At 36.1% G+C, this 72,089-nt stretch overlaps 3 protein-coding genes, 1 non-coding gene and 1 pseudogene across 8 annotated transcripts; 2 read left to right on the forward strand and 3 right to left on the reverse strand.

The window, feature by feature from the left end:
* The first annotated feature begins 7,978 nt into the window (after positions 1 to 7,978).
* LOC141660744 (wall-associated receptor kinase-like 10) lies at positions 7,979 to 11,623 on the forward strand (annotated as a pseudogene).
* A 2,084-nt stretch (positions 11,624 to 13,707) lies between these two features.
* Positions 13,708 to 16,383, forward strand: LOC141660750 (wall-associated receptor kinase-like 8). The gene is made up of 3 exons (XM_074467740.1): positions 13,708 to 14,622; positions 14,824 to 14,880; positions 14,963 to 16,383. Exons 1-3 carry the CDS (start codon positions 13,800 to 13,802, stop codon positions 16,177 to 16,179), a joined length of 2,097 nt encoding a protein of 698 aa, XP_074323841.1. The 5' UTR covers positions 13,708 to 13,799; the 3' UTR covers positions 16,180 to 16,383.
* A 1,072-nt stretch (positions 16,384 to 17,455) lies between these two features.
* Positions 17,456 to 20,221, reverse strand: LOC141660755 (uncharacterized). The gene is made up of 2 exons (XM_074467745.1): positions 19,858 to 20,221; positions 17,456 to 19,315 (listed from the first exon to the last, which is right to left on the reverse strand). Exon 2 carries the CDS (start codon positions 19,309 to 19,311, stop codon positions 17,887 to 17,889), a length of 1,425 nt encoding a protein of 474 aa, XP_074323846.1. The 5' UTR covers positions 19,312 to 19,315; positions 19,858 to 20,221; the 3' UTR covers positions 17,456 to 17,886.
* Positions 20,222 to 20,298: 77 nt separating this feature from the next.
* LOC141660723 (peptide-N(4)-(N-acetyl-beta-glucosaminyl)asparagine amidase) lies at positions 20,299 to 43,508 on the reverse strand. Of its 5 annotated transcripts, none has more exons than XM_074467722.1 (17): positions 43,369 to 43,508; positions 43,046 to 43,099; positions 42,800 to 42,892; positions 42,275 to 42,373; positions 41,064 to 41,150; positions 38,752 to 38,834; positions 32,673 to 32,786; positions 26,717 to 26,771; positions 26,556 to 26,642; positions 24,464 to 24,519; positions 24,324 to 24,383; positions 24,157 to 24,244; positions 23,274 to 24,035; positions 23,111 to 23,171; positions 21,748 to 21,850; positions 20,753 to 20,887; positions 20,299 to 20,658 (listed from the first exon to the last, which is right to left on the reverse strand). In XM_074467722.1, exons 1-17 carry the CDS (start codon positions 43,444 to 43,446, stop codon positions 20,541 to 20,543), a joined length of 2,133 nt encoding a protein of 710 aa, XP_074323823.1. In that variant the 5' UTR covers positions 43,447 to 43,508; the 3' UTR covers positions 20,299 to 20,540. The 5 variants fall into 5 exon arrangements, 4 of the variants coding, with proteins under 4 accessions (XP_074323823.1, XP_074323818.1, XP_074323815.1 ...); XM_074467717.1 differs by having other exon boundaries at positions 20,299 to 20,643; positions 42,800 to 42,958; XM_074467714.1 differs by having other exon boundaries at positions 42,800 to 42,958.
* Positions 43,509 to 67,061: 23,553 nt separating this feature from the next.
* On the reverse strand, positions 67,062 to 67,168 carry LOC141682806 (small nucleolar RNA R71). Its single transcript, XR_012559959.1, has one exon. It is a non-coding gene; the product is annotated as a small nucleolar RNA R71 (small nucleolar RNA).
* Positions 67,169 to 72,089: the final 4,921 nt, after the last annotated feature.

The following is a 72,089-nucleotide window of genomic DNA, read 5'->3' on the forward strand; positions in this document are numbered from 1 at the left end:
ATCGAGCCTGTTATAAAGAAGGCCAGGGTAAAAGAGCCTCTAAAACCAGCATCTCCTAAACCAGCGTCTCCTGCTGCATCCAAAGCGTCCAAGGATAGTTCCGAGGAAACCTCTGCGGAGACTTCCGAGGGTCCGACTGAAGAGACGTCCGAGGAGACTTCGGATAGTGGTTCCGAAGAATCTGAGCCTTCCAAGGCCTAAGCTTTATGTATTTCATTTTTCTTAGACAATATTGAACTTTGTAATTGACTTTTATTATTTTCAGTTGTATTGCCCAAGTATCATCGTATTTTTTCTGAGTTTTCAAACTCAAGTTTATAACTTGGTTTTATCCTTCACAATGCATCAATCTAATAGGCTAAGATTAAGCCAAACATTTTTTATTATAACTTGGTATTCTTGATACCTTACATGAAATGAGTTCAACCCTGATAAAATCTAAACATATCTTCTATATAAAAAATTCTAAGTAAGCAAAGCTTCAAGGTGCTTTTAAACCTACTTGTCACTCTAACAAGTGAAAATCGTACTTTAACTGTTCTACACATAGTAAACCTTCAGGTTTTGGGCATGCCAAGTTCTCGGGACTTCAAAACCATCCATAGTCTCCAGCTTGTAGGTTCCTCTACCCTGAACGCTCTTGACTTTGTATGACCCTTCCCAATTTAGGGCAAGTTTCCCTTTCTGCCCTACACCGGAAGCTTCCACCTTCCTCAAGACTAAGTCACCTTGTTTGAAGAACCTTTCTTTAACCCTTAGGTTGTAGTAGAACGAAGCTTTTTTCTGATATTCCACTATCTTCGCATGTGCCTCATCTCGTACTTCATGAATTAGATCCAGGGCTAACCTTTGCCCTTCCTCGTTTTCCTCAGCATTGAAAGCTTGGATCCTGGGGGAGGAATGTGATATCTCTACCGGAACAACTGCTTCTGCCCAAGATGCTAACATGAAGGGAGTTGCTCCAGTCGTGACTCTACAGGTAGTCCTATAGGCCCATAGTATTGGGAGTATTTCATCCACCCAGTTATTCCTCGACTTCTCGATCCTCTTCTTCAGTCCATCCAGGATTATTCGATTCGCCACTTCCGCTTGCCCATTGGCTTGCGGGTGAGCCACAAAGGTGAATCGTAACTCAATTTATTCTCCTCACAATACTTCTTGAATTCCTCATTGTTGAATTGTGTTCCATTGTCAGTGACTAGGATGCGGGGAATCCCATACCGGCACATGATATTTTCCCACAGGAATTGTGCAACCTGCTTAGTTATGATTTTGGCCAAGGGTTTGTCTTCAATCCACTTAGTAAAATAATCAATGGCTACAATCAGGAACTTCCTTTGTGTCGTGGCCATGGGGAAAGGCCCCAGTATATCCATTCCTCACAAAGCAAAGGGGATGGGTGAATTGATGGAGGTCAGCATCTCGGGGGGTTGTCTAATGATCGGTGCATGCTTCTGACAGCGGTCACACTTCTTCACATATTCTTTGGCATCAGCCATCATTTCTGGCCAATAAAAGCCTAAACGGGGTATCTTATGAGCTAAGGCCCTGCCCCCAAGTGTTGCCCACAAATACCTTCATGTACTTCTTCAAGAGCCAAGCGTGCCTCACCGGGCCTGAGACACCTGAAGTAAGGAACCACGAAAGATCTTTTATATAGAATCTCATCTATCAAAGAGTACCTTAGTGCTCGAACAGCTAACTTCCGTGCTTCAGTAGGATCGTTTGGTAACCAACCAGTTCGAATGTGGGCCTTAATGGGATCTATCCACGACGTCCCCAGGCCTATAGGAGCTACAAGTTTAACATCAATGCTCCGTGTCTTCAAAACGCGGAAGTATACACTTCCTGAACTTTCTTCTATCTCAGATGAAGCAAACTTTGACAATGCATCTGCCTTAGCTTTTTCCTCCCTTGGAATGTGCTCAACATGACATTCATCGAATTGAGTCATCATAGCCCTTACTAGGCGGACATACTTAGCCATCATATCATCCCTTGCCTCAAACTCTCCCTTTACCTGGGATATGACCAGCTTCGAGTCTCCACAGACTTTTAAGTTCTTGACTGTAAATGTCCCTGCTAGGCCGAGGCCAGCTATCAGAGCTTCATATTCTGCCTCATTGTTCGTGGTCGGGAAGTCTAACTTCATGGCATACTCAATTAAGAACCCATCAGGGCTTTGTAAAACCAAACCTTCTCCACTTGAATTTATTTTTGATGCTCCATCAAAATAGAGAACCCAATATTCCTTCTCCTTATCATCCTTTTCCTTGTCCCCCTTATCAACTTCCTTGTCTTGAGGTATGGTATCTTCCTGCCCCCTGACTTCTTGGTTGGGTATGGTACATTCCACCACGAAGTCAGCTAATGTCTGGACCTTTATTGTCGTTCGTGGCTTATACTTGATGTCGAATTCTCCCAGCTCTATTGCCCACTTGATCAACCTCTCACTAGCCTTGGGACTATGAATGATATTTCTTAGGGGCTGATTTGGTAGCACCTCAATTTGATGAGCCTGAAAGTAAGGACGTAACTTTCTTGAAGCCATCACCAAGGCTAAAGCAAACTTCTCAATAGTTGAATAATTTAACTCAGCTCCATGCAGAATTTTGCTGACATAATATACAGGTTTCTGGATTTTCAGTTCCTCCTTAACCAATACAGCGCTCAAGGCACTCTCTGAAACGGCCAAATACAAGTATAAAACTTCATTCAAAGCTGGCTTGGCCAACAACGGGGCATGGGCCATATATTTCTTTAACTCCTCGAATGCCTTCTGGCTTTCTTCACTCCATACAAAATCCTTAATGTTCTTTAAGGACTTGAAGAACGACAAACACTTGTCTCCTGACTTGGAGATGAATCGTCACAGGGCAACAACCCTTCCTGTGAGCTTCTGAACATCCTTGACAGTTTTTGATGGCTCCATGTCCAGGATTGCCTTTATTTTATCGGGGTTGGCCTCGATCCCTCTCTTGGAGACCATTAATCCCAAAAAAATTTCAGATCCTACTCCGAAAGCACACTTCGTAGGATTTAAATCATCTTGTGGTACCTCAGGACCTCAAAAGCTTCCCTCAAATGGGTTATATGATCAGTCTTTACTAGACTCTTGACTAACATGTCATCAACATAGACTTCCATAGTCTTGCCAATAAGATCCTTAAAAAATTTATTTACCAACCTTTGATAGGTGGCTCCTGTATTCTTAAGACCAAATGCCATAACAAGATAACAATAAACACCAAATTCAGTGATGAATGATACCTTTGGAATGTCATCCTTGTGCATCTTAATCTGATTATATCCACTAAATCTATCCATGAAGCTCATCATCTCATGCCCAGCAGTGGCATCTATCAAAGTATCAATCCCTGACAACGGAAAACAGTCCTTAGGGCATGCATCATTCAGATCAGTGAAGTCTATACACATCCTCCATTTTCCATTGGCCTTCTTCACCATTACAAGGTTTGCTAACCATTCAGGAAACTGTATCTCCTCAACTAAACTAGCCTCTAAGAGCTTCTCAACCTCCAGTTTTATAGCTTCTTGCCTCTCTGGAGCAAAACTTCTTTTCTTTTGCTTCACTGTCTTCCGATTTGGATCCACATTCAGCTTGTGAGTAATCAGTTCCGGGTCTATTCCTGGCATATCAGCTGCTGACCATGCAAACACATCACTATTTTCTTGTAGAAATTTCACCAACTTCCCTCTAAGGGGCTCCTCGAGCGTTGCTCCAATAAAAGTCACCTTCTCAGGATCTTCGGGGGTTAAAGGAATTGAAACTAAGTCTTCTGCTGGCTTTTCTCTTTTCTCATCATTCTCCCGGATATCCAGATCTTCAATAGGAAGAACCTGCCCCCCAACTCCATCTGCCCTCAAAGAGGCCACATAACAGCTTCTAGCCATTTTTTGGTCTCCTCTCTCTTCTCCGATCCCATCCCGGGTAGGAAACTTCATAACTGAATGGTAGGAAGAAGGGACTGCCTTGAAGGCGTGTATCCCTGTTCTTCCCATGATAGCGTTGTAAGTCGAACTAGCCTTCACCATCACGAAATCCAACATCTGAGTTGCTTGCCTTGGTTCCTGTCCTATGGTTGTTGGAAACTTGATTATCCCTTCTACGGGGCACTCCACTCCCGCAAATCTATATATTGGCATGTTGGTTGGGGTCAATTGGGAGTCATTATATCACATCCTCAAAAAGGTGTCATGGAGCAAGATATCCACTGAAGCACCATTATCCACAAGGACCCTTCTCACTGGGTTGTTCCCTATTATCGGGGTTATAACCAACGGGTCGTCATGGGGAAATTTCACACCTTCTAGATCAGAATCATCAAAAGACATTGTTACTCCTGTCCTAGCCCTCTTCGGGGATTCCCCAACAATATGCATAACTTCTCGGGCATACGTTTTCCTGGAGTTATTAAATAACCCAGCAGCTGTTAGTCCTCCAAAGATTGTGTTTATCACAGGCCCTCGGGGTCGTGATCCTCTGAAGATTGTATTTATTACCGGTCCCCTAGGCTGGGGATTCCGCCCCTGATCGTCTTGGTCCCTCCTACGATCTTCAAAGATCTTTCTTCCATTGTTATTCCTATCCCCTCCATCTCCAGTGTATTTGTTCAATCTTCCTTTTCGAATGAGGAACTCAATTTCATCTTTCAGTTGTCTACAGTCATCGGTGTCATGACCGACATCTTTGTGAAATCTGCAATACTTGCTCTTATCTAGCTTGGCAGGATCAGCCTTCAAGGGCTTAGGCCAACGAATATCTCGATCTTTCTCGATTTCCATCCAGATCTGACTTCTAGGAGCATTCACCTTGGCGTATTCAGTGAACTTTTGCCCAGGTCCTCCCTTCTTGGAAGTTGAATCAGGGTTTTGCTCGGTTCTAGGATACTTGTCCTTAACGATATATTCTAGGTCAGTTTTCCGCTTCTTGCCTCAAGTGGGCTCATTACTCACTACGGTTTTCCTCATGCTTTCTTCCGTCTTGATGTACTTCACGGCCCTATCTTGGAGCTGCAACATGCTTTCAGGGGGCGCTTGGTCAAGGACATCTTGAAGAACTCATCCCTAGTTCCTTGTTGCAGTGCTATCATGGCTACCTTGTCATCAAGGTCCGGGACTTTTAAAGCCTCCTTTGTGAAACGATTCAGGTAGTCTCTCAAGGATTCCTTTGTTCCCTGCACAATGCTCATGAGGGATGCTGAACTTTTCTCATGCACTCTCCCGCTGATGAACTGCTTAATAAAAGTCTGACTTAATTCTCTGAATGACCCAATAGAGTTTGAGGGCAAACGACTATACCATCTTTGAGCCAATTCCCCAACAGGGTTTGAGGAAAGACCCGACACTTAATAGCATCATTCACGGGCTGCAACAGCAGTGCATTAGAGAATATCCTAACATGATTTGCGGGATCTCTCGTGCCATCATAAGCCTTGATAGTTGGCATCTTGAACTTCCTTGAGATATGGGCATTCATTATTTCTTCAGTGAAGGGCGGAGTAGGATCATCGGGATCTCCAAGGGGAAGAAGATTGCTTGGATCAGCCCTTGGGACAACAACCCTTCTCTGTACTGGACCATCCAGGTCTATGATAGGAGGAGGATTTCTCCCCCTAGGAGGTACTAGGGGTCTGGTGGTCTGGTGCGCCTCCAAGTCGCGTCTTAGCCTTTGAATCTCAGCCTCGTGAGCCCTGATCATTTCCTGCACTTCTTGGGGATTCGTCCCTTGAGTGCTTTGAGGACGTTGGCTACCATCAGCCATCGGCTCTTTGCCAACACGTCTCCTTCTTGGGGCTACTTCATCATCCGAAGATTCGGAGTCTCTCTCAGTGTAAGGACCAGAAAATTCCTGATCCTCAGGGATAGGAGCCAAACCTCGTATGTATGGGGGCGATCCCCCTCGCGCTTCATTTCGTCCAGCATGTCCACTTCCTCCAACCTCGGGATAAAGGGGCATCCCATAAGGGGGGTTAGTAGTCACAACAGTTGAATATTCGTACCCAATGGGTCGAGAATTCACAGGTGCATGTAGTTGTTGAACTTGGGGATTCGTACCTTGAGTAGCCGAGGGAATCGTCCCTTGTGGCTGAGGTTCAGTTGCCCCTATCTGGGCTTCTCCTTGAGTGGTTACATAGGTTGAATGAGGAGGTAACTCCACAGTTGAAGAAATCACTTGGGTTGTCCCTGTTGGTGTTCATCCTTCAAGGGCTCTAACTGTTCTCCGTGTTTTCGCCATGGTTGTTGTTGTGTCTTCCCACAGACGGCGCCAAATGTTATGTATAAAAAACTAAGGTTATTATTTGCTGTATTTATTACTAAGGAACGTGAGCTTCAAGGCTCGATTTGACTGCTCTTGTGTTTCGAGACTCAATCTGCCTTAACAAGATTCTTACGTACCTTGTTGATTGCCAAGGATCAAGTCAAAAAACGTAGTTCTTATTTGTGGGGTGAGGCCCCTTATATAGATGTTGGTGGTCCTTGAATTGGACTTGGTATATGAGACTTGGTAGCCAAGTCTCGGAATTAGAATGGACTTTGGAGTCCTAAATAGTAGGAAACTGATTCCTTATCCTTCTAGGTCCCTTAGAGGCTAATCTGCAAGGATTTATGTCCTTATTGGGACTCTTTCAATAGCTGATTTTTTCCTTATTAATTAATTAAGAAATTAATTAATATTCATGATTTTTGGGCCTTCTTTGTTCCATCAGGCCGGATCAATTTGTTAATATTTTTGGTCTGAATGTCATACATCTTCTTATTGGGCTTAGCAGCCCAAATCATATATAATTAATATAATATTTAATTACACAATCATGATTTATTTATCCCTATCACTTATCCAAACAATTAAATAACTTATAAGTATTAATCTACTAATCACTTTTAAGTCAATTATTTATTTTAAGTTGTAAATTACTTATTTTTAAGTTTTCTCAAACGGGCACGGGCACGCTATGTATGGTTCCCGTTAATATTTTAATTTCTTTTTAAAATTTATTAATTGAATCATATAATAATTCTAATTTATTTGATTAATATATAAATAATTATAAATTAATATTAAATATAATAAAATAATTATGAAGAAGCGTGCTTGTAATTTACAGGGATAAGCTATGGTCCTAGTTAGGGCGATAAGTAAAGTATATCTTATAATTTAGCGTGTATAAAATTATTTATTTTTATTTTTATTATCAATAAGAGAATAATTGTTGAACCAAATACGTTTAATATATACTATTTTAAAACTAGTGCTATGCAGGTACTTATTTTAATATTATATAATTTTTAATGTTATTTGAGTTGAATCTTTTTAATATTATTTATATATTTGAATTGGATTTTTCTTACTTATAAGTTATAATTACCAAACACATCAAAATTATCCAAAAACTTAACTAATTTATAGATTATAAGTTAACATGTTCATATTAGTTATGTTGATATTACTTGTACAGTTGTACTTACATTTATATTTTTAAGAAATTTGAAACGGACCTGGTTTGGTGATGATGACTGCCTACCAACCGAACGGGTCCATGTATGCAGAAAATATCGAGATATTTTTCTTTGGTTGACCTGTGAAGTCGAGCTCAAAATGACAAAACAAAACCGATCAGTACGGTATAAGCCAAAACAATGTCGTAATTACGTAGATAACCAAGCAAGTACCCACACTTTTCTTGTAGTGTATATATCAAGAATCAAGACCCAAAGAAATAAGATAAGAGGGTTGCAGAAAATATAATTAAAATGAAAAAAAAATCAATTTTTTTAAAGTAACCTGAACATTATACTGTTATGAAAAGCTATAATAATAAACTACTAATTTTTTTTTGTTATGTCTATAATAATAAACTTGTTATAGCACGAAGAGTTATTTAAACAATCATGTCCCACAAACAGTACTTGTACTTTATGCTTGTGGAATAATGTTGAGATGAATGTACAATGAAATTTCCACAAGTGAAAGCTGTACTACTAATTGTACCCTTTACATAAATTTCAACACATACAAACACACACATATATATATATATGCCAATTAGAGATGTCATGCAAAGTTATGTGACAGAGAAGCTGAAATGGCTATGGAAGTGGTGCTACAGATAATACTCCTAGTAGTATTTGTACAAGGACGGGAAGCTTTTATGGCAAAACGGGGATGTCAAGAAAGATGTGGCAACGTTACTATTCCATATCCATTTGGAATATTTGGAACCAATTGTTCAGCTGGAAAGAGTTTCGAAATATATTGCAATACCACTCCCAATAATCCACCAACACCTTTTCTCAGTTCTAGCAATCTGGAGGTGCTGAACTTCTCAGTATATAAAAGATATGAAATTTATCAGGTTATATCTTTTCTTATTTATAATAATTTAAAATATATAGATTACAAGACTTATTCAACAAGTATAATATCTCCTAATACAAAAAAAAATCAATTTTTTTTATAACAATGTGATTTCACCAATATCCTAATTTATATCTAACATAATCACTACAGGGCAACAGGATCCTCGTCAACAGAGGCGGATCTGGGGGGGGTCCAGGGGGGTCCCTGGCCCCCCCTAAATTTCCAAATATATTCAGTGTAGTAGGCTCAATGAATGTCTAGTTGCTGTAGGTTGGATGGTTTTAAGTAGTGTTATTTTCACCGGACACCAGGGTTCGAAACCCCTTCTTGTCTATATGCTTTTCTAGACTTCTGCATTCATTTGTTTTCCTTATTTTTTTCCTCGGTCTTAATTTTTTCCTCCCCTTAGTCTTCTAATTTATATATGTTCGATATTCTAAGGATGATAGAGGTGATGCATAGAGACTATTTTTAGAATATTATCATTTTTTATTATGTTTTTTTTAATTTTCCTGAAATTTAATTTTTCCTTAAAAATTTGGCACGAAAAATTTTCCGGACCCCCCTAAAAAACTTTTCTGCGTCCGCCACTGCTCGTCAACAGTCCAGTATTGAAAGATTGCACGAATGGAAGCAATATTGAGCAAGTAATACCTTCAGTTTACCCATTTACATATGCAACATATGGTAATCTATTTACTGCACTGGGATGCGACAGTCTTGCTCTTATGACTCAAAATGGTTCGACCATTGGAGGATGCACGCCAATTTGCAGCAATACTGGGAACCAAAAAAGTTGTTATTTTGGGATAGACTGCTGCCAAATAGATATTCCACCAGATATAAATAATTTCAGTACATCTTTAAAGAGCACTAAAACCGGAGATAGTGGGCCAAAATGCAGGTATGTATTTATTGCAGATTATAATTGGCTCGCGAACTTGGAAGACATATACAGTGTCCAACAGATGACACAAGTTCCTGCTGTGTTGTTTTGGGAACTAAACGGGTCCTGTGGAAAGGATTATGAGTGTGGGAAGCATGCTACTTGTAAAAATGATGACCAATATGATGGATTCCTAAAGGACCATTGCACATGTGATGACGGCTACGACGGAAATCCTTATCTGAGTTATGGATGCCAAGGTACCATTTTGCAATATATTTATTTTTTAATTTTTATTTTTAGAAGTGGCAACAAATTTGGTAATTCAAGAATTCTGACAAATTTGTTCTCTGCGTCTCGCCATTTCATTTTGTTTGAGATAAAGAAATATTTATTTCAAAAATAAAAAAAGGTAGATATCCCTTATTTTCTCCATTTCATATTGTTTAAGATAATTATATCTCATGTAGTTTTATTTTTTGGATGTCAGAGATAAATTACTGTGCAGATCCATACCGTCAAGACTATTATTATAGGTGCAGGCACAAGACCAACAAAGCCCTGCATGTCTTAGCAATTGGTACGCTCTTAGCATCTTCCTTCTGGTTAAAATGTTAATTAGATTTTTATACTTTACATTTGATTTTTGAAATAGTATTCGTAATTCGAAAAATGTAAATTAGTTATAAGAAATTTAAGTCCATGGCCATAACTTAAAAAGTAGTTCATTACTTTGTCCACAGAAGGTCTTTCTTCTTTTTCTCTCGATTTCTTTTAACCATTTGTAAACTACTCTTCAACATGTTATTGCTGATTCCACATCAACCTTTAAAAAGTTTAGTTTATTGATTTTTGTATTCGTTTGGATAATCCTAATTAAATAGTCCCTTCGGTTGTGTCGCGTATTGCAGCCGCTGGTGCTGGCCTAGGAGTGCTACTCATGGTGGGGGTTACGTGGTGGTTGTGCAGAGCATTAAAACGAAGAAGAAAGCGTAAACTCAAGGAGAGGAATTTTAAGAGAAATGGTGGTCTCCTGTTACGTCAACAAGTGTCCTCTAGTGAAGGTAATGTCGACACAACACAATTGTATACTTCAAAGGAGCTCGCAGTGGCAACTGACCACTACCATAAAGATCGAATCCTTGGACACGGAGGACAAGGTACTGTCTATAAATGAATGTTGACCGATGGAAGAATAGTAGCAGTGAAAAAGTCGACGATAGAAGATGAGAGCAAACAAGAACAATTTATTAATGAGGTTGTGATTTTATCAAAAATAAACCACCGAAATATTGTGAAGTTACATGGATGCTGCTTGGAGACGGATGTCCCTTTACTGGTATACGAGTTCATCCCGAATGGAACTCTTTTCGAATATATTCATGATCATAATGAAGACTTTCCACTTACATGGAATATCCGTTTACGTGTCGCTAAAGAAATTGCGGGAGCTCTATTCTATTTACACTCTGTTGCATCAAAGCCAATATATCATCGAGATATCAAATCTACAAATATACTTTTGGACAAAAAGTATACAGCAAAATTGGCAGACTTTGGAACTTCAAAATGTATATTGATTGAGCAAACTCACCTGACTACAAGAGTACAGGGTACGTTTGGTTACTTGGATCCTGAATTCTTCCAATCAAGTCAATTTACAGACAAAAGCGATGTTTATAGCTTTGGTGTAGTTCTTGTTGAGCTCTTGACAGGACAAAAACCAATCCTTGCACCTAGACCTGATGACGAAGGACGAAGTTTAGCAACACATTTCATAATGACAATGAAAGAGAATCGTATATTTGACATTCTTGATCCCCTAATTGCAAAAGAGGGTCGGAAAGAAGAGATCGTAACAGTTGCAAACATTGCATATAGATGCTTGAACTTGAACGGGAGGAAAAGGCCTACAATGAAACAAGTTGCAGCAGAGCTAGAAAGTATTAACAGGTCACAAATTTCACCTACTGCTGACCAGCACGATGAAGAATTTGAATATCCAGTAACTGATCAATTGAATGAGCTTTGGGAAGATACTTCAACTTCTATGAGCTCCTCTACAAGCGTCTTGTTAGAAAATAAAAGACATGGTGCTGCCAAGCCTATTTCCGCTACGTGGTCTTAAACAGAGAGCAAAAGATTAGGCTATAAGAATAACAGAGAGGTGGTGTTGGATTCTCTTATCTTCCTGTTGTACCTGTATGTGTGTAGGTAACTATCAGCTGTATTTGTCTTTTAAGTGTGCATGTAATCCAATCGTGTGATTAAATATTAAGAATTAGTTCTAGTACTTTCATTCGTATATAGAACTAGTTCTATTATTATTATTATTACTATTATTATTATTATTATTATTATTATTATTATTATTACTATTATTATTATTATTATTATCTAAAATTCACGTATATTACAGGAATGAAAAGATCTTCTCGAAATAAAAAATTTCAAAATTGAAATATTTTTTAATAATTCCTTTTAATAAATTCATTAAATATAGATTTAATTTAATTTTGGTTTCGTAAAATTTTTGATAATTTTTTACTGTTATTATTTTGAAAAGATTTTTTCGTTCTCGGCAACTTCCGTTCTTTAAATTTTTTCGAAAAGTATCATTTAGAGGTTCAAAAATTTAAATAATAATATAATTAAATTAAATATTTTAATTTCCTAAAATACCCCTGGGAATTTTAACAAATATAAAAAAAAAAGTGTAATTTGTCGCGCCGAAAATAGTAACCGGATGGATGCAGCAGAGTGCAATTATATAAAATATAGGTAAAAAATGCATTTTGGCCAAATAAGGGAGATGCAATTTACAAATAACTCATTTTAAATTTGCATTTTCCTTGTAACTTCAACTACAATTCGAACTAAAATCAATATATTTTTAGCATGAATGGAAGCAAACGGTTAAAACAAATTTTGAATAATTGGTTGCATAATCTTGTAACCTACTAGCATAACTGGCTCTCTTCAGAACTCACAACTGTCTTTGACAAAATAATTTGTCAATTCAGAAGTTTCATCAGTCACCCTCTTCTTCTGATTCATCCGAAATTGGTTGATTACCAATTCTTCATCATTGCTCAAATAATTACTGTCCTAAGCATCTTGAGAGCCCTGAGTATCTTATAGAAGTAATATTTTTTTCAATGCCAGATATAAATGAGTGTGCATCCGGAAATGATCATGAATGTCAGCAGATCTGTATCAATACACCGGGAAGCTACTATTGTCTTATCCATGTTCTGTTTATACTTTTCAAATTCTGGAGTTCAAGTTCAATGTGTTCATACACTCATTCGGTATGCTAGTAACTGACCTATTTTATTATAATCGATACTGCAGCCACCTGTGGTGGTCTAGGAGTGCTACTCGTATTAGTTGTTACGTGGTGGTTGTGCAAGGTAATTAAAAGAAAAAATATACGTAAACTGAAGGAGAAAAATTTCGAGAGAAATGGTGGTCTGCTATTACATCAACAACTGTCTTCTAGTGAGGGAAATGTTGACCCCACAAAATTAATTACCTTGAAGGAGCTAAAGATGGCAACTGACCATTCTAATAAAAATCGGATCCTTAGACAAGAAAGACAAGACATTGTGTATAAAGGAATGTTGACTGATGGAAGAACAGTAACAGCGAAGAAGTTCAAGATAGAAGAAGTTCAAGATAGAACATAAAAGCAAACTAATATTTTTATTATTGAGGTGTAATCACAAATTAAAGTACATATATGATGCATGGTGCTTGAAGGTAGAGGTCCCTTTACAAGTATATGAGTTCATCCCAAATAGAACAGTTTTTGAGTAAATTCATAACCACAATGAATACTTCTAATCAATCCGATTTATTAATAAATGTGATGCTCATAGCTTTGGGATAGTTCTTGTTGAACTCATGACTGGACAAAAACCAATCCTAGCTCCTAGCTCCTAGCTCTCACGAAGAAGCACAGAGTTTAGGTGCACATTTTATATTGGCAATGGAAGAAAATCGCATGTGAGATATTCTTGATTCCCGGATTGCAAAAGAGGTTCGGAAAGCAGAAATCACAAAATTTTGTAGCATTGCATATAGATGCCTGAACCTGAATGGGAGGAAAAGACATGCAATGAAACAAGTTGCAGCTTTGCTGGAAAATGTCACATAGATTACCTACAGCTGAAAATGAATATGGGTTGCTGTGCTAGCGGATTAATGGAGGCGGGCGCAAACGGGTCCTGACACCTAGTTAGCAAAAAGAAGGGGATTGCGCAGGGGACCACAGTCGACACCAAGTTAACTCCGCAACTACAGATTGAGAAAAAATAAAGGAGAATAGATGTGTACATAAAGAGACACCACATACTTTGTTGAAGCATTATAACAATTATATGTTCACATCTTGACCCTACTTATAATACATAGAAAGCGCTACTTATTATACGAAGAATTTTCAACTATGAAAATTCAACAAAAAGAAATTTCAACACATACAAACACATAAATGGAAAGATTTATAACAGAAAAGCTAAAATTGCTATGGAACTGGTTCTACGGTTAATACTAGTAGTAGTGTTTATTCAAGGGGTTTCTGCACAGCCTATTGCAAAGCCTGGATGCCAAGAAAGATGCGGTAACGTTACTATTTTTTATCCATTTGGAATTGGAACCGATTGTTCAGCTGACATGAGTTTCGCGATATATTGCAACACCGCTTTCAATCCAGCAAAACCTTTTCTACCTTCTCTAAATTATAGCAATCTGGAGGTGCTGAACATATCACCACAGGACAGCACGGTTCAGGTCACCAGCCCAGTATTAAGAGATTGCACTGATCGGAGCAATATTGAACAAGTAATATCCTTATTTTTCCCATTTACATACTCAGTAACTAGAAATAGACTTACTGCACTGGGATGCGACAATCTTGCTTTTCTGACTCAAAATGGTTCGAATATCGGAGGATGCATGACATTTTGCGGCAATACTGGCTACCAAAATAACTGTTTTGGAATAAACTGCTGTCAAATAACAATTCCACCAGTTAACAATAATTTCAATATGTATTTAAAGAGCACTAAGTCGGGAGATAGTGGACCAAAATGCAGATATGTATTTATTGTTGAACAAAAGTGGTTCCGGAACTTGAAAGACATATACAGTGTCCAACAGATGAAAAAAGTTCCTGCTGTGCTAGATTGGAAACTAAACGGGTCCTGTTCCGGGGATAATAGATTGTGTGCAGAGCATGCTTTTTGTGAAACGAGCTCTGATATAATCGAAACTGGCACCGTAACCGGAAGCTGGTGTTATTGTCAATATGGCTATGAAGGAAATCCTTATATGAGGGATGGATGTCAAGGTATGATTTAGCAATAAACTTAATTTGAATTATTTTTTTAGATGTGGCTATAAATTTGGTAATTGGATGATTCTGACAAATGCTTTGCGTTAATTCTGTAGCATCTGCGCATTTCATGTTGTTGGCATGAGTTAAGATGATGAAATTCACTCATGTAAATCGAGGATCATGTCTGATGTATTGTTAATTTTTTGATAACAGAGAACAAGAAGGACAAGAAGGCTAAGGCCAAGAAAGCTCTGACAGTCTTAGGAATTGGTATGCTCTTACTCGTAGCATCTCCCTACTTTTCTTCTTCTCTTTCTAGACTAATTAACCTTCACTGTAATGGGTACTGCAGCCGCTGGTGCTGGCCTAGGAGTGCTACTCATGGTGGCAGTTACGTGGTGGCTGTGCAAAGCATTAAAACGAAGAAGAACACGTAAACTAAAGGAGAAGAATTTTGAGAGAAATGGCGGTCTGCTACTACGTCAACAAGTGTCTTCTAGTGAAGGTAACATCGACACAACACAATTGTATACTTCAAAGGAGCTCGCTATGGCTACTGATAACTATCATAAAGATCGAATCCTTGGACAAGGAGGACAAGGTACTGTTTATAAAGGAATGTTGACTGATGGAAGAATAGTAGCAGTGAAAAAGTCCAAGATAGAAGATGAAACCAAGCAGGAACATTTTATCAATGAGGTTGTAATTTTATCAAAAATAAACCACCGAAATATTGTGAAGCTACATGGATGTTGCTTGGAGACAGATGTCCCTTTACTGGTTTATGAGTTCATCCCCAATGGAACTCTTTTCGAATATATACATGACCACAGTGAAGACTTTCCACTGACATGGGATATTCGTGTACGTATCGCTAAAGAAATTGCAGGAGCTCTCTTCTATTTACACTCTGCTGCATCAATTCCAATATATCATCGAGATATAAAATCTACAAATATACTTTTGGACAAAAAGTATACAGCAAAATTGGCAGATTTTGGAACTTCAAAATCTATATCGATTGATCAAACTCACCTGACTACAAGAGTACAAGGTACATTTGGATACTTGGATCCTGAATTCTTCCAATCAAGCCAATTTACAGACAAAAGCGATGTTTATAGCTTTGGTGTAGTTCTTGTTGAGCTCTTGACAGGACAAAAACCAATCCTTGCACCTAGAGCTCATGACGAAGGACGAAGTTTAGCAACACATTTCATAATGACAATGAAAGAGAATCGTATATTTGACATTCTTGACACCCTAATTGCAAAAGAGGGTCGGAAAGAAGAAATCATAATATTTGCCAACATTGCTTATAGATGCTTGAACTTGAACGGGAGGAAAAGGCCTACAATGAAACAAGTTGCAGCAGAGCTAGAAAGCATCGGCATGCCACGTAATTCACCTACAGCTGAACAGCACTATGAAGAATTTGAATATCCAGTAACTGATCAACTAAATGGGCTTTGGGAGCTTACTTCAACTTCTACGAGCTCCTCTGCAAGCGTCTTGTTAGAAAATAAAATACGTAGTTTGGCAAAGCCTAGTTCGGCTACATGGTCTTAACAGAGAGCAAATTATCAGGCTATAAGAATGACGGAGAAGTGCTGAATACTCTCATCTTCCTGTTGCCCTGTATGTGTGTAGGTAACTAACTATGAACTGTGTTTGCATTTTAAGTGTGTGTTTAACTATCAACTGGATTTATTCAATCGTATGATTAAATATTAAGAATTATTTTTAGTACTTTATACTAAATAACTTGGTGGACGAGCTTGGTGATGTTGGACAGAGAGGAAGGTTTAAATTAATGTCTGGAATGTGAAGAGAGGCAGAGCTTTATACTGTGATAATTATCCACACACTTAACTCTGGTAAGTATGTTGAAACATAATAGTCTGACAGAATATTCTGACACCTAATTGTCTTGGCCTATTTTAATGATCTAGAATTATTAAGCTGAGAAGTAAAATTTAATGTTAAGAAATTTAATTTCGGTTGTGTAATATAAGGCAGTAAAGATCAAATTTTTAGTTAAATATGTGAATGATACCATTATATGTGTTAATAAAAATAAATGAAACAGTGCGGTATAAAAAGTATGAACTGTAGTTCCTCAAAAGTCAAATTTTGAGAATTATAAAATTATATGGTATTTCGATAACACACAACCAGATTTTATCAATACAATGTTGTATTTCGAAGGGGGTTAAATCTCAATATGGTCACTGAACTGAAGGGCACATATTAGAAAACACACTCAAGCTACCGGCGTCTCACTTGCACCACTGTAGTTGCAAGTAATGATAGGCCCGTTAGTCTTCGTTGTTGACTTGACGGGAGAATTGACGTGGCATGCATCTGTTTGACCGCGTGTATGTAACAGTTCTTTTTTTTTTCACGTGGCTGACTGCAACGGCTACTTCTTTTACAGCTGAGTCAGTATATATATAACAATTAGGGTTCTTGATTGTTGAATGAACCCAAATACAAATTCTCTTCATTTCACTTCAATTCGGATTATATAGCTATTGCTGATATGTCAACCAATAGAAGCCCCATGGGTAGAAGCACCGGAAGTTCCTCCTCTCTGCAGTCGGTGAAGAAGGAAGAACATAAATTGTGTTTTTGTGGGAGACAAGCTAGAATTTGTGTTTCTTGGACTTTAAAAAATCCTGGGTAAATCACAGGAGGATTTATTTGGAGGAGAAATTGAAGCTTGTTGAAGATGATTTATCCGTGAGTGTTGAAAAAAAGAAGCTTTTGAAGGAAGAAAGAAAGGTGTTGATTGATGATAGAATTATGTTAGAGGCTGAGAAGCAAAAAATGAAAAGACAATTGAAGATTTGTATATTGGTAGCTGTGTTGGTGGTTGCATTTGTGATGAACATGTAGTAGTTGGTTTATGGCAGTAAATGTGTATGTGTAATGGTGGTTAGGAGTAATTGTTTTGATCAGAATGTGTTGTATGTTTGGCATATATGCAATGAATGAAAAGGTCATAAAGACCAAATTTTGCTACTTGTACTACTTTGCAATTTGTCATGACAATTATAATAAATTTTGACATATAACAGTTGAGAGTAACATGACAAAAATCTAAATAAATAGCATAAATTAGCCAATAAGTCTTGAATACCAAATCCAAAGAAGTCTTACAATTACATGAAAAGCACATCCAAGGTCTTAAACCAACACAGATAATAAAATTACATCAAAAGCAAATCCAATGTCTTAAAGTCATAATGTTTAGGCCTAAAATGCAAACTTGATTCACTCAGCTAGGTTAATTGGATCTTCTAGAGAGTTCTTGAACCCACTCAGTCTCTTTAACTCAGTGTTTAGTCTAAATGCATAAGTCCTTTTCTCTGGTGAACTACTGCTCTGTTTAGCTCTTGTAGGTGGTATGTTTGCAGGTGGTGTACATCTTGGTGGTCTGAAAGGGACCAATCCTGGTGTAGGCATGAACACAGCCTTTGTCCCTACAGGACCTCTAAGCTTCTCACTGAACTGAGCATAGTCCTTGCCACTAACCTCCCATTCATCTGCACCTTTACCTTTCACCAAAGGCATCTTCTTTCTTGGAACTTTCTTAAAGAAAGCAAGGGGCTCATCATCAGCCAGCTGAACTCCTTCTGTTCCACCTTTAGCCACTGCCTTGGCCTTCTTCTGTTTCATCCTAAATGTTGAAATTGTTTCCTCAATTAAATCATCAATGCCTTGACACTTCTCTGCATCCTCCCTTTCCTGGTGATCAGCTTCATCATTTGTATAATCCTGCTCAAACAATCTCCATACATCTTCTTCACCTATCTCACTTTCATCACTGTCATCTTTTTCTTCCTCCTGCATAGGCAACTTCCCTTTACCTTTATATGGTGGCTCATTTACCTTTTTAGCACCAGTCTGTGAGCTTTGAGTTTGTGGCTCATTAATTTTAATTCCTTTTTGAGGCCTTCTCACAGCTAGCTTTTGCCTTTTCTTCTCCTTGGTTGACTTGTTCACAGGTTCTGTGGTGTTGTCTTTTCTTTTCTTACTTGCCTCTTCATCAGGTGCAGCTTCATTCTCACCAGACTTCTTAGTTGGGCATTTAGAGACTCTATGGCCTGGAAGTCTGCAATTACTACAATGCATTACTCTCTTATTGGTGAACCTCTGTAGTAAAACTCCAGGGGATGGTGTTGCTTGACTTCTGCTACCTCCCTCCCACTCCTCTCTCCTCCTCATTTTCTTGGGCCTTCCTCTTAGTTTTTTAGGAATATCTGGTGGCAACATTGTTTCAGTTGAGTGGAAATCCCAATATTCTTCCCCCTTCATTGCTTCCAGTGAAAATTTGTAGGTAGCAAGGTATTTATCCCTTTTATAGTACTCAGACACATAGTCAAGTGGTTCTTGCCTCCTTGAGTGGATAGCAGCAATGGCATGATGGCATGGTATGCCTGTGAGATCATACATTCTGCAGTCACAACTTCCATTCTCTAAATCAACTGTTACAGATCTTGTTCCACTCTTCACCTGAAACTTCTTGGCCCCATCCCAAGTAGCAGACCATTTTCTTGATTCTGTGACTAGAAAATCCAATTTCTTCTTAATTCTGGGACATATCTGGAGATTAGTGTTCAGCATCTCATCCCTTCTTGTAGTCATTCTTGTCATCAGCTTATAGTGAATCTCTTGTAGCATTGTAAGCAGGGGCATAAACCTAGTCCACAAAATAGACTTTTCATTATTATCACCAATTGTTTCTACTTCTACAATTTTCTCCACAACACTAGCAATCTTATTACTCTGTTTTGGGGTGTGTGGAACATCGACTAACTCATCAAGGTCAAAATGATCAACATAAAGGTCTATCCTACCATAGGGCTTAGATAATGCTACCAAATCTCTGACAGATACATCATCATAAATTAATCTAGTCCCATCTTTAAAGCTGTGACCATCACACTTAAAATATACCAAAGCATTCACATCATATTCATATTTTACAGCAAAATCTTCAAGATCCCGAAACGATAACAAATCACTATCAAAATCTTTAATAACTTCAGTTCTACCCCCAACATAAGTGACAGTAGGAGGAGGTGTGAAATCACCGTGATGGTGAAGATATATAGTGGTAGACATGCTGTGAAAACACAAAATAACACATAAATATACACCTACATACATATAAAATCAAATGCACACATACATACATCTCAACACATACATGAGTTCATATATTGAACAACACGGACATACCTTTTACTGCAGAGATTGAAGATGTAGGTTGGTAATCCAACTCCTAAACGCCCTCAATCGACCAATTTTATGAATGATCTAACCCTCAATTAACTGATTTTATAATTAGGGTTTTTTTCCCCAATTCTCCACTCGCACCTAATTGCTCTCTGTTTGTTTTATGACAGTTTATATTTCTTTTTCCCTATTATAATTCCTCCTGCTTAGTTGGCGTACACGTAAACCGCCACCTGTTGCCATGTCACTCCACGTGTAACTTCCGTTACGACTGTAACGTCTCCCGTCAAGTCAACAACGAAGACTAACGGGCCTATCATTACTTGCAACTACAGTGCAAGTGAGACGCCGGTAGCTTGAGTGTGTTTTCTGATATGTGCCCTTCAGTTCAGTGACCATATTGAGATTTAACCCATTTCGAAGGGGCTAGGAACCTGTGGCAACTTAAATTATAAAACGATGTTATATTTATATCAAGGTGTTCTTATCAGAATCTATGCTACGAAACGGGGAGCAATACAAAGCCAATGTTTCAGGCTAAACAACAATTGATGTTCATTAATACATATGTTTTCTCCAATGATTCAATAAGAAAGCACAATATAAGTTTAAATAAGCCCCCAGTTGGATGTCTTCAATAAGTATAGACCTTAGAACACCGTTAGAGCAGTCTGGAGTTATAAATATTATGTTGAACTATAACTTACATTGCCCTTCACATAAAGGTCTATGCTACCTAACTGCAACCGTGAAGTTGCTAGCACATCTCGAACCGATAGAAACCTTATTCTGCCATTCATATTGCTGATTAGGATATTTAGATTGTTCAACAATTCGCCTTTCAAAAAGAAAAGATTGTTCTACAATTCTTTTGTGTTTAAAATTTTTGTTCACGTACCTGAATGTATTTGACAAGATAGGTTGTACTGCAATCTTGTATGTTTTCCGCTGGAATCGATTTACGAAAATTTGATTAGTCTGTTCATCCAAAGTATGCCAGGTCAAACCACCATCCTTACTTCCTTCTAAAATCCTGCAATAATATTAGAAAAAGCATTTCACAACTTCAATTTTGTTATAGTGAAGCACCAAAAGGACCTGACCTGTGTAGTTGCACAAGATACAGAACTAAACCACTTATTGATTTACCAAAAATGCTATCATGGCCTGTTTGGAAAACTGGATTTCATTTGAAATTCTGAATTTGATCAAATAAGCTGTTTAGGAATTTGGATTTGGATTTCAGACATTCAAATATTAGTATAAACATAAGAATTTGAAATGACAACTCAAATCCTGTTATTTAAAATTCCGCATTTGAGATGAAATACAAGTTTACAAACGCCCTTTTAAGGAAATCATGTACGCTACAATAGAAATATCCAGCCATTCAATAGCTTAAAATGAAGTTGAGTGAAATTTATTGCATGTTTATCAAGTAAAAAAGAGGATTTTTAAAAAGAGGTTTCGCTTATTAATAAAGGTTATTAAAGAAATGAATTAGGAGGCTGTTGGACTTGCTCTTACATTACTGAAAAATTCGATGACCAGGGCACTTATAACAACAAAGAGGATTTTTAGGTCTTCCATATGGAAAACAGAAAGTCACATTTACGTCTAAATTTCTGAAGGTTGTCCCGAAAATATCCTAAATGATCTCAAGCAGGGACGATCTTGAACCTTCTCCAAGACTCCAACCTATTTCATGTTTAACAAAGAATCTGCATACAAGTAGTTTTTCCCCAAGATGCATAGTACAAGTTTGATACAGAAAACAACAAAGGCCTTAAAGGAGAACAAGGGAACCCTTCATAAAGGCATCTTATAGCTGACATATTACTCAACCATGGAAGATATCAAAGATTAGCCAGCCTGAAGAAAACTACACTGTACCAGTTCATTGGATCCCTTTCAGGGGCGTCATTGGCTGACATCAACTCATATGCCACAAGTTCATGGAACTGATTTTCCGGTGTTTTGTAAATTATCCAACAACCTGGTAAATGTCATTGTTAATTGACAGATATTGGCAATCACATAAGCAATACCTTCTTACAAGAAAAGACAGAATTGACAATCAAGAGGTAATTATAATTTATTCAAATGTAGATGATATCTAATTAGTAAGCTGGTCTACTGCTCTATAGATTCTTAGATTATGCCTGTGTTCAAATTCGACTCTTTGGACCATTTTCTGTACATTTTCCAAAAAGAAAATCAAAACATTTAATGCAACTTAATAAATTTTGTAACATATTGGTAATTTCAAACTCCATATGTTCTGCACAAATTAATATATTAATTACTGTTTTGTAAATGTGTCTATTTAATTGATTGCTGAAATAAATGAACAAAAATTTTTGATTTAATTTTTACAGAATCTGGTCTAAATATAAATTTTTACAAAAAATATTAATTTTAAAAACTTGTTATTGAATCAAAAATAATGTGTACACTCATTTAACTCGAGAAATGTTTTATAAACAATATTGTACTGAGAAAGGTATCGTTTTCAGATAATGAATGTTCAATCTCTGCAGGTTCGATTTTGGAATAATTATTATCTAAACATGCGTAGAAAAATAGACATCTTAATGGAAATATGTGTATTAAACCCTATTCTACCTAAGTAATTTTGATGCATAATATCAAATATTAAAAAGAGGAAAACAGACAATTTCAAAATAAGAGAATGTTTGTATCTCTGAACCACCACATTAATACCACATGGAAGCAGCAAACATTTGAACATTAAGATACGGTCTTTTCTTTTGGTCCTTTAATATTTTTATATTTTTCCAAAACTATCCACACCTTACTCCAATGTTAATGAGGTCTTTACCTACACATATTTTGGGTGACCGTAAATAGTTGCCATAAAAGCTACAGAAGAATGTTCATTTATAAATATGCCGAGTTATTTAGTTGGTTTGATGGTCCAGTACCATAAACTTTGATAAGTTAAGGATTTGACTACTGTCTCATTTGGTAAATTAAATATGAAATTTCAAATTTCCTGATTTTTAAGTGTTCGTAGAATTTGGTCTTTAATCTAACTATTGTTACAGAAATCTAAAAGATTTGGTCATTTAAAATGTACATAACTGATCTCTCATGCACTCTAATACATTGTATTTAGTCAATTTTTAAATTCTTCCAATTCAAATCTATATACCTAATTCAAAACCCTGATACAGGTACTTATATTGTATTCTCCTATTTAAGTACTCGGACATATAACATACATAAACCTTACCTTTAGCACCATTTGGTTCCTCCCATTTGGTCATGCGAGTTCCATCGAATGCAGAAGTGACCTGAAATTGTTCGATAACAGAAAAAAGAATGGTTATAAATATAAATCATATTAGAATTAAAAGTTAAAACAGTGCTTTAAACACAAATCGGAGGAAACTTACAATTCCAAAAGGAAGCTCTTCACTACTAGCAAGAACCGTACCAGAGCATAATCTGTTCAACTTCAAGAGTGGCCAAGCCAGAGACTCTCTAGTAAATTTATCACTGTGGTTGACATTTTGAATTACATCATCAAGGGCGTGAAACACAACAGGTAAAGCCAGAGCAGTTTTGACAGGGTCAGCAGCCAAACATACATCAACTTTCCGGATTGCATCAGTTTCAGTCTTCAAATAAAGAGCATCAAACAATTCACCCAGACACGGCAAAGTCTTACTTACGAACTGTTTTGCATCACTGGAGGCCAAATCTATGGAAGTTCTTCTCTTTCTAAAAGGGGACTTTTTAATATTCGCCAATATTCTCTTTATTACATTGAGGATTTCAACAGTCTTAGATTTGCTATAAGACTGATCAACCATGTGAAGAAGGAGAGGATAAAATGCATTGTAAATCTTTGTGACATGCTCATCAATACATTCTCGGACTGGGCAAGAAGAGGTGCTTAAAGAGCTAATCCCATTGGGACCAATTTCTGATCTTAGCAACCGCCATTCTTTATCTCCACTTAGTCTCCCAGGTAAGGAGATAAAAGAATCATCTTTTGAATACAAATCCTTCTCCAGTGCATCTGCTTCTTTATTGTAACGCTCTTCAAGTTCAGAACGATATTGAGATGTAAAATTTTTGCGACAATCACTTCTCATATCAGAGAGAAAGGAGGAAAGAGCAGGCTCGCTAGTTAGGTTTCGGTGATGTAGAACCTTCCATGTGGAAAAAACACCAATTCCAAATTCAAAACACAGTATCTAATTTCTATGCAAGACTGAAAATATACTTTGACGAATTTGGCTTTTGATGGAAATGAGGAAATTCCAGAATTACCTCATGCCACTTTCTTGTGTAACGTTTAGTGACATCATAGGCTCCATCTCTTGCAATGGCGATTATATAGTTGAGATTTTTCTTCCAGCTTCAAGCAAATAAAAAAAGATTTTGAGAAAAAGTAGTTGTCGAGTATCAAAACTAAAATCAGATTGGCAGTGATATACCCCTTCTCATATAGTAATGGATTGTCATATATTCCCTCACACGGATCAAGATGCATCCATCTGTATTTAAAACAAAGCAAACGGCTAAGGGTGTCTGCACAGCATCTATATGTAGTAGCAATCTGGAGATAAGGTTTTACCTTCCCAGGGAAGGCAAGAAGCATTCTGTCCAAACATGATCTGTAAAATCCATGATCTGGAAAAGATGAAAGGAATATCATGTACAAGTACCAAAGTCCCATAACATTATAGCACTTGGAAGGTAAATTACTCTTTAAAGGGATTTGTTTAGCATTTATCAGTCACCCAAGCAGTAATACTATACTGTAAACAAATACGTGGCAGAAGCAGTTCTCTACTTCTCACCAAGACTCCAACTAGTTAGATTATATGTAGCGGCCCAAATGTTATCAGTAATTATTTTATTTCCAGGTGCCAATATCATCTTTGACCTATCTCTTTGGCCGTAATATACATGCATACAGAGCTCAAACAAGTGACCACGAGGTTAAAAACATTGAGATCTACAGAGTGATGCAGGACTGAGAAAGATGAATTTACGAACTAACAATATAATCGATAAACTTGGGTCGATGAACAGCAGAACACCCACTACCCCAAGGAGATTTTCTGATAAATCGCAACCCAAGAGACTCAAGTCAATATGTGTAACACAATCACTGTATACTAATTCAGTCAAACTTAATGTGTGAAATATATAACTTATATGATATATCAGAAGATAAATCCCTGCTAATATAACCTAATGGACTAAGGCTAGTAGCAACCAGGCTTTATTATGTTAACGATGTGATACCAATTTGTGTAGGGGAAATTTAAGGAGACAAATAGTAGTCACAAATAAATCCTCAGGTTTATCAAATATTTCACCATATCATGATCCAATTAATGTACGATTTACATCTCCTAATGTAGAAGTAAAGCCTCGTGGTAGATAGTAAGACACTAAATACATTGATTTGTAATTGAATAACTACTATCAAATATATGAATTGATAATTCTTATTTATTACCATCCAACCATATTCTACAATATTTCTAATTATATAACAAAACACTTGCATGCAATTACAATTTCGCCCGCTCGACATGACTGATATTAATATTGGCCTCACACAAAGTGTTGGTCAATATATGGCCTTTTCCGGAATTTCTCTGTACAAACAAATTGAAATTACTAAGGTTTTTCTAATTTATTTGAAATCAAGGGAGTTGTAATGCTCTAAAAGATACTTTCACTGGATCTCGTAGTCAATTGTTCATCCGACTCTAGACTTATCTCCCACATCTTTCCACAAGCCTGACATCACAGAAGACAATATTTGCCACATGATCATGCATCCCCCAAAAGAGTTTGCATTATGTATGAGTTGGGCAATGCGGAACATAGATGTTTTTGTTTAATCTTAGTTCATTCTTGCTATATTGTTGAGAGGAAGTTAAGAAATAATATACAATTGCTCAATGCTTAGTACACAGAACTATGCCAAGGTGTCTAAAAACGGAAGGGGTAGTGGCGCATACTTGAATTGTTTTTCCAATGAGAGAAACTTGTAGAAATGATCTTTTGCAGAAGTTTAAATACATATGCACCAATGGAAGTCACCCACTGAGATAGAACCTCTGGCCTCTCATCACTGGGAAACTAAATGGGAGAGCTAGGTGTTTCGATATTATAAACAATTGTTTATATTAATTTGAGCTCGAGCTTTATTTCTGAGTTCAAAAGTATAAGAGAGACGAACTCAAAAAAATAATAAAAGAAAAGAAAAAAACTCGGGGTTATTTTCAAGCTCAAAAATATAAATGATCTGTACTCGATTAAATGAAAAGTCCTGCCAACTAATGCTGCTAATGCTTGTTCACGATTTGTATAAGTGACTCATGAACAAATTCACGCATCTAGCAAGCTATTAAATATTAAATCAAATAAATAAGCTTTCGTTAAATCAAACTCGCGTTTATGCTCACGAACATCAACAATCAACCCGTGTCGACCTGAACAATTTACATTAGACTCTGTTGAACCAAACATCACAGCTATTTCACATTTGAATCGATCCTAACACCGAACTCAAAGACTATAATGTCTCAATGAAAGGAGCTCAAATTTACTGGCATTTAGAATTGACGCAGTTCATTTACAAACCTATTAATTAACAAAAGAACAGGGGTATCAACTAGTCGGCCAAAGAATAATGAGCAACTTACCAGACGAGAATCGTAACCAAAAGCTCGACAATAGAGTGTAAAACAATTGGCCCACTCTCCACATCGGCCCTTTCTTGTTTCCAGCAGCTGCATAGGGAAGAGTAAAACGATATTTAAAACATGAGCATTCACGTCACAACCACAAAGATATAGGCTAGTACCTTCAAGGGATCACTATAACGCGGGAAACGAGTAATTCTCGAGCAAGTCCTGCATCTGGAACAATTAAAACAGTGGCATGTAAAGATTATAGAAAAAGAGGGTTTCAATCTGTAGAAAGTGTGCCAACTGCCAAGCATGCAACCCTACTACATTGAACATTTGACTATTTATAAATTTACAAAGAAAAAAAAATTGAGGGCTGCAAGTGAATAAAAATATAGAAAATCCAGCTGTTTGCTAAATTCCCATTTCATGCTAAGAAAATGATAAACATTTGCTTCTTTTATTCTGATAGTTGACAGATTAAAAAATGACAAACTCTTCAAAAATGAAATGCTTTAACTTAATGATTTGAGTATATGCTATATTTACAGAAAATTAAAACTGAAGTTACACTAATTCATGGGCCAGTTCACTAAATTCAAGACAAGAGAGTAAGTTCTTAATCTGAAATTCAGCAGTTGCTTCTCTGAAAAAAAAACTTAGGGCTTAGCAGTCCGATTCACATTGCTACACAGGATACAAGTCCTGATGCCATTTGCATAATCAGGAATGTTCCCTTCTTCGTGAAGAGTATGAGAATAATAAACCCCCCCCCCCAAAAAAAAAATCCAAATGAAAATTGGTTAAATAGAAGTGCATATATGTTGCAATTGTTAACAGATGTCATTAGTAGTCCTTAGCTGTCCATATCATTCAATAGCTGTCCATATCACTGTTGTATATATGGTATATCTAAGTATATCCTAAGGCTGATCTTGTGGCTGTAATTAGGGAGTTTATTTTGGCTGTAATCATGGGATACACGTAGCTGTTAGAATCTGTATATGACTGTGTTGTACCTATAAATACAGCAGCTCGGCTGGATCAAATTGACAAGAGATTTCTGCATTCTTCATCTCTTTAGTCTGATATTTTTATGGTATCAGAGCCTGGTCCATATACTGTATAAGCTTTTAGGCAGTTCTGTCTGCATCGTCCATTCCTTAGGCCTTGCGAGGTATTTTCAGTCTTAAAATTTTTTTCGTAGCACCTCTAAAATGGAGCCACAACACCATAGATTGGCTATAAAGTTGGATGGGAAAAACTACTTCCTGTGGGCCTCCTATTTCAAAAACTTTTTGGAGGGTCAAGATCTGTGGTCATATGTTGATGGCACCACTACCAAACCCACTGAAAAGGAACCTAGTGCCAAATGGGTGATTAAAAATGCCAAGATTAAAACTTGGTTCATGGAATCTGTGGACAATTCCATCGCTGTTAATCTCAGCACTTTCAGTACTGCAAATGCGATGTGGGAGTATCTTAAGCGCATCTACAAACAAAGCAACGAGGCAAGGATGTATCAGCTTGAACAAGAGATAAGTAATTTAACCCAAGATTCTTCCGGTATTCAAGAATTTTATTCTGCCATGATGTTACTTTGGAATGAAATGGATATGATTGATGATACCATTCCAGAGGCTGCTCTAGACACTGTTTTAAAGCTCAAACAAAAATATCGTGCTCGACAATTTCTGATGAAACTACGACCAGAATTTGAACCTGTTCGTGCTGCAATTCTCAATCGTGGAGGAAAGTCAGATCATCTTGATACAATTCTTCCAGATCTCCTGGCCGAGGAAACACGATTGATGTCTCTTTCATCACGCAAATTGGTCCAAGATACAGCTTTGGTTGCTGCTGCCCAGAAGTCAAAATATCGCAATATGAGCACAACAGAATGTTTTATTTGCCATGAAAAAGGCCATATTGCTAGTCATTGTTCGAAAAGAAAAGGATCAACGACAAATGCTGCATCATCTCTATTTTGTCGATATTGCAAGACAGAAGGGCATCTGATCGAGAATTGTAAGATAAGACCTCCCAAGAATAGAAATCACAAGGCGTATATGGCTTCTTCAACCTTGTTGAACCTGCTGAAACGAATTCACAAATTTCTGGTCAAGCCCCTCATTCTACCTCTCCTGAACTCATTCAACAAGTCATTCAAGCTCTTCAAGCTTCTGATTTTGGTAAGACAAATACACATAACTCTAGGATTATAGACTCCGGTGCTTCCCATCACATGACGGGAAATTCAGATGTTTTTCATTCTAGTGTACCTTATGATAAACAGAAAAATATCATTTTTGCTAATGGGGACAGTCTTCCTGTTAACCGAGTCGGATCTTTAAAACTTGATCTTCCAAACTCTGGTTCTCTAACACTATCGAATGTTTTATATGTACCAAAATTATCTGCCAATCTTATTTCAGTAAGTCAGTTGGTACAACAAAATTGCATCGTCTCATTTTCTGCTTCTGGTTGTTTAATACAGGACTTGCGAACCGGGAATGTGATTGGGAACGGCCATAGGAACGGGGATCTCTTTGTTTTGGACTTTGGTGACACATCTTCCACTCAATCTACTTGCTTTCTTGCACCCTCCTCTTCTGAAATAAGTACCTCAAATAAATTGTGGTGACTTTGGCATAACCGTCTTGGCCATCCTCATGCTTTAAATTTGAATTCTTTGTTTTCTTCTGGTGCCTTAGTAGACAAACTTGATATGTCATCAGAAATTGATAAAACTTGTGAGGAATGTACTCTTTCCAAAGCACATACTTTACCGTTTGTTAAGAGTAATAATCATGTTGTTAGTTCGTTTGATATTATCCATTATGATGTTTGGGGACCTTCCCGTGTTGGTTCGTTAAGTGGAAAATATTATTATGTTGTGTTCATTGATGACTGGTCACGTTATTCTTGGGTGTATTTTCTACGTCAGAAATCTGAAGTATTACAAGTGTTTAAGTATTTTCAAGCAATGGTGCAAACTCAATTTAATAAGAAAATTAAGATTCTACGCACAGATTCAGGGGGAGAATATATATCCAAAGAATTTAACCATTTTCTAGCTGAAGAGGGAATCATTCATCAAACAAGTTGTCCTCATCAACCCCAACAAAATGGTGTTGCTGAGCGAAAACACAGACATTTAATGGAGACAGCACGTGCTATTCGTATTCATGCAGGTTTATCAAAGGTATTTTGGGCAGAAAGTGTGGCAACATCAGGATATTTGATTAATAGGTTACCTACTCCAGTGATAGGTAACATATCTCCACTAGAGAAGTTGTTTAAATATGCCCCTGACTATAGAAAGCTTCGTATTTTTGGTAGTACTTGTTATGTGCTTCTTCCTAGATCCGAGTACTCAAAAATAGATGCAAAATCTGCAAAATGTATCTTTCTTGGTTATTCGGAATCACAAAAAGGATATCGTTGTTATGATTGGGAAAACAAACGAATGAGAATATCTCGGAATGTGATATTTTTTGAAAGTAAACCATATTTTAAGTCTTCATTTTCTTCGTCTGAATCTGTTGATAATTCCATTCCTCTGTCTGTTTTTCCAAAAGATGCGCCAAAAATTATTACTTATCAACGAAGAGCAAAGCTTCCCCCTCCTATGGCTCAACCATCACAAACTCGGGATCCAGGTAATATCGATTCTCTTAGACAACAAAATGTCCCTCCATCCCCACCATCACAAAACTTTGTTCCACGCCGATCATCGCGTATTTCTAAACAACCTGACCGGTTTTCATTTTTATCTACATTAGATCAATTTTCCATTCCCAGATCATATAAGCAGGCAGCAGAAAGTACATAATGGAGTCATGCTATGCAGGAAGAGCTGGATGCCTTGATACAGAATAATACATGGGAGCTTGTTCCTAAACCTGAAAATCAGCCGGTTGTTGGATGCAAATGGGTTTATACAATAAAGTTGCGGCCTGATGGTTCATTAGATCGATACAAGGCACGGTTGGTAGCACAAGGTTACAAGCAAAAATATGGCATTGATTACAGCGAAACTTTCGCTCCTGTTGCTAAAATGACTACCGTTCGTACCTTGATAGTTGTTGGTGCAGTTCGAAATGGGGACATATATCAGATGGACGTTAAGAACGCTTTTCTTAACGGTGATCTCTCGGAAACAGTTTACATGCATCCTCCTGTTGGATATTCAACTTTTCCAAACATGGTTTGCAAATTACGGAAAGCGTTGTATGGATTGAAACAAGCTCCTCGGGCTTGGTTTTCTAAACTAAAAGCAGTGTTACAAAAGGTCGGATATTCTCAAAGTCACAATGACTACTCTCTTTTTATTTCAAACACATCACAAGGAACTGTTTTCGCACTCATATATGTTGATGATATTCTAATCACAGGTGACAATCAACAAGGTATACAACATCTTAAGCATATTCTTCAACAATCCTTTCAAATGAAGGATCTTGGCCTTGTATCATACTTTCTTGGATTAGAAATCTCACGACATTCTGATGGTTACTTTGTAAGTCAGCGTAAATACACTCAAGATCTTATCAAAATGGCATGCCTCACTGATGACAAGGTTGTCGATACTCCTCTTGAGCTGAATGTCAAGTACAGCAAAAACGATGGCTCTCCTATTTCAGATCCAAGTCTTTACCGAAGCATCGTTGGAAGTTTGGTCTATCTAACTGTGACCCGTCCTGATATTGCTCATGCAGTCCAACTTGTCAGTCAGTTTGTTTCTGATCCTCGACGATTGCATTTAACCGCTGTTCATCGCATTATTCGGTATCTTCGATCCACTCCAATGCATGGCTTATCATACTTGCATAAGAGTCCTTTACAGTTGCGAGCTTTCTCTGATGCTAACTATGCAGGCTGTCCAGACACGGCTCGATCGACTACTGGTTATTGTATATTTTTGGGTAGTTCCTTGATTTCTTGGAAATCAAAGAAGCAACCAACTGTATCAAAGTCATCAACCGAAGCTGAATATCGAGCCATGTCCTCTACGAGTAGTGAGGTTATTTGGCTTCAACGAAAGGACTTTGGTATCCACCTGAAATTTCCCACACCTCTGTATTGTGATAATGAAAGCGCGGTTAAAATTGCAAGCAATCCTGTTTTTCACGAGAGAACCAAACATATTGAAGTCGATTGCCATTTTGTTCGAGAAAAATATGAACAAGGCTTGATTAGTCTTCCACATGTTTCATCTAACATGTTTCATCTAAGGACCAACTTGCTGATTTCTTTACGAAGTCACAAACAAAAAGCCGACATAATCATTTTGTCAGCAAACTAATGGTCAGTCCACCATTAGTTTGAGGGGGAGTGTTAACAGATGTCATTAGCTGTCCATATCAGTCAATAGCTGTCCATATCACTGTTGTATATATGGTATATCTAAGTATATCCTAAGGCTGATCTTGTGGCTGTAATTAGGGAGTTTATTTTGGCTGTAATCATGGGATACACGTAGCTGTTAGAATCTGTATATGACTGTGTTGTACCTATAAATACAGCAGCTCGGCTGGATCAAATAGACAAGAGATTTCTGCATTCTTCATCTCTTTAGTCTGATATTTTCAGCAATTTCAGCCAGATATAGAAGCATTAAGAGAGTTATTATCCACTGTAAAATTATTGACCAAGAGGAGAGAGCTATCCGCTAGGCTAACCCTTCTTAAAAATACATATTTAGTGTTGACATGTGCTGAGGACATCTTATTTTTTATGTGACAATTGTTCCGCATCAAATACCTTGCACTGCATATCTAGTATACAGTAACTAAGCCGTCATTACCTGTTATTTCACTATTTCAAATGAGAACAGTCGTAACATTCTTGTTTCTTCTTTCAACTTTTTTATAAATCTTGTCTAGTTATGGGTAAGACATGTAATATAAATTTAGTAAAAAGCTAACCAGTGGTTCAGCTGTTCATTTGGTCAATTTTGGGTCCTATGGGGTACATTTGTCAGAATTTAAAGTCTATGGACATATTTGTAATGAATGGTATCGGGTTTTTTCTGTAGTAGTTTGAATTTGAATTTGAACTTTAAAAGAACAAAACCCTTTCTTTCAAAGTAAAAATTACTACTTATTAAGTCTAGCCCTCAGGTATTACCTATAAAGTTCAACTCTGGAAGCTCCAAAACGAGTTTCTGAAGGATCTGGAACACCCATGCCATGACTCACAGTTTCATTACCACAACCATCACAATCAGGTGCATGTACCCACCTAAGATGAAAGAAACAGAGAAACTTGATTCAGAAAACTAGCCTTTGCAAATTCGAGGTTCAAGTAAATGTTACAAAGTTAACGAGCTAAAGCCACGAAAAAGAACGAAAAGAACGAGCTAAAGCCACGAAAGCGCTCACAACCACATCAACCTATGTTAGAGGATATTAGAATTTAAATAAATACAATTTGTTTTACAAATCAAGAAATGATGGTCAAAGTAGTCAATAGGACTCATGGCGCCAAAGTTAGTTAGATCTGAATCTTTAAGAGAATAGTATTGTACTCATTTTGGATTTTTATGAAAAATAACAACAGTCTTCTCATCTCTCTATTCTCTCAAGTCTCTCTCTCTCTATACATCTCTCTCTCTTGTATCTCTTTAATTCTGTGTTCTTGTGATCAATTCGAGTGTGTCCATTATGGTTTAGTTATAGAATCATTGCAGAAACCTTGTATACTGCAACAATGGTATCAGAGCTGTGTTCTTGGGCGATTTCTTTCGATTCTTGACATTGTAGTGTATAAGTGGTAGAAATTCTGGCGCCAACAACGAGAAAATCAACTGTAACAATGGGTTCAACCTCTAGCGATGAACAATTGAAGCTTTTGGAGAAGAAAATCGATGAACAACATCATCGATTAGAAGATTTGATGAAAGTAATCCTGGAGATGCAAAACCCTAATTCTGCTTCGACATCTCAAAATTTGGGTAATCAATCTGTTCGAACTCTCAATTACAATCCTAAACTAGAATTTCCTAAATTTGATGGATCTAATGCTAAGAACTGGGTTAAGAAATGTGATAAATACTTTAGTCTATGTAAAATTCCTGATGAACAAAAGGTAGATCTAGCATCATTGTATATGATCGATAAGGCAGAAATTTGGGCATCTGATTACTTAGCTGCAAGAAGGAATGTATTGTGGAGTGAATTCATAATGGATCTTGATGCTAGGTTTAGAGATGAGTTAGGAGATTGTGTGGTGGAACAGTTTAATAAATTGCAGCAAACAGGATCTTTGGAGAGTTATATTGATGAGTTTGAGAGTATTAAATCTGTGTTGTTCCAGCAGAATCATAGATTGCCTGGTAATTACATATTGGAACCAGCAATCAAACCATTTGTAAAAGCTTTTAAACCAAGCTCTGTGACCGAGGCAATCAGATTTGCTAGATTGCAGGAAGAATCTTTAGCTGCAAATTCTGTTAAAACCACTAAGTCTTCTTTTCAAGTATTTCTTACACCTAAGAATGCATCAGTGGTTGTTAATAATGCCAATAAACCTCCCCTGTTGCCTACACCACAAATGAAACCTCTTAATACTGGTATTACAAGAGATAACTCTAGACCCTTTAAGTATATTCCAGCAGAAGTAAGAGCTGAAAAATTGGCCAAAGGGTTATGCTACTATTGTGATCAAAAATATGAAAGGGGTCATAAGTGTAAATTCAAAGAGTCGCAATTGTTTACTGTTGAGATACCTTCTGATGTGGAAGAAGAGTTGTCTGAGGAGGGAGATAATGAAGAAGAGTGTTTAACTGAACCTTGTATTTCAGTAAATGCTTTATCAGGAAATCAGAATTTCCAAACCATGAGAGTAAAAGGTGTTGCAAAGAATCAACCATTGCATATTTTAGTTGATTCAGGAAGTACCCATAATTTTTTGGATATTACAATAGCTGAGAAGTTAGGATTAGAAATGCAGAAGATTCAAGCTCAGGCTGTGACAGTTGCAGATGGTAATCATATTGTTTGTCAGCAGATGGTTAAGCATTTTGTCTGGAGGGTAAATGGAATACACTTCCAAACTGATGTTTTGTTGATATCTCTAGGAAGCTGTGACATGGTACTTGGGGTACAGTGGCTTAGTACTCTAGGGTCTGTTTCTTGGAATTTTAGGGAGTTACTAATGCAGTTTGAGTTTCAAGGCAAGAAAGTTCAACTAAAGGGAGTGGCCCCTAAGAAGTTGAAAGTGATGAAAGGAGCATTAACAGAAAAGATGATGTTGAGTGCCTCTCACCTGTATTTTCTGCAGGTGAACCAACTAAAGAGTAATCAAGGACAACTTAACAAGTTGGAAATGGAGGAACCTGTTGAAATTTCTTCTTTAAAAACTAAATATGCTTGTATGTTTAAGGAACCTACTGAATTGCCTCCCAATAGAGGAGTGTTTGATCATAGAATTCCATTGGAAAAGGATGCTAAACCTGTCAACATCCGACCATATAGGTATCCAATAAAACAAAGGGACATAATAGAGCAAAGCATACAAGAAATGCTTAACAGAGGAATAATTCAGAAAAGTTCAAGCCCTTTTGTTTCTCCAGTGGTGTTGGTAGGAAAGAAAGATGGGACATGGAGATTATTTGTTGATTATAGGGAGTTAAATAAGAAAACTATCAAGGATAAATTTCCCATACCTGTGGTGTTGGAGTTAATTGATGAGCTAGCTGGGGCTACCATTTTCAGTAAGCTTGATCTAAGAGCTGGTTATCATCAGATGAGAGTGTTCCAAGAAGATGTTTATAAGACAGCGTTTAAATCTCACACTGGGCATTATGAGTTTTTGGTAATGCCCTTTGGCCTTACCAACGCTCCGGCCTCCTTTCAGAGCGGGATGAATGACATATTCAAGCACTTATTAAGGAAATTTGTACTGATTTTCTTTGATGATATTTTGGTTTACAGTAAAACTGCTACTGAACATTGGCAGCATCTTGAAGTAGTTTTTGAACTAATGAAGAGGAACAAGTTGTATGTTAAGGCCAGTAAATGTGACTTTGCTATGGAAAAGATTGAATATTTGGGTCATTTTATTTCCAAGGCAGGAGTTGAAACTGATCCCCTGAAGATTAAGGCTGTAGCTAATTGGCCAGTACCTAAAACTGTAAAAGAACTGAGAAGTTTCTTAGGACTAGCCGGCTACTATAGAAAATTTGTCCACAATTTTGCTTGGATTAGCAGAGACTTAACTGATTTGTTAAAAAAAGGGGAGTTCACTTGGAATGAGAAGGCTCAAATCTCATTTAATGTTTTAAAACAAGCACTAACAACTGCTCCTGTTTTAGCAGTTCCTGACTTCAGTAAGCAATTTGTAGTAGAAACTGATGCTTCAAAGGATGGCATTGGAGCTGTGCTTACAGGAGGGGCACCCTATTTCCTTTATCAGCAAGACATTGGGACCCAGGTGGCAGAGGCTATCAGTTTATGAGAAAGAGTTGTTGGCTATTGTTTGTGCTGTTCAAAAATGGGAACAATACTTGTGTGGCGAACACTTTGTGATCAAGACTGATCAGAAGAGTTTAAAATGGTTGCTGCAACAAAAGATATCTACTCCATTTCAGCAATTTTGGTTATCAAAATTAATGGGATTCAATTATGACATCCAGTATAAACATGGTAAGGAAAATTTGGCCGCTGATGCTCTTTCTAGAGTCAAGGGACTGAAGTTTTGTGTTTGGCCATATCAGTGATTGATTCTGATTTGAATAAACAAATTGCAGATAGTTATCGGTCTGACCAGTATTTGTTAGATATTATTCAACAATTGGAGAATGGTTTGGTGGTTCCTCAGTACCAGTGGATTGATGGGTTGCTCAGAAAGAAAGGCAAGATTGTGGTAGGGGCCGATAAGACTTTAACGATTAAAATCATAGCTTGGCAACATGGAGCACCTGAGGGGGGACATGTTAGTCGAGATGCAACATATATGAGGGTTAAAAGTTTGTTTCAGTGGTCTGGACTGATTAAAGATGTAAGCCATTATGTGCGACAATGTAATGTGTGTCAAGCATCTAAGTATGATACAACAGCTTACCCAGGGTTATTGCAGCCCTTACCTATCCCTGAGGAAGTATGGTTGGATATCTCAATGGATTTTATTACTGGACTACCTAAATCTCAAGGTAAGGATGTTATCTTTGTTGTAGTAGATAGGATGAGCAAGTATGCACATTTCATGTCTTTAAGCCATCCTTTTACGGCTAAGCAAGTGGCTCAGAGTTACTTGGATAATGTATTCAAGTTACATGGTTGGCCAAGGAGTATTGTAAGTGATAGAGATGCTATATTCTTGAGCAATTTTTGGCAGCAGCTGTTTAATCTACATGGTACAGAATTATTGTTGTCTTCTGCTTACCATCCACAAACAGATGGTCAAACAGAGGTGGTTAACAGGTGTTTAGAAACATATTTGAGATGTATGTGTGGTGACTGTCCTCAAGAATGGAGTGCTTGGTTAACTTTAGCTGAATGGTGGTGTAACACCCATTTTCACTCAGCAACTGGTTTGACTCCATATGAAATTGTCTATAATCAAGTACCACCATTACATTTACCTTATTTGCCTGGAGAATCTGACAAGGAAGTGGATAGATCTATGCAACGACGGGACACAATGATTGTTTCTGTTAAACATCATTTGCTAAAGGCACAGGATAGAATGAAGTTGCAAGCTGAGAAACATAGGATTGAGAGGATATTTCAAACTGGTGATTGGTTTGGTTGAAGTTACAACCTTATAGACAACAATCTGTTCACAGGAGGCCAAATCAGAAGCTGGCATACAAGTTCTATGGACCATTCTTAATTCTGGAGGTTATTGGGCTAGTTGCTTATAAATTGCAGTTACCTCCAGGCGCTACAATTCATAGTGTTTTTCATGTGTCACAGTTGAAAAAGTTTTATGGAAATCCTCCTGTTACTGCAGTTGTGCCCGATTGGTGGTTGTCTGGACATAAAGGAGAAGGATTATTGTTAGAACCTATGGCTATTTTGGACAGGCGTGTGAAGAAAGTTCAGAACAAGGTGCAGGTGCAATATCTGGTACAATGGGTTGATCAGGAAGCATCTTGGGAAGTGGCTGAAGACTTTGTGCAGAAATTTCCCCACTTTCCTCTGGTCTAGCTGCCCAAGACTTGTGGTCAAGTCTTACTGAAGGAGGGTAGTATGTTAGAGGATATTAGAATTTAAATAAATACAATTTGTTTTAAAAATCAAGAAATGATGGTCAAAGTAGTCAATAGGACTCATGGCGCCAAAGTTAGTTAGATCTGAATCTTTAAGAGAATAGTATTGTACTCATTTTGGATTTTTATGAAAAATAACAACAGTCTTCTCATCTCTCTATTCTCTCAAGTCTCTCTCTCTATATACATCTCTCTCTCTTGTATCTCTTTAATTCTGTGTTCTTGTGATCAATTCGAGTGTTCATCATTATGGTTTAGTTATAGAATCATTGCAGAAACCTTGTATACTGCAACAACCTACCCAGACAAACCCACCCACATAACCACCGACACACACATATGTGCTACTACACTGTTCATAAAGATCTAAGGCGAGTCCGAATTCCAAACAACCTACCAACACACACACACAACATACAAACGCACGTCTTCATAGCACTCTCTGATAATCTAATCTACAGATTGTGGAACTAATACCTTTTGATCCTAAAATTTGTAAATTTTCTACAGAAAATCATCACATTTATTAACTAGTAATAGTTTCTTGGAAAGCACAGCAATGAGTCACTGAAAAAGAATAACTAGAAGTATGGGACAGTACAGTCTCTCTCTCTCTCTCTCAATTAAACCATTGCAAAAGATATCAAATGACATGCTACCTTTCGAAACTGCAGCAGCCCTGGGCCAAAATATTTTTTAGACGTTATAAAGTATAACTTTTCAGACAATATCGTTCATTCAGGATTCAGATTTCTAATTCATCTAATTTTTCAAATATTTTAATCATTCAGATATTTTTTTTTTCGGATTTGCCAAATCACCCCTTACTGTCCTTTATTATCATACTCTATCAAACTTTTTCCAACTACAATATTTAAAATTCAAATAGGAGCCCAAAGATCTGGTTACCAAGTTTAAAGTAAATTAGTAAGCTTGGAACCATTCTCTCAAAAAAATCTAAAGAACATACCAAAGAAATAAAAAAAAACATACCTAAATGATGTTTTAAACCAGAAAAGCAACTGAAGCAAGAAAGCATAATCTTGATCACTCTTTGACGGTGTGAAATTTCCTACCTATGTACATAGTTGTGCAGAGCATCAGAATGGCCAGAAACAATAAAATAACTATAATTAAACTATTTAAAAGTGTGTCTACTTAAAAAATAACATCAAAGATTCAATGTAAAGATAACATTACAGCAAGAAACAGAAAAAAATAAAGAAAAATGAGATCAACCAAATTTAAGATGTGGTTGTAATAAATACATAAAGCATTCAGGTATGTTTCGATAAGGTGTACACATAGCCTTGTTGGAATAAAAAACCATATAAATTAGGAAATAACCCATATCCTTAGTTACCCGGACTCTTCATTTTGCTTCGAGTACCCGTGTCGGACACTCGACACTCGGACATGGGTATAGACACTTGGACACTTATTTTAGGCAAAAAACATGTAAATTTTTCATAATATTGCCGAGTCCGACACTTGGATATGAACCCGTGTCCGACACCCATACCCGAGTCCGGGTAACATAGCCCATATCACATTCATGAGAAAATATGTAGAGAAGAAACCATACACAGAACTATTTTTACACAAGCACTAAAACCTCCCAGAAGAAACAGGATTCCTAATTTCATAATAGACGTTACTAAGTTGAAGGTCCTGTATTGGCTCAATACTAGACCATAGTTATTACCTCTTAAGGGAAAATAGCAAACATTACTAGTATAAACATTTTAATTCCTCGCATTTATACTAAAACTAAAACAAAAACCAGCTTATGTCATCAGGTACACCTGTCACCAATGTGTAAACTATTTTCCCGCCTAGGTAAGCCAGCTGTTTGCAACTACATTAATTCCAGATTCTTTTAATTTTAAACTTTGTGAACCTTGATGTTTTAACAAACTACAATATATCCTCATAGAACATCTTTAACATATTTAAATTTAAAACTATATTTAGTATTCTGAGATTTCCAGAAAGTGTATAGTTTTCTATATAGTAATCTTCTTTTTAATATTAGAAAATCATCTTTGCTAATAATGTTCTTTTACTTTATATGTTGTAGCTATAATACTCAAAAGAGATTACAAAATTAACAAAAAGATCCTATAAGACATAAAATTGTTGTTACTTGTTATATCAACTTTTTAACATAAACTTGAATTTATCAATATTGTTTACTTTTAAAATATAAATATTTTAAATGTGTTATAAAAAATTTGTAAGGAGTTCGAAAAATAAATTTTAAAAAAACATGTGGTTAGACAAAAAATATTATCACTAACAAAATTTATTCTGAAAAATTTCAACTGAATGTAAAAATCACAAATTACACTTCAATTTTTTTTCTTTTATTCCTCACTTTTCAATTCAAAATTACAAAATAAAATTAAACTCAAATCTTCCTACCTATAACTAAAAAAAATGTATTTTCATGCTAATGTCATGATGACATCATCAATATGTATCGACTCAATCTGACATTATGTTCTACTAACTAATAAAAATTTATTTTTTAACCGACTATTAATTATTTTACTTCTGCAATTTTCAAACACTTATTAATTCTTTTACCATTCTCAATATAATTTATATTTTTACATGCCTTCAATAAAACAAAATGTTCTCACTTTGAACAAATTTTTATCTATTCCTTTTAATAAATTTAATGTAATAAACAAAAAGTACCTATGAAAAGAAAAAAAATTAACATGTGCACATGCAGGCGGCTATGCTAAAATTTAATACTTAATATTTATATAGCTTTTAAAATTCTAAATTCAAATTATTTTACTATCATTTATAATTCCTGTTCTCTTGGAGAAATAATAGCTACTAGCTTAAATATGACTTACAATGATAAGTAAATACAACTAAAAGATAATAAAATAACATACTGAAATGATCACATAGACGTGCATGTCATCAATTATTTTTATTTACAATAACATATATTTTTTAATATATAATAAAATAAAATATTACATAAAAATTTTATATTGATTTTGAAATATAAAATATATTATAATGATCAGGCAGCGCCCGGTACTGCCCTAGCGCTAAATATTTAAAAAGTTCCATGTATGTTTTCTTTTAATATTTTGTCCAGCTAAAAAGCTCTCAGAAAATGACATAATAGCAAGCTCATCAAAAAAGTACATGTCAAATCCAATTCAAGATATATCGCCTCAAAAATAAAAACTACTTTTTCTACATATACAATTTAAATTTATAGATAGTATTCATACACACCAACTATAAATAATATTTTTTCCAGACAAAATTCCAACCTTGGCCATTGCAACCGCTGCTTTTTCCTCTAGTGTTTCCACAGGCACCGATTTCCGTGCAACATCCTGTCGATGCGGGTCTTCGTACTACACCAAAATTTGTTAGTTTCAGATGTCTCCTCTGAAAGCAACATAACAAATATAAAGATTGAAATATAAAGCAACATAACCCATAAATAATCATTAATCCTTGCCTCCCAACTTGCAAGTGGTTGGAGCTCTCCTTAGTAAACTCTCTTCAGTAAACTCTCTTTTATATTCTTGATGAATCAATCCCCTTTTTACTTAACCCCTGCCCCAAATTGTTAATTCTCCTATCTACCAATACCTTCACACTCTGAGCTAACTCTTATACCCTTCCCTTTTCCAGAATATGTCCACAGCCTTGGTCTATTATTTTGGGTCCTAGCAAAATTCTCTGCAACTGATCACACAGTTGACAGGACATGTCTATGAAAATTCTGGTTCAATTGTTTATGGCTATTATTTTCATTTCTTGATTCTGCAGAGCACTTACTAAGCCCTAGCAGTAATCAGAAAGAGTTGATTTCTGAAAGACATGTCCTGTAATCTTTTATTCAATCCTTTGGTTGCTTGTTAAGAAAATGGAAAGAATATTGCACCAAAAGGTTTTAGATATAATTCAACATAAATTAAATCACCCAAAGAAAATAGACTAATGAAAGTTTAAGAGATAGAGAATATGGAAATAGTCATCAACGATGTTTTCAATCTGCTGAGATAGAGAATATGAAATAGAATATCAGTGCAACAATGTAACCAGTGGGTAAGGAATGATTGATTATTGGAATAGCAGAAAATGTAAGGCTGTTAGGAAAACCATTATCTTGCAAAATCTGAGAGATGACAATGTTTAGACAGGAAATATTTAGAAAGAAGAGCAATGACAAAGTAATATGATAATGGAACACGAAATTATCTCAAGCTTCTAAAATTTTAGTTTTCCTTATAATGGAACAGGAAACCCAATGCCCTATTTTTATCCTAATCAAACTCATAGTTTTATAAGTGGTGTAACTGGATGCCTAAATGGTTGTGTAATTTTCCGACATTAAAGGTTCAACCTTTGAAAAGAAAAATGTGAAGTTCTCTATCTTACATCCTACCTTTAGTTCTCTTACCTTTGAACATTAATCTATTTTAAATTTCGCCAACAGTAACGAGAAAAATAGCAGCAACTGTTAATTTACCATTAAGACTTGATTGATGTAAGGCCGTATCCTCTTCTCAATTACTCCCGATTCTTCAGTCACAACTACCTGCTGCAGCATAAGTCTATCTTCTTCTTCCTACATCAAATAATGAATATTGTTTATAATAAAATAATACGAAAAATCCAACACAAAGTAATCAATTGCTCCCTCCATTTCCAAAAAGACCGGATTTTCTTAAATCATAGTCAAATGATGACACGTTAATTCATAACAAAAGATCATTCCTTTAGATATTTACAAAGCCGAAAATTGGTGATCATATTGATTAACCGCGATTCAACAATTAAGACTAAAAAACAATCCTTTTATTTAGGTTAGAAAGAGTATGGCAATGAAAGGCGCAACTAATTCCAAGCTTATAATAGACACACAACTCAATTAACTCATTTCTATCAAAATTTAATTCTCAAAGCTTCTCAATTCCACATTTGAAATTCCCACACCTTCTAAAAAACTCAAAAAACACGTAAAGCTAAAAACTTAACAAAAATCTCGAAATACCTGCAGCAAACGAGCGAACTCCTCATCCGATTTCTCCACATCAACAACTTCTTGCTCCTTCTCCTCAACATCACTAATTGAAACCAACCTCAGCTTATCGGAAACCAAATCAAGATCAGTATCACCAACCACAACTCTACCACCCTCTCCACCAAAAATCTAACCCAACCAATCAACAAACACATCAAATTACATAAAAATTCACACTAAAATCAAATTAAATTAGTCAAAATCAATTAGACTGACCTTTTGTTCGTCGGGAGGAATCGAAGTGAGGGAGAATAGCTGGAATTTGAGAACCTGTAAGACAAAAAAGTGAAGAAATGATTGCCAATCGAGAGAGAGAGAGAGAGAGTACAACAAAAAGGTGAAGAAGTGATTGAATTGGGATGATCGAGAGAGGGAGGGAGAGCGAGAGAGAGAGAGGGAGGGAGAGCGAGAGAGAGAGAGGGAGAGGGAAGGGAGGGAGACGAGAGTGTGTGTGTACAACAAAAAAGTGAAGAAATGACTAAATTGAAATAATCGAGTGAGTGTGTTTGGGTGAATATGTGTGTGTACAGGTGGCGTACTTCGAGGCCGTCGTTAGGGTCGTACTCAACGTCGAAAGTGGAATGACGGTGGTGAACCACCAATTTCCGGCCAGCCATTTTGTCCCCACTTGAAATTTTACGGTGAAGTATTTGGCTTTTTTTTTATTATTAAGAAAATTGCACTTTGCACCCTTTTATTTTGTTTCAAAACAAATGTGTATCAATAATATTGGAAACTCAGTTTGCACCCCTGAACTTCAACCTGCCAATTCAGAAAGCACCCCTCGACGGTTATTATTAAAAAAGTAAGGGGTAGAATGAAAATTTCAGTAAAATATTAACTAAACTAATTTTTTCATTTTTCAGATTATATTAAAAATTGAATTTATTATTATAGCTATAAAATAATATCTTTAAATTTTTTGAATAATATTATATAGTTGAGTTTTGAATTTTAATAATATTATTAATGCCAAAAAATATATAATTCTAGCAAAATTAAATTCAAAATATTTTTTTTATATATATTTTATATATATTTAATTTAATATAATTATTTCATTTTAAAGTATTTGACGTCATTATGATTTTAAAGTGCATTTAATGAAAATATTCTGATCAATATTAATATTTAATATACAAGAAATCATTTTTATAAATATTTTAACTTATTTTTGAAATTCCAACTAAAATTTATTTACATTTTAAAATAAAATTCCCTTTTTACCCCTTATTATTTTAATTATAATTTGCAAAAGGGTGCATACTGAATTTAGTAAGTTGAAGTTGAGGGTTGCAAGTTGTATTTCCGAAAGTTCTGGTACAAAATTGTTTTTTCAACTTTGTTTGAGGGTGCAAAGTGCATTTATCTCTTTTTTTTATGGAAAGTACTTGCCTTTTGGTCCCCTTCTTAAAATAAAAAGGTTACTTATAAATTAATTATAAGCCAAACATTGTAATGATATATTTTTAATCGATAATTAAAACGTCTAAAATTTTTCAAAATAATATTAAATTTCCGACCATTCAAATCAATAATATAAAATCTCAAATCTCTAAATAAATAATTATTTTTGAATAATGATAAGTAGCTTCCATCACACTCATATCCATGTAACACTCAGAGCATCTCCAATTGCTATAATGGTTGGCTAAAATAATATTAAATAATGGTTGTCTAAAATTTGATCAACCAGTAAGGTTTTGTTTTCCAATGGGGTTAGCTAAAATGATTGGCTAAAATAATAATTTTTTATTTGAATAAAATATTTTCAGTAAAAATTAAATTTTAATAAATTAGTATTGACATTAATTAATCTAAAAATCTGGTCATATTAAGAATTGTAAATAAAAATTTTGAAAATTATAACAGATAAATATAATTCTATTATGAAAAATAAACTATAATTAAAATAATATTTTTTTTATTTCTAGAAAAATAGATCATAACAAATAAAAATAAATAAAACAAATATGGACGGCTATGTGTGAGAGACCAAAAAGAGGAGAAATTACCAGTTCCTGTTGATGTGCTGAGGTGGAAGGGACTATAGATCTGTAGTCATTGGCCGTATATAGCCAACCGATAAAGGATGGCTATTTTTTTAGCCAAGGGCAATGGCTGGTTGGAGAAGAGAAATTGTGAGGGAGTGGCTATTTTTTATACTGTTCATCTGCCAGGTGTAGATTTTAGCTAAGGGCTTGGAAGCCTTGGAGATGCACTCAGATCCTCTAACATTAAGGTCATTTTTTATGGAGTCGTGGTATCGAGCTAAAATTAAGAATTGGATTAATATATTATGATGTTGGATTATGATGTTGAGGTATCATATCGAGTGATGCACAAAAAACCCACTGGACCGGGTTTCGACCATGCCTTAAAAAACCCGGGTTTTGATCGGGCCGGGCTTTTCGGGCCGGACTTTTTTCTAATTTAAATTTTATCGAGTTTTATTAGAGATTTCGAATACTACATATGTTAGCAACTAGATCTTCGTAAAAATGTATTAGTTTACATGTAATATTTTATGAAAACATTAATTCGTTGAAAACATTTAAGTTCAGCAAAAAATAAACATGTTTATAGAATAATATATATTATCATTGTTATCCAAATATATATAGTGTATTTACTATATCTTCTTTCATTATATATACAATAAAGTATATAAATAATATTATTAATCACAAATATGTAAATATATATGTGTTTAAAGTATTATTTATATTTATAGTAAATGAGAATTTAGAAATATATAAGAAAATATATTAGAATAATAAGATTTTAACCAGGCTTTTTCGGGCTTTTAATCCAGCCGGTCCAAAAACCGGGCTGGGCCGAAGCCCAGGCTTTTAACTGGGCTAAGAAATTGAGCCTAAGAAAACTGAGGAAGCTCTACTTGATCCTGAATGGATATCTGTTATGCAAAAAGAGCTAAATCAATTTGAAAGAAACAAAGTTTGGAGGTTGGTTCCTGCACCAAGGAATATAAGCATAATTGGAACAAAGTGGGTGTACATGAACAAAATGGATGAAAATGGAATTGTAACAAGAAATAAAGTAAGGTTGGTTGCAAAAGGCTACTCACAGGAAGATGGAATTAATTATGATGAAACTTTTTCTCCAGTTGCAAGACTTGAAGCAATAAGAATCTTTCTTGTATTTGTTGCACACTCAAATTTTATAGTGTATCAAATGAATGTAAAGATTGCATTCCTAAATATTGAGTTGGAAGAATAAGATTATGTGCAACAGCCACCTAGCTTTGAAGATCCAGAATTTCCATATTTTATCTAACAACTCCTCAAGGATCTCTATGGATTAAAGCAAGCACCTAGAGCTTGGTATGATACATTGTCAGAAATTCTGTTTAAACATGGATTCACTAGAGGAACAATTGATAAGACTCTATTCTATAAGCAGCATGGTGGTAATATGATCCTAGTTCAAATCTATGTGGATGATATTATTTTTGGTTTTACTAATGGAAAGTTATGTCAAAGATTCTCAAGACTCATGCGGAGTGAATATGAAATGAGCATGATGGGAGAATTAAGTTACTTTCTTGGACTTCAAGTCAGTCAAATAAGTGATGGAATCTTCATCTGTCAAACCAAATATGTGAATGATTTATTGAAGAAATTTAGAATGGTTGATTGTTCACCTGCATCAAGACCTATGTCTACGGCTACAAAGTTGGATGGAGATAAGAAAGGAAAAAGTGTAGACATTTCGGGTTATAGAGGAATGATTGGATCTTTGATGTATTTGACTTCTAGTAGACTGGATATTATGTTTGCAACATGTCTCTGGGCAAGATTTCAAGCCAATCCAAATGAGTCACACTTGATGGTATATGAAAACAAATTCAGATACTTAAAGAGAACACCAAACTTGGGATTGTGGAATCCTAAGGGAACTGGATTTGAAGCTGTTGGATACACAGATGCATATTTTGCTGGATGTAGGGTTGACAGAAAGAGCACTAGTGGAAGCTGTCAATTTCTTGGACAAATACTTGTATCTTGGTATAGTACGAAACAACAATTTGTGTCAACTTCCACAACTGAGGCTGAATACATAGTTGCTGGAAGTTGATGTGCTCAAGTGCTTTGGATTAGAAATCAACTAATGGATTATGGCCTATTGTTACACGAGATTCCAATTATGTGTGACAATACTAGTGCTATATCTATTAATGCTAATCCAGTTAATCATTCTTGAACAAAGCACATTGATGTAAGGCATCATTTTATTAGAGAACATGCTGCAAATGGTATTATTGAGCTTAGTTTTGTTCCAACAGAAAAATAATTAGCTGGCATTTTCACTAAATCTTTGGATGAAATAAGTTTCACTAGACTTGTTGGTGAAATTGGAATGTTAAATTCTTCATCCTAAAGGCAAGAACTCGGCTAATATATTGCAGCAAATTAATTTCTAATAAATCAAAATTAATTTGATTTAATTGGAAATTAGCCGGAATATGATTTATAAATATTTCAGATTTCTATTTATATTTATTTTTCAAAATTCAAAATTCAGCTTGGAATTTTTCAATTTCTAAGAAAAGTTGTCTAATTGTTAATTTACATTTTCAGTTTGTGAAATTAGCATAAGATAGAATTAAAAAGAAAAAAAGTATATAAAGAACTGAGTTCTCGATAAGTCTAACTGTAATATCCGGGATATCACGTGTAATTATTTTATCAATAAATTATTATTATGTGATTATTATGTAAATTATTTGATGATTGGTATTGATAAATAGATGTATATATGTGATAAAATGTGAGTATGTTAATTTTATTATGTCCAGAATATAATATAGATAATTGTGATATTTTTTTGGTAATTTTTGGATCGTTATATGATTTTATAATGATTTACAAATTTAATAATTATTTTCTAAATAATTAAAAAACTATTTTATAAGACCGGGAATCATCCGATCTCAACCGTTTTTACGTTTTTACAACCCAAAACTCTTCGGAAAACTCCTTCCTATCCTAATTTGGTTATTCTGAACATTTTCTGTGTTTCAACTTTTTCAATCTGGATTACGGTTTGACCCGTACGCGTCCCGGCGTACATATTTTGATACGATAATCATTTCGATAAAGCAACAAATCCCGTATTTTCAAAAGACGGGATAATATTATATTATTTTCGTATAAAGAGATATATAAGAAGCCGGTTTGGATAATTATCCAATATGGGTATCAAAATGGATCGTCTTTGCAGTTACTTAGTAGCTAAGTAACTAATTTATCGATCCAACACGAACCAATATTCCATAAATATATATAGCCCTTTTCTTATTTTATTTTATTCGTATAATCATAATCAGTCAATAAAAATATAGAATTTACAGAGAACACCTTAATTAATCGATGTGTTCTTGAAAATCGAACGCACAAACGAAGGCATTATCGAACTCCGATTCGGGTGTGCCATATATCAAATCAAAACTCTCGAAAAGACCTTTTTGAATCAATCAACATTTTTGGTATAGCAAGCAAGGTTAATTTCTTATTTAATTATTTTATTTTGAATTATTTATTGATTAAATTATGAAATTTTGTTCTTGATGTTGTTGATATGATTTGATGCTAAAATCATGTAGATCTTTTCTTCCTGGTCATTTTGGTATATTATATGACTAATTTGGAGTTCAATAACATGTCCAAAATGATGTTTGATTCTGGAAAATTTAAATTAGGCTTTAATGGTTTGAATGTTCTTAATTCGAAATTGGGGAGTTTTAATTTCGTTGATTCTGGGTAAAATCTATTACCACCACTACATTCAGGACATTCCCAGGAATCGAGTCATAATTTTTATTTGATTTAAGGAGTCTTATTTCGATCAGATCGGAAAACTAAATCGGGCGGCGGTGTTCTTCATTTCCGACCAAATATCCGGCTAGTATGTTGCTTGTTGGTAAAATCTGATCACAGAAAACGATTTTTGTCATATAGAAGAATTGATCTGCAGTTTTACAGGCCATTCTGGGATCAACGTTGCCGGCCGGCGTATTTCTGGCGGCTAACCGCGGCGGTTGGGGGCGGTGAATGGTAAAATTACCATTCGTACCCCTGTAGATTGGGGAAGATACAATTTTGACACCAAACTTTTCTAAACTTGCAATTTATACCCTCGTATAAACTTTTAAATATTTACACTTTACACCTTCTGTAAATTATTTGTTTTTACTTATTTATTTTATTTTCAAAAATATTTTTTTAATTATTTTTAATTCTTAAAATAAACCTTAATTATTTAATTATTTAATATTAATTGATAATTAATTATTTAATTAGTCAATTAATTTAAATATTAATTGATTAATTAATTTAATTAGTTATTAATTAATTTTAATTGATTATTTAATTAGATTTTATTATTTATTTGGATTTAAAAATCCTGAAAAATAGTTTTGATCTTTAAAATATTATTTAAAATTATTTTCAAAGCTTGATAATTATTATTAAATCATTTTAAAGTCAGATTCGGGTATTCGAACCTTGTTATTTAATTATAAATTGATTCGGAGACTCGTTTTAATTCTGAAAAATGTTCAAAATTTTGTATTAAATACTTGGAAAATGATTTTAACCCCAAATTTTCTTTGAATAATTATTTTGATCAAAGATCTTACGTGCTATGTGCTATACGTGAACTGATTGATGCATAATATAACTGTAAGTGCATTATTTGACGATTTTTATCATAACTTTCAATCCGTACGTCGGATTTGGGTAAAACGAAGGGTAGATGAAAGCTTATGACGTCTATGTGACAATTAGAATGATATGAGATTGAGTATTAATAGATACTTGTGATGTCTAGCAGAGTAAGCGAGGCATATGAAAGAAAGCCGGTGATCAGTAAATAGAACTGAAGCGTAGAAAAAAGAAAGCAAGTGATCGATGAATAGAAGCAAGGCATAGAAAAAGAAGGAAAGTGGTTGATGAGTAGAACTGTTAGATGAGTACAAGTAAGGTTGGAAATCATCTATGATAAGGCAAGTACTTCTGAACCTTCTTCAAGATACATTGCAAATATTTTTGAACTTTCTCATAACATGTTGATAGTATTCAAAATAAATCTTAATTTATATTGCAAGCGCTTTAAACAATTGTAAGTCATATGTCATAGACCTATTTGTATATTCGAGGATTCAACTCAACTCAAATAAGAATGTAATAAGTAAATAGTGGATCGACCGTCAGAGAGATCTCGCAATGTGATATCTGTCAAAGGATTCAGAAATAAGGTTCATCTACAGACTTGAGGAGTTATTTCACTGGAAGAAGTTCAAGAAGTTGATCATGCCTCAGTGATGTAAATCAAGATCGTGGATTTAATCAAGTGACAGAGATCTCGTCAGAGTATCATTAATTACAAGGATTTAATCTGAAGAAAATCAGAGTATCAAAGTCAAGACATGAAGAAACGTCACGGAAGTTAGTCACTCATGAACCAGACAGTACATCGAGTGTCAGCATTGAAGTGGTGGAATTGATTCATAGTCTCAGTGATTTTCAGAAGATTGTCAGAAGAATGGATGCTGCTCAGGGTTAGTATTAATTCTCTATTAATTAATTAAGTCATATAATTTAATTAAGAAAATAAATTATATCTGCAAAGATTAATTTATTGATTAATTGAATTAATTGATTAATTAATTTAGAATTAATATTAAGGATTTACAGAATTTTAATTGGTTAAAATCTGTTTTAAATCTAAAAAGACAACTGATTGTACTAGTATGACAATCGGTATGACAATTGAAAGTCATACCGAAAGTCATGCTAATTCAGTTGATTGTCTTGATAGAATTATTATTTAGATTAAAATCACTTATTAATTCAGTAAGACAATTTCATTTGTACTACTATGACAATCGGTATGACAATTGATTGTCATACCGAAAGTCTTGCTAGTTCATTTTAATTGTCTTGCTAGCTCTAAAGATAGTCTCACCGATTGTCATGCAAGCTTAAAGGGATTGTCATACCAGTTCATTTGCATTCGGTTGATTGACTTAAAAGAAGCAGAATCCAATTTGATCAAAATCAATCAATCAAAATACAAGAACAAAAAGAAAGCAGCCGCCTCTGAAAAATATCATTCTTCATCTGCAGAAATTCAAGATCAATTTCTAGTTTGTAAAGTTAAATCCAATCAACTAGAAATCATTCTCTTGTTCTTGTGTAACAATCTAGCGGATCAAAATCCCTAGAACTTAATCTCAAATCACGTTTAGCATTTGATTCTAATTATTGCAAAAATAGAAAAAGTTCATGTCGAATTTATTCTAAATTTGTGATAATTAATTTGAGATTAATTCCTTGTAATCGATACAGTTGTTGTAACACCTTTCAAGTTTAATAATATTTTTATTTAACTTGAATTTTGTTTCACATTTTTTATTCCGCATTTAATTCGATTATTCGGTACTGTTTGTATTCAACCCCCCCTTCTACAAACACATTGGGACCTAACAATTGGTATCAGAGCCTTCTGATTAACGAACAAATCAAGATCCTAGACTTTTGTGATTTTTTCAACTTCGTGAATTTTTATTTCTTCAAAAATTCATAATGACTTCATCATCAAGAAAAGAGGTAAAATACACTGACGCTGAATTAGTCTATCATCTAGGAGGCAACTTAGATAATGCACGTCGTGATAATGAACTGTTAAGTTTACAGATCAAAGACCTTGAGAAAGAGGTCAATGAATTAAGACTTGTGCATATTAATCAAGACAAGTTAAAAGAACAAGTATCTTTTCTAGAGAATAGAGTTAACTGTTATATGAAACTCGAAACTATTCTCAAAGACAAGATCACCGGTCTTGAGACTAAGGTTAGAGCCTACTTCAACTCTTGTTCGAAGGCTAAAGAGTTCTACAGTAAGCAAGCTGTTAATCAAACATCTGGAATAGGTTATGATTACAATGCTGCTATTGGAGAATTAGGCATAAACTCCCCTCCTCGTGTATGTGCTAAAGGGAGGGAAGTACCACATGTGCTTAAGGGTGTTGATGAACCCCTCTATAAACCATCAATTGCTGAACCATTTGATGCGACCTCTTCTGTTATTCATGAAGAAATACGTGCTGAAGATCATGTTAATGAGAAGATTGTTTCCAAGTCAAGTGAGTCGAAAGTTCCAGTCAAAATTGTGAAAGCAACTGAGACTAACTCAGACACACATGAGTTGGATAACAATAATGCCATGTCTACCATGCATAAATTGCCTGCTATTAATCACTCTCATAAAGCATGTTGTGTTATTAATTGTATGTCTTGTGCTTTTAATTTGATGTATGCTTATTTTAATGGTAAGCATATTTCTAGTAATAAGACTACTCCTCGTCAGCATATGAATAATAGAAAGCATGATAGGCCTAAGACTGCTAGTCCTTCTAAGGCTAGAAAGGAGACATTTGAGCCTAAGCCTAAACAGAAATTTGTTAAGGCTCTTTACAAGGTCAAATGTTCAGTCAGTGAGAAGGTTGAGAGCTTTAAAGTTAAGAATGTGGTTTTGCCTGACAAAGGTCAATTCTACAAGTATGCCGGGCCCAACCAAGTTTGGGTTCCGAAGAAGGGTTAATCCATTTGTGTTGCAGGGCATTAAACAGGTACAACCGGTAGTGTGGATTCTTGACAGTGGATCATCAAGACATATGACCGGAGATAGAGCCCTGCTATCAAATGTGGATTGAGAAAGCTGGCCCCCATGATTACCTTTGGAGATAACAGCAAAGGTTTATCTGAGGGATATGGCTGTTTGCAAGCTGGGAATGTTATCATTGAAAATTTTGTATAGTGTGCTAGGTTATTATCAGGAAGCAGCATCTAACATATAGCACCAGTGACGAGACTTGAGAATATTACGACATATCAAGCACCTGCTGGACATTACACTTGGAATTGTACTCTAGTAAGATGACTTCAGGTTGGTATGAATTAATGTACTGCTCAAGCAATTGTCATATTAATAACTCTATTATCACTAAGCACAATCATATTATTTTATATGTGCAGTGATATATTGATTATGCAACATAACAATTAGTATCTAAAGTACTTGACAAGTATCGGTCAATGATATCTTGTTAACATTATGTTGCAGATATTTGTAAGCTTTTGACATGAATGAGAATTACTTAGACTTTACCCTAAGTGATCAATGTTTTATCAAAAACTCATTCATATTGAAAAACAAAATCAAACTTCTTTCTACATTAGTGATTTCTTATTTCATGTAAAATCTTTTGAAATCACTATTGTAAATCATTTTCTCTCTATTACCATATATTCTGTGTTACAGGTTCAGTCTCCAATGACTTTCTTTCATTGACAGTCATGAGGTTGAAAACCCACAACGTCTATCCCAGACTGTAAAGACAAACACAAAAACAGAACCAACCAACACTCTCTTACCACTAAATGTAGAATGAATGAGCGTGAGGGAGATAGTGCCTAGTGCACCATATAAGGAAGGTTCTGTAGTCAACCCAGTAGCTCTGTCTCCTACATAGATTAGTAGTATTTAAACCGAGACAACTGCTAGCCCCATACATCTTCTCAAAAAGATGTAATGGCTGAAAAGGCACAAAAACAGTTACTAGATTCATTCTCTCAACAGGGTGCGTCTATTGAATTTTGCCTGTCGGCCAAGGTATCCGATGTAGTGTCACCACCTCAAATATAAACAATTCTTAATGCACAAGGAAAGGTTACACACACAAAGGATGAGTTGACGGAAACAAGAGTTTCGACCATTTTAAGGTCAGATTCGATTGTTCAAGGTTCGTTAGTGGACCAATTGCCTTTACAGGTGTTAGGAGAGGATACTGATCCAAAAGCCATATGTCAGTGGTCAGTATCTACCTCCCCAGGCTTAAATCCCCTGGATGCATCTGCGGATAGTGGATCTGACATAGGCGCAGATCGGCAACTTGTTGACAATGATTCAGATATTACCTGATGAGTCACATGGAAGTGTCTTCACAGACATTAGAAGGGAACTTTGATCTTTATGCTAAAATCGTTGGATCATTGTTTACCTTCCCAGAATTCAAATCTGGAACCCTAAAAGGGAAACTAGCAACTTGTAGATTATGACTCAGATTTATCTGACGAGTTTAACAAGGATGGGGATTTGTGAACTCCCATTGCACCACCTGTGACCTCCTTAAAGGATGGCTAAGGTGATTTTCCTTGCAGGTACAGCTGGATTTTGGAGCTATGAGAGAAGAGTGATACACTTGTGAGAATGAGTGTAAACACGAGTGGAGAGAAGAGTGAAACACATGTGAGGTACACTAAACAGAATCACACACTCACAGTGAGGAAGAAAGAGAAACTTCTTGTTATTTCTTTTCCAACCAAGTGAAATATGAGAACTCCTTCAGACAACGACATACATTCCTTCTTTAAGGGGGAGATAAAAGCTTAAGTAATAGTTTGGAGGATTCCTCAACTAAGGGGGAGAAATAGCAGGGAGGAAGAAAAAGATCCTAAAAATGTACACTACACCACACCATTGTTGTTTGTAACTACGGATCCTATTGTACGGGAGAGGTAGTAAACACAAGGTGATTTCCTAGTAAGGGAAGAAGCTGTTAGGGGAGTACCATTGGTTTTTATCTGCGGATCCTATTGTACGGGAGAGGTGGTAAAACGAAGGTGATCTTCTTTAATCAGTTGATTCTCATAGGGGGAGAAGCAAGAGATATGAGCTTCTCAACAGGAAATGTGGTTGTACAAATGAAGATGGAACTACTTGAAGATATGTTCAGTCTAGAGGAACATCTACTTGGAATCTGGAAAATGTTAAATCTAGTCCAGAACTTTTCTACTATTTACTTTGCATGTATGTTTATATCTTTTTCTTATTTGTTAGTTGAGTTATCCTCTAGGTATTTGTGTGTTATTGTCTAACAAACAAATAGGGGGAGATTGTAAGTCATATGTCATAGACCTATTTGTATATTCGAGGATTCAACTCAACTCAAATAAGAATGTAATAAGTAAATAGTGGATCGACCGTCAGAGAGATCTCGCAATGTGATATCTGTCAAAGGATTCAGAAATAAGGTTCATCTACAGACTTGAGGAGTTATTTCACTGGAAGAAGTTCAAGAAGTTGATCATGCCTCAGTGATGTAAATCAAGATCGTGGATTTAATCAAGTGACAGAGATCTCGTCAGAGTATCATTAATTACAAGGATTTAATCTGAAGAAAATCAGAGTATCAAAGTCAAGACATGAAGAAACGTCACGGAAGTTAGTCACTCATGAACCAGACAGTACATCGAGTGTCAGCATTGAAGTGGTGGAATTGATTCATAGTCTCAGTGATTTTCAGAAGATTGTCAGAAGAATGGATGCTGCTCAGGGTTAGTATTAATTCTCTATTAATTAATTAAGTCATATAATTTAATTAAGAAAATAAATTATATCTGCAAAGATTAATTTATTGATTAATTGAATTAATTGATTAATTAATTTAGAATTAATATTAAGGATTTACAGAATTTTAATTGGTTAAAATCTGTTTTAAATCTAAAAAGACAACTGATTGTACTAGTATGACAATCGGTATGACAATTGAAAGTCATACCGAAAGTCATGCTAATTCAGTTGATTGTCTTGATAGAATTATTATTTAGATTAAAATCACTTATTAATTCAGTAAGACAATTTCATTTGTACTACTATGACAATCGGTATGACAATTGATTGTCATACCGAAAGTCTTGCTAGTTCATTTTAATTGTCTTGCTAGCTCTAAAGATAGTCTCACCGATTGTCATGCAAGCTTAAAGGGATTGTCATACCAGTTCATTTGCATTCGGTTGATTGACTTAAAAGAAGCAGAATCCAATTTGATCAAAATCAATCAATCAAAATACAAGAACAAAAAGAAAGCAGCCGCCTCTGAAAAATATCATTCTTCATCTGCAGAAATTCAAGATCAATTTCTAGTTTGTAAAGTTAAATCCAATCAACTAGAAATCATTCTCTTGTTCTTGTGTAACAATCTAGCGGATCAAAATCCCTAGAACTTAATCTCAAATCGCGTTTAGCATTTGATTCTAATTATTGCAAAAATAGAAAAAGTTCATGTCGAATTTATTCTAAATTTGTGATAATTAATTTGAGATTAATTCCTTGTAATCGATACAGTTGTTGTAACACCTTTCAAGTTTAATAATATTTTTATTTAACTTGAATTTTGTTTCACATTTTTTATTCCGCATTTAATTCGATTATTCGGTACTGTTTGTATTCAACCCCCCCTTCTACAAACACATTGGGACCTAACAACAATTCAACCTTGAACCCTGATCATATCATTGAACTTGTGTTGTAAGCTTTATTTCTTGTAAACCACCAACAATTGATTTTCCAGATACTAAACCATACGAATACAATACTACTCTACAAATACATACACACCATAAACCAAGTATTGCAACAAAATTTTCTGAGCATACAGAAACTTAAATACCCTAGAATACCCTATGACATCAAAGATCTATACCCTGTATTATCATTGAACCATTGTTCATCAGATACTTGATTCTTCATCAGGCTTGCAACCGTTCTTCATATTTACACCTTGATATACCCTGGTGATACCTATGAAATGTTTTATGCTCTGAGATAAATGCTTTATCAATGTTAATTATGATTCTATTTTAACTGAATTACAATGGTTATCATATTGAATCATTTTAGAATTGGATGGTTTTATAAATGTGGACCAGATTCGTGGTCAGACCAGATTCGTAGTCTTATTAGGCCAATGCGTGCCTTGGATCCAGTATAGAGAGCAAAGTTGTGTGCCTTGCTCGGGGTTAGTGCGTGACTGATCAGCAGCCTAACCTTGGTTTTTAAAAATGAAAGTGAATGTCCAATTCTAATCATTGCTTATCCAGAAACTTGATTCTTCTGAATCATTTCAATTGGTCATTGTTTAACCTCAGTTATTGTTATTATGACTTGCTGAGCCAAATAGCTCACTCTTGCAAACCTTTTTATATTTTCAACAACTAAAAAGGAAATTATTGGTAACGAGGATTCTCAGTCTAGTGTGCGGGCTAGGATTCCTGGTTAATTTGGATCGAGTTAGCAGGAGGTTATTATTATAGACGAGTTATGCAGGATTGTAAGAAGGACGTCATTATTAGTTGTAAGTTGAAATAGTTGGAATTTGGTACGATGTAATAAAAGTTAAGGTTGTGGCTTGTTTTCATACTTTAACCTGTTGCGATCTATGGTTGTGTAAAGAAGGGTCAATGCATATAATATTTTATATACAGGTTTATATATTGTGTGTTTGTGTTGTGAACCCCAAACTTCTAACCCGGGTTTGGAGGGCGTCACAGGTTTGGTTCCAGAGCTACAGGTTATAAGTCACCGAAACAAGCCTAGATTGTCGGGAATGGATAGAGGGTTAGGATTAGGATTAAGAAATAGAAAAATAGGACGTCGAGAGGTTGAGTGCGACTGTATAAGAGTTTTTGGTATGATTCGTGATGAGATTCGAGATTCTTATCTAGCGACGCAATTTTTAGATAGCAGCAATGGCAGATTCTCTTATTCCGGGATAATCCGATCATTCAGAGCATTCAGTCGGAGGACCCTCATTTGATTCACGTCCTGCTCTTCCACTGGTGTCAGCCATATGACCTCCTGTTGCGACAGTTGCACCTTTTCAAGCTAGTATCCCATCCCCTGATGTGAGACTACCTATTCGAGAATCCCCCATATGCTGATTTTGGTTCTACTAGATATTCATCTGTGCATGCATCTTTTTTATATACCCTACACCTTGTTATATACCATCAGTTTAAAACCCGTCTTATGAAGTAACAACACCTATGAGGATGGATTCAAGAGTTACAACATATGGTGAATATACGAGATATTAAGAAAGGTGGGAAGAAACCTAGAGAGAGGATTTGTGTGTTCCGGGGAATAGCTGCTACCAGGTTATATGAAGCTACTGGTAAGTATGCCACCCATGATTATCTTGTGGAGTGAGGTGAATGGATTTTAAAGGAGTTTGAGAAGATTGGAAATCGAGCATTTTCTTGGAACTAGATGATGGTGTTATGACCAAACATGATATGTATAGTAGTAATGTGATATGATATTAGTCGACCTTGTTTTATAAAATAGATTTGATGATTACTGGATAGACTTGTTATACTTAGTAATCGTAAGAGACGATAATGAGAGTGTTACCGGTTTGGAAGACTAGAAGTGAAGTTATGAATAAGATAATATGCAACGGTAACTGAAGTTTTCATCAACTAATGAAGACAAAATAGACCCAATAAGGGATAGAGGACATATGGAAATGAATAGACTCTTATCTGATTGTTTCCCTAGTTTGATACCTTATAGTGGTTGAAAAGGACAACAACCAACTCATATAGTAATGACGATCAGGTGTATGATTTTTAAAATCTTAAACAGTTTTCAAAAGAGATTTTCTTAACAAGATTTTTCTAATAGTCCTTTGAATAAAACAAGTTTTAAAACTTGGTTGTCAAACTACTACATAAGTTTCTTGTTTGTTATAAGATTCAGATTTTGCAGAAGAATACTTGTATTTTCAGAAGGTCAGGTAGACCCGATATTACGAAAAAGTTTCGATTGTTCTCAATAGAGGAATGTAAATTTTGTTGTTAATGTTAATAACAGACTCAGCGTATAGAGACACTATTTAATTCTTGAGACGATTAGAGCTTAAAGATTTCGTTGATTGAGAACAAACCTGAGCATGATCAAAAAATTTAAGTTTGGGGATGATAATATAAGGATTAGTAGTGTGTGTTGTGTCCATATAGTTCATATAGATTCATATTGCATGTTTAGTTGGAGTTCATTCATATTTTTGCATGATTGTTCATTTAAGACATATTTATTTGCATTTTTGTTCGTGTCATTATGTGAGTCCATGTAGTTGTATTTGCATACATATAACATGATCCCTTAGGTTGAGCTATTTCTGATTGATTGGTTGATGTTGATGTGAGTGTAGTGATGACAAATAGAGGGATGTTTAAGTCCTAATAAATTGATTTGTATTCCAGAAACAAATATTTTCACAAGGTCTTATAGGGTTGAATGAGATGTCGCGAAACGCACTCATTCAGAAATTGTTGAAAAATAAAGAAGAAAAAAAAGAGAAAAAAAAATAAAAGAAAAGAAAAGAAAAAGTATGTATTTATGCATAATTGATCAAGGGTGAGCTCTTTAATACTCGAGTTATTAAGTTCTAGGGGAATTTGTGCCTAATGACCTAAGGCTTTTATAGTCTGGGATCCGCTAACCTAACACTCGCTACATGGGTATTATTACATAAGTCTTTTGGGACCACATTCATTGCACGGTCAAGTAAGCATCTTTGTTATGTGTTCAATAATAACATGAATCCTTGTATAACTCTAGTAGAAAGGAGGTGTTGTGAGTCATTATGCGTTTAACGTCTATTCTAGTTATAAACTTGTGGTTGTTTTTATGATAGATAAGTTATGATTATGGATCTAGTATCGAGAGTATTTATGTTGAGCATTCGCACACATCGCACATTTCTGGTTTGTGAGTTGGTTTGTGGGATTTATTTGAGCTCTGTTTTGAGTCATTGCATTCTTAGAGGCATCGACTTATTCATTTGGTTATGGTTATTCTGAGGGGATCGATTGCATTGTCTTTTAGTTGTATTCACGTAGTTGTATTCATGCATTTAGTTTGTTTTGTAGTTTTGAGCCTGTTTATGCTTGACGACAAACATCGATTCAAGTTTGGGGGTGTGATAAGTTGATTTTATATCTACTTGGAACACTTCATTATATCTTTAAGTTGGTCTTTTGGACTCAAGTTGTTGGTATTTTTTATGTGTTTTTGCGTTATTGCATTGCAGGCACTAGTTGGATGAAGAAAGAACCTTTTCATTGAAATATGCTGAAACGAGATCAGAATTGGAAGCCTAGGTCATTTTCAAGTTGTATAAAATCTCGTTAGCTTCGCATGGGCAGTTGAATCGCCTAATTCTGACTAGTAGAACTCAAGATATGGCCAAAAGAAGAATCAGCAGAAAAATCCAGAAAGCAAGCGCGGCCGCCCCGAAACCAGCGCGCCCGCGCCGCGTTTTTCTGCCAAATTCAGCACGGCTGCCCCACCCCGTTTTTTGCCCCAGAATCCTGATTTTAGTAGAAATTGAAGATGCTGAGAGTCCTGGTCATCCTGGAGCCTATATATATATCAATAAAAATACGTTTTAACAACAAGGAGGCAAGGGAGAGCAATAAGAAGACCTAGAGAGCACGAGAAGGCTACGAAGAATAAGACTTTTATTTTCTTTAATATAGTTGATACTTGGATGCTTGTTTTTTATTTGTCTTTGAACCCTAGTACTCTTATATTATATATTATCATGCTTTCATTGGAACCCATGGTGACGATGAGTTCGGTTATGAACTAATCGTTATCGTGGGGTTCTAACGGATTTACTTATGGATTTTTATAGTTAATTTATTTTAATATCTTGGTGTGTGGTGATTGATTGATATCCTAGTATTGGTTATGCTTATTCGTCTTATGTGCGTAGCTAACATATAAGATAGCGTGTTAATCTCTATTGAAGTGAAAGTGAATATAGAGGTTTAGAACTTGCCATGCTAGCATAGGTTCATGTATTTATTATGCATGTTTCATAGGTAATTTTAACCATCTTACTTGCCCTATATAATCATGATAGATAACTTGTGCATTAAACCTTTATGTTGTCAAATTCTATAGATATATAGGGTCTCAACATAATTGGTGTTTATTCAGCTTCTATCTTTTTTGTGGTTGTCTGGTACTAGGGTATTCTTGCAACGAAAGTTGGCGTTTACTAGTTTCATATTTATCTGACTAGTTGTCATCACCATTGTATGCTAAGGTTAAAAACAATGACTTTGAATGAGATATTTAATGAAGTTAGAATCTCATGTTTGTCTCATATAGTAATTTCAATCACTTTTAATCTCTTAGTTATTTGCATGTTAGTTTAATCTTAGTTATAATCATCTCAACTTGTTATCATCTTAGAAATGAACAATATACATACCATTATTGCATAAGTGCATAATCTTAAGTTAACTAAAAAGAGTCTATATGGGAACAAATATGATTTATATCTTATACTACTTGCGAACGCGTATACTTGCGTGAATTTCAGCACGTATTTTCGCCCTAACAATAAATACCCAGACATCTCGACATAACTCCTCTTTACGCTTTAGAGATCTCAAGTGACCTAGCTTTTGAAAATCTTAACCGTTCTTTCTCCTTTCGAACTCTTTCTCTTTCAAATATCTTACCCACTCAAATTCAAACACCTACAATGGCATCAAACACAGTTACAACTTTCATCCCCAAGGAGGGCACCAACTACCTAGCTTTTACAGATGCTAATCAAGCTCCTGACATCTTCAAGAGCTTTGTTAAGTTTTTATCTGAGACATACTTTGCAGGTGCCGTAACTGCTAATCTCATTCTATACATGGATGTTCTCAACAAATTCTGTAATTCAGCTGTTGTTAGGACAGTGGTGCATGAGTCTCAGGCTGTATCTCTAGTGGTGAACTGCTCAATTCAAGGCCAACAAGTGGAATTCAGTGAGGATGATGTCAACAATGCTTTGAGCATTCCTACTGACAACATGGTGGCGGTCCCAACTCAACAAGAGCTAGATGAGTTCATGGACTTTATCAACTACAGTGAGAAGATTAACCTGGTTAGCTTGAACAAGAAGCATCTGAGAAGGGAATGGTCATTCCTGTTTGACTCAATTGTGAGGGCCTTCACGTGCAGGAAGACTGGATATGATAATATATCTAGTATGGTCCAGAAGTTGGTGTTCTCAATGGCTCATAACTGGCACATTAATGTGGGGCTATTGATCCTGGAAGAACTCAACACAAGACTCACAATGCATTTGGCCACAAGAGGTAAGGAAATTTTCTTTCCTAGGTTTATTATGTCTACTTTAAATAATAAAGTTATAGACATACATTTAATTAGTGGTATTCATAGAAGTAAAATAGGCAATTATAAGTAGGAGTCCAAAATTTTATTTGGCTCACTAATTACAAAGAACAAGGTACATGTAGGTCTTAGAGTCACTCCATTCATGTTGGAGAAATTCAGGACCTATCCACACCCTATGCCTGATATGAGGTCAAGTCCTATACCTAGTTCAGTAGTGGCTCATGTACTTGTGGAAGTGCAAACATAGGAACACCAACAGGGGCCTTCCACAAATGAGACCATTCCTTCTTTACCATTAGAAGCTAGGAAACTAACCACTTCAACCTCTCAAAAGGGTGATGTGAGTAAAAAGAAGAGAAAGAATGCACCCTTAACAGTAATTACTGAGAGTGGTGAGGAACAAACAGAACCTGAGTCTCACCTGATCAGAAAACCAAAAAAGACTAAGAAAGCTGAGTTGACCACTCAATTGGCCACCTCTGTATCTTCCCAAAAGGAGGCAATTTTAATAGAAGGATGAAAACAGACTCTATAGGCATCCTCTCAACAGAGTGTCTCTATTGAACAAAGCACTCTCCCTAGTGCATCTTGTAAAGAATATGCACCATAACTTGAGCACACTCAAGTTTATGAAAGAAGAAATAAGGATGGCACACACATTGAGAGCACATCTTTAGAAGCTCCCTCATCTATTCAGGGGGAGCTGCCAACACTCAATTCTCAAATCATAAATCTCATTTCACAAATTTCTTCTACCTATAATGAAACACTTGAATCTACTTCTCAAGTGTTGTCAAAATCAAGTTACACAGTTCAAGAGACTGTGCTCACCACCCAGGAACCATATTCAATTGGGGAGAGGCCACATTTTGGGGTAGACCTTGATGACACCAACAAAAACACAGGAGTTTCATCAATTTTTACTGAAGACCCTGTGGTAGTACTAAATGCACCTTCTTGTGCAAATTAATCTTCACATATTGAAAGGTTTGAGGGTAGTACTCATAAGGGGGGCTCTCTAAACCTCTTAAATTCAATCGGAGGTTCCTCATGTATGGACAGCTCCCCTCAAAACCCTGGCTGAAATTATTTTGTCAATTGAAGCTAGGAGTCCAATTGTTAATGATCTAACTATTGGGGAGACAAGTATAGAACATTCAAGTGCTAGTTCTTTGCAAGAAGAACGTTTGAGGCCATGGTACATGACAGTAACCTGGTCAAATCCCCTCCAATTCAAATGGAGGTTCCCACTCTTGGTGTACAATACACTGTCACAACCACAGTTTCTACTATGAGTTCAACTATGATTCCAGTCACAGAGTTACCTACCACCTCCCAACCCTCCACCTCAAACCAAACAGACATCCATTCTACATCCAACCCTACTCAACAACCTTCTCACCTCATCTCTCGATGGTTGCAGAATGCTCAATCTCAGTCAATCACAATGAATGATCGATCTTCTTGTAGACCAATTAGAAGGCCTTGCAAACAGTACCCAACAACTACTCACAACTGACATGTCCAATCAGGATTATTAGACTATCTTGCTCCTGTGGAGAAGATGTTGAAAAACAACAATAGAAGATTGTAAATGAAGCTGAACATGATGGGAATGTGGATGTTTGTCTATATAAGGATTTCAGTTTAGAGATGGATGAGGTCTTGGCTAGATTCAGAAAAGGGTATGTCACCATCGTAGGAAGTAATTCCAAGACTCTCATTCCACAGGAAGTATATGACGTTATTACAGAAGTCTATAAGGCACAACTCAAAGATTTTCATCTCATTGGTAAAACATTGGAACAGATACTGAATAGTCATCAAGAGAGGATCAGGAGATTGGTGAAAGACAATCTAGATCAACATGTTCCAACTCAGGTGAAATCAAAAATAAATTCAACAAATTTGCTGAGCAAATGGCCAGGTTTGATGTGACTAGTATGGGGAAAAGATTCAAGAACTTAAAGCAATCATTTATGACTCTTCATGAAGTTGTCCAAAATCAAATCACTAGTAACAATGACACCAGAGTCAAGTTGGACCAACTCCACCAAGCCAGGTATGAACCCTCAACATTATTGATGAAGGGAATCAAGGAATATTTTCAAGCTGCTTTTAGTGCTCCTCTCTCATCAAGCTCATAACAACCAATTTACACCTCAACAAATCTACAAATCAAGTGATCTCTACAGCAACAAGTCTCTACTCTCCAAGCTTCTAATGATTCTCTTACAGCACAAGTCATTGCTCCTACTACTATGGTGCAGAGTCAACAACAGGATATAAAGACCCTAGTAGACTCTCACAGACACCTTCAAATGCAAAATTCTGTTTCTTTGGGTGCTATTATGGGTGCTTTGAACATACCTCTCCCTGCATTACCTGGAGCTGTTAGGACAAAAATTCTAAGTCCTCTACTCATGCCTGCTATCAAGACTAAGGGGGAGATGGAAGCTAGAATTCGACAATCTAAAGAAGCCGGACTACAATCAAAAGATGCTGGAAAATCAACATCACACTCTGGCCGAAGCTCTACTCAAGTTAAAATTTCTCAAGATGTTAGTAAAGAAAGACTCCACAAAGCTGCAGAAGGACCCTGTCAAGACAAGAAGTTCGATGAGCTACTAGCTGTACTAAGAGTCTCTCTTCACAATAACTACATCACCTACAAGAGAGCTTTGGCCAACAACATCAACTTTTTGAGAGTGGTGATTGTAAAAAGTGGAAACTTCTTGGAGAAAATGATAGTGGCCAATGTCAGTGATTGTGTGTGTATTCCGTATTGGTAGAATTGAATCTCAAATATGTGTATGTTTCATCCTAAAAAGTGGTATCAAAACCAATGTCCGTGTTCGTGATGAATTGGGCTGGAGGAAAGTTCGAGGTTCAATTGGTAAGGTGGAGTATATTGATGTATTTGCTAACAAAGTTACGTGCAATATGGTGGTTAATTTGCACCATGGATCAATTTGTTCAGACTTGAGATGGAAGATGGAAGAGATCATTGCAATAATTTCAATGGTTTGATGGTTGATCAACCATGTGAAGAATTTGGATGATGCTCGTGATGTTCTTCAAAAGAGGCCGAAGGATTGTGAAAGCAAAGATCGGATGACTCAATGGTAAAAGGAGTCACTTGTGGTTGATGCATGATAAATGGTATTTATATCCACTTAAAACGCTTCGTAAAGGCTCGAATTGGTGTTTTGTACTCAAGTTATTTGTGTTTTGGTAGTGTTTTGTATTTCAGGGCATATTTGAAAGAAGGAATAAATATTCCAGGTTTAATGCTTAGAAGAGTATTGGGATGGAGTATCGGTCAATTGCGCACAAGAAACCAGCAAGAGAAGGATAAGAAAGTAAGAAAATCCAGTTTTTCGAGAAGCTCAGGGCGGCCACGCTGGATTTTGGGGCGGCCGCGCTAGGTCGTTTCTCAGAATCCTGTTTCTACTTGAATTTTAAGCATTTGAAAGCCCAGGTCGTCCAGAAGCCTATATATAAATAAAAAGACGTTTTTCATATCAAAGGGAAGAAGGAGATAACAACAAGAAGACCTAATAGCACAAAACAACGAAGGAGAAGAAGATCTTGTTTTACTTGTGTTTGCTTAAGTTGTAATATTGGATGCTCATTTTCTTTATTGTTGAACCTAATACTCTTGTTAACGTACTTTATTCAGTTATTTCAGACCAAGTTTATCTTACTTTATATACATGCTTTCATTGGAACCCATGGTGACGATGAGTTCGGTTATGAACTAATCGTTATCATGGGGTTCTAACGGATTTACTTATGAATTTCTATAGTTAATTTATTTCAATATCTTGGTGTGTGGTGATTGATTGATATCCTAGTATTGATTGTGCTTATTCGTCTTATATGCGTAGCTAACATATAAATAGCATGTTAATCTCTATTGAAGCGACAGTAAATATAGAGATTTAGAACTTGCCATGCTAGCACAGGTTCATGTATTATTTATGCATGATTCGTAGATAATTTTAACCATCTTACTTTCCCTATGTAATCACGATAGGTAACTTGTTCATTAAACCTTTATGTTGTCAAATTCTATAGACATATAGGGTCTCAACATAATTGGTGTCTATTCAGCTTCTATCTCTTTTGTGGATTTTTGATCGTAGGGTATTCGTACAACGAAAGTTGGCGATTACTAGTTTCGTGTTATCTGATTAGTTGTCATCACCATTGCATGCTAAGGTTAAGAACAATAACTTTGAATGAAATATTTAATGAAGTTAGAATCTCATGTTTGTCTCATATAGTTAAATCAACCTTTTTAATCTCTTAGTTATTTGCATATTAGTTTAATCTTAGTTATAATCATCTCAACGTGTTATTATCTTAGCATTAAATGATAACCATACCATTATTGCATAAGTGTATGATCTTAAGTTAACTAAAAAGAGTCTTTGTGGGTACGAATCTGATCTATTTCTTATACTACTTGCGAACGCGTATACTTGCGTGTAATTTTAGTGCGTGTTTTCGTCCTAACAAGTTTTTGGCGCCGCTGCCGGGGACTCGGTGTTAATTTAGTTTATGTGCTTGATATCAATGGTCGTTAAAGTTGCGTGACTCAGATATTTTACTTACTTGTTGGCTTGTTGGTGTTTCAGGTACTCTAAAGATCGTGTATGCGAACATGTTCTTAATCTCGTAAGGAAGCACTGGAAGAAGTCGAAGTAGTTGAAGAGGTTTTTGAAGAAGTTGAGAAAGTTGAAGAAGAAGCGATCGTTGCAATGAGAGATCAAGCAGCAAATCCGAAAGCTTTGATGGATTATTCTTAGCCAAAGATCAATGATATTCAGTCTAGCATTATCAGACCAGCCGTTGCGGCTCATACTTTTGAAATCAAATCTAGCATGATTCAGATGATACAGAATTCAATCCAGTTTGGGGGTTCTCCAATGGAAGATCCTAACATGCACATTAGAGATTTCATCGAGATCTGCGACACTTTTAAGTTCAACAATGTTTCTGAAGATGCTATTAAGCTGAGGCTTTTCCCATTCTCTCTGAGGGATAAAGCTAAGTGTTGGTTACACTTACTACAAGCAGGTTCTATCACCAAATGAGAGGTTCTTGCTCAGAAGTTTCTAACTAAATTCTTCCCTATGGCGAAGATAGCTGCAATAAGAAATGCTCTCACTCAATTTGCACAGCAATCGAGAGAATCTTTGTGTGATGCTTGGGAGTGCTACAAGGAGATGTTTAGGAAGTTTCCTCATCATGGCATGCCTTATCGGATGATCATCAATTATTTTTATAATGGTTTGGGAACACAGTCTAGACTCATGCTCGATGCAGCATCAGGTGGAGCCTTATGGGCTAAGAGCTACGATGAAGCTTATGAGTTGATTGAACTGATGGCTGCCAATGAATACCAGAACCCAACTCTAAGAATGCCTTAAGGAAAGGTAGCAGGAATTCTGGAAGTGGATATAGCTACTGCTATAGCTGCTCAACTTCAGGATTTAACGATGAAGGTGGATTATTTGGCTAATTATGGAGTTTATCAGATCACAAGTGTTTATGAACTTTGCGCAGGTGCGCATGAAATTGAGCAGTGTGCTATTTCTAGTAAATCATCTCAGTTTGTGAGCAACTCTCAGAGGTCGCAGCAACAAGCTCCAACCACTAATCATCCCAATAACCGCAATCATCCTAACTTTAGCTTGAGCAACAATTAGAATACGGTACAACAGCCTTATCAGCAGTATGCAACAAAGCAATTCAACCCTCCTGGTTTTAACAACTGCAATATACACCAAGACAACAACTCCAACTTCAATAACTACCGCATGGAAGTACAAGTCAATCTAATGAAAAATCTGAATTGGAGGAGTTGAGGCTCATGTGCAAGAGCTAACCAGTTTCTATCAATACTCTGGAGAATCAAATTGGGCAGATTGCCAATGCCTTGCTGAATCGATAACCTGGTACACTCTCCAGTGACATAGAAGTTCCAGGCAAGAGGGAAGTAAAAGAGCAGGTTAAGGCAATTACATTGAGGTCTGGGAAGGTTGCAAGCCCTTAAAAATCTCAAGTTCTAGAATCTGAAGTTTTGGCTGAAGAAGATGTGCAGAAGGAAGAAGAAGTAGAATCAAGAAAGAAAACTATGGAACACACTCCTCCTGAGGGTAATACAGGGGAGAAACAGGTCTATCCTCCACCTCATTTCCCTAAGAGGCTGCAGAAATAAAAGTTGGATAAGTAATTTGCTAAGTTTCTGGAGGTGTTCAAAAAATTTACATCAACATACCTTTCGCTGAAGCTCTTGAACAAATGCCAAGCTATGCGAAGTTTATGAAAGGTATTCTCTCAAGGAAAGTGAAGCTTGATGACTTAGAGACCGTTGCTCTTACGGAGGAATGCAGTGTTGTGCTGCAACAAAAGTTGCCTCCGAAGCTTAAAGATCCCGGAAGCTTCACTATTCCTTGAACCATTAGAAAGTTGTCATTTGACAAGTGTTTATGTGATTTGGGAGCTAGCATCAATCTGATGCCTTTGTCTATCTTCAAGAAGTTGGGCTTTCCTGATCCAAAGCCTACATATATGTCCTTGCAGTTGGCCGATCATTCTATTACATATCCACGAGGCATTGTGGAGGATGTCTTGGTCAAGGTGGACAAACTCATCTTTCCTGTTGACTTTGTAATTCTTGATTTCGAGGAGGATAAGAAGATTCCCATAATCTTGGGAAGACCTTTATTGGCTACTGGCCGAACCTTGATTGATGTGAAAAAAGGTGAACTCACTATGCGAGTTCAGGATCATGATGTGACCTTCAATGTTTTTAATGCCATGAAATTCCCTACTGATGAAGAGGAGTGCTTTAAGGTGGAATTGGTCGAATATGTGGTTACTTCAGAGCTTGATCAATTGCTAAGGTCTGATGCCTTAGAGAAAGACTTGATGGGGGATTCAGACAGTGAAGATGGCGAAGGTGATGAGCAGTTGCTGTATTTGAATGCTTCTCCTTGGAAGCGAAGGCTGGATATGCCTTTCGAGTCTCTTGGTTTGGAAATGCTGAAAAATTCTCCAAAGCATCTCAAGCCATCTATTGAGGAAGCTCCTACACTCGAGTTTAAACCTTTACCTGAACACTTGAGGTATGTGTTTTTAGGTGATGCATCTACTTTGCCTGTTATTATTGCATCTGACCTTTCAGATAGTGATGAGGAAAAGCTCATGAGAATTCTAAGAGAGTTCAAATCGGCAATTGGATGAACTATAGTAGATATCAAGGGAATCAACCCTTCTTATTGCATGCATAAAATTCTGCTACAAGAAGGAAGCAAGCCGAATGTTGAGCAATAGAGAAGGCTAAATCCTATCATGAAGGAGGTCGTGAAGAAGGAAATTCTTAAGTGGCTAGATGCAGGGATCATCTATCCTATTTCTGACAATTCTTGGGTAAACCCAGTTCAATTTGTGCCAAAAAAAGGAGGTATCACCATGGTTGCTAATGAAAAGAATGAGCTCATTCCTACTAGAACAATCACGGGGTGGAGAGTTTACATGGATTACAGGAAGCTGAATAAAGCCACGAGGAAAGATCACTTCCCTCTTCCTTTTATTGATCAGATGCTTGACAGGTTGGCTAGGCATGAGTACTACTGTCTTCTAGATGGCTGTTCGGGTTATAATCAGATTTGCATCACTCCATAAGATCAGGAAAAGACTACCTTCACTTGTCCATTTGGTACATTTGCATTTCGAAGAGTTTCTTTTGGATTATATGGTGCACCAGCCACGTTTTAGAGATACATGATGACTATCTTCTCTGATATTATTAGAAATAATGTTGAAGTGTTCATGGATGACTTCTCTGTCTTCGGAACTTCTTATGATGAATGCTTGCACAATCTTGGTTTAATGCTGAAAAGGTGCGTTGAGACCGATCTGGTTCTCAATTGGGAGAAATGTCACTTTATGGTGCAACATGGCATCATTCTTGGGAACAAAGTTTCTAGCAAGGTTCTTGAGGTGGACAAAGCCTAGGTGGGGGTCATTAAAAATCTTCCTCCACCAGTTTTAGTTAAGGGAATCTGCAGCTTTCTTGGTCATGCGGTTTCTATCGGCGTTTCATCAAGGACTTCTCTAAAATCTCGAAGCCGTTGTGTAATTTGCTAGAGAAAGATGTCCCGTTCAAGTTTGATGATGAGTGCCTAACTGTTTTTGAGAGCTTAAAGAAGAGCTTGAACACGGCACCTGTCATAACTGTACCTGTTTGGAATGAGCCTTTTGAATTAATGTGTGATGCGAGTGACTATGCAGTTGGAGCAGTTCTTGGACAAAGGAAGAACAATATATTTCATGTGGTCTATTATGCTAGTAAGACTCTAAATGGTGCTCAACTGAACTACACTACTACTGAGAAAGAACTCTTAGCCATTGTCTACGGTTTTAAGAAGTTTCGATCTTATTTGCTTGGGATAAAGGTGACAGTTTTCACTGATCACGCTGCGATTCGCTATCTCGTCTCGAAGAAGGACTCGAAGCCTAGATTGATTAGATGGGTTATTTTACTTCAGGAGTTTGAGTTGGAGATTAAGGATAGAAAAGGTAATGAGAATCAAGTTGCGGATCATCTCTCGTTTAGAAGATCCAGGTACAATTTTACATGACAAGACATTGATAAATGAGTCTTTTCCCGATGAGCAGTTGTTTGGGGTGCAAGTAGAAGAACCGTGGTTCGCAGACATTGTGAACTACCTTGTGAGAAACGTTATGCCTCTAGACTTGACTTATGCTCAAAGGAAGAAGTTTCTCCATGAGGTGAAGTGGTACATGTGAGATGAAACATTTTTGTTTCAGCAAGGAGCTTACCAAATCATCAGGGATGTATTCCGTACAGCGAGACAGAGGGTACCTTGCGAGACTGCCATTCAACTATTTATGGAGGCCACTATGATGGAGAAAAGACAGCAGCTCGTATCCTTCAAGCAGGATTCTTCCGGCCTACATTATTTAAGGATGTGCATCAGTTTGTTTTGAAGTGTGATCGCTGCCAGGATGTTGGTAACATGTCCAAGAGGGACGAGATGCCTCTAAATGTGCTTCTCGAGGTTAAGGTCTTCGATGTTTGGGGAATTGACTTCATGGGGCCATTTGTCTCATCGTGCAACAATCAGTATATCTTGTTGGCAGTAGATTATGTCTCAAAATGGGTGGAAGTTAATTTTTTTTCCGATAAATGATGTGAAGGTAGTGCTCAACTTTCTTCACAAGCAGATATTCACAAGATTTGGGACTCCACGAGTCATAATCATTGACGAGGGATCGCATTTCTGCAATCGCAAGTTCACTGCTGTGATACATAGATAAAATATGAATCATCGTATTACTATAGCCTACAATCCTCAGACTAATGGTCAAGCTGAGGTATCTAACAGAGAGATCAAGCATATTCTAGAGAAAGTAGTATGTCCATCGAGAAAGGATTGGTCTTTGAAGCTCGATAAAGCTCTTTGGGAATATCGAACATCATTCAAGACTCTGCTAGGCATGTCACCATTTCAACTGGTTTATGGTAAAGGATGTCATTTGCCTGTGGAGCTAGAGCATAAGGCATATTGGGCTTTGAAGAAACTGAACCTTGATCTGACTTAAGCTGGTAAGAAAAGGATGCTTCAATTGAATAAACTCTACGAGTTCCGACTTCAAGCGTATGAGGATAATAAAATGTATAAGGAGAAAGTCAAGAGGTGGCACGATAGGGGTCTAGTGCTCAAATCATTTGTACCGAGGAAACAAGTTCTTTTGTTCAACTCTCGTCTTCGTCTTTTTCCTGGAAAATTAAAGTCGAGATGGTCAGGGCCGTTTGTTGTCAAAACTGTGTTTCCACATGGAGCGGTGGAGATTTTTGAGAATGATCCAGGCCAGGCATTCAAGGTGAATGGACAACGTTTGAAGCATTACTATGGAGATACGGAAAACCGTGAGGTGGCTAATGCCGTTTTATTGTCCACTTGATCTCAGAATACTACGTCAAGCTAGCGACATAAACCAAGCGCTTCTTGGAAGGCAACCCAAGCTTATTGTATATTAGTAGGTAAGAAAAGCCGATCAAAGGAAGAAAATCAGAAGAAAATACAAAAAAATAAAAAAAATATGGGATTTTTTCCAGAAGAACGGCGCGCCCGCGCTGGGAA

Source organism: Apium graveolens, chromosome 1, assembly GCF_009905375.1.
Source record: "Apium graveolens cultivar Ventura chromosome 1, ASM990537v1, whole genome shotgun sequence".
NCBI lineage: Eukaryota > Viridiplantae > Streptophyta > Magnoliopsida > Apiales > Apiaceae > Apium > Apium graveolens.

Bases quoted from the DNA above. Each gene is read 5' to 3' on its own strand.
- LOC141660723 (XM_074467714.1), bottom strand. From the start codon at position 43,446: ATGGCTGGCCGGAAATTGGTGGTTCACCACCGTCATTCCACTTTCGAC. The intron at 26,772-32,672 runs GTAATACCTGAG...TAATTGTTCCAG, and splicing joins TCCAGAGTTGAACTTTATAG to ATGCAGGACTTGCTCGAGAA. The intron at 24,245-24,323 runs GTATATCACTGC...ATTTGCTTGAAG, and splicing joins CCATTACTATATGAGAAGGG to CTGGAAGAAAAATCTCAACT.
- LOC141660755 (XM_074467745.1), bottom strand. From the start codon at position 19,311: ATGCCCCTGCTTACAATGCTACAAGAGATTCACTATAAGCTGATGACA.
- LOC141660750 (XM_074467740.1), top strand. From the start codon at position 13,800: ATGGAACTGGTTCTACGGTTAATACTAGTAGTAGTGTTTATTCAAGGG. The intron at 14,623-14,823 runs GTATGATTTAGC...TTTTGATAACAG, and splicing joins TATGAGGGATGGATGTCAAG to AGAACAAGAAGGACAAGAAG. The intron at 14,881-14,962 runs GTATGCTCTTAC...TGGGTACTGCAG, and splicing joins TCTGACAGTCTTAGGAATTG to CCGCTGGTGCTGGCCTAGGA.